This window comes from Onychostruthus taczanowskii, unplaced genomic scaffold, assembly GCF_017590055.1.
Source record: "Onychostruthus taczanowskii isolate IOZ18803 unplaced genomic scaffold, ASM1759005v1 scaffold161, whole genome shotgun sequence".
Classification (NCBI taxonomy): Eukaryota; Metazoa; Chordata; class Aves; order Passeriformes; family Passeridae; genus Onychostruthus; species Onychostruthus taczanowskii.
The window spans coordinates 34,851-106,939 of NW_024498807.1; the positions used below are offsets into that span (position 1 = coordinate 34,851).

The 72,089-nt window shown below is 40.2% G+C and overlaps 2 protein-coding genes across 3 annotated transcripts; both read right to left on the bottom strand.

The window, feature by feature from the left end:
• Positions 1-563: 563 nt before the first annotated feature.
• ISCA1 (iron-sulfur cluster assembly 1) lies at positions 564-5,731 on the bottom strand. The gene is made up of 4 exons (XM_041399489.1): positions 5,391-5,731; positions 3,235-3,288; positions 1,464-1,569; positions 564-999 (listed from the first exon to the last, which is right to left on the bottom strand). The coding sequence occupies exons 1-4, from the start codon at positions 5,469-5,471 to the stop codon at positions 851-853; spliced, it is 390 nt and encodes a 129-aa protein (XP_041255423.1). The 5' UTR covers positions 5,472-5,731; the 3' UTR covers positions 564-850.
• A 3,263-nt stretch (positions 5,732-8,994) lies between these two features.
• TUT7 (terminal uridylyl transferase 7) lies at positions 8,995-40,458 on the bottom strand. Of its 2 annotated transcripts, none has more exons than XM_041399496.1 (29): positions 40,369-40,458; positions 37,958-38,489; positions 34,240-34,415; positions 33,577-33,693; positions 32,670-32,847; positions 32,089-32,177; positions 31,139-31,190; positions 29,358-29,427; positions 28,375-28,501; positions 27,536-27,655; positions 26,872-27,003; positions 25,911-26,091; positions 24,419-25,563; positions 24,143-24,293; positions 23,374-23,460; positions 22,395-22,495; positions 21,820-21,877; positions 21,013-21,116; positions 19,922-20,011; positions 19,719-19,832; positions 19,533-19,610; positions 18,134-18,311; positions 17,562-17,609; positions 17,352-17,443; positions 16,741-16,856; positions 13,774-14,093; positions 11,917-11,993; positions 11,697-11,760; positions 8,995-10,017 (listed from the first exon to the last, which is right to left on the bottom strand). In XM_041399496.1, exons 2-29 carry the CDS (start codon positions 38,457-38,459, stop codon positions 9,950-9,952), a joined length of 4,635 nt encoding a protein of 1,544 aa, XP_041255430.1. In that variant the 5' UTR covers positions 38,460-38,489; positions 40,369-40,458; the 3' UTR covers positions 8,995-9,949. The 2 variants fall into 2 exon arrangements, with proteins under 2 accessions (XP_041255430.1, XP_041255429.1); XM_041399495.1 differs by having other exon boundaries at positions 39,815-40,386.
• Between the last annotated feature and the right edge of the window lie 31,631 nt (positions 40,459-72,089).

A 72,089-nucleotide genomic window follows, 5' to 3' on the forward strand; every position in this document is an offset into this window, starting at 1 on the left:
TCATAGGTTTTGGTGCAAACACAGCACATTCTGTGAACATGGGGAATAAGAATGTAAAAGCAGTTTTACCACCTTTGCAACTTAATTGGGGCAAGGTAAAAAACTGAAATGTGAAAAACAAGGCCTGCGTATCACTTTTTAGCCCTCCTGTACCCAGATACTTCATGCTTTGAAAATGACCAAGTACAGCAGGGACTATGCTTTCAACAAAGAAAGGAAAATAATTAAAATTAGGCTAGCCCTCTTCCAAGCATTTCTACAACAGGCGCTACCACAGCCTACAACTATATTACTACATGAACAACATTTTTATTTCCCTGAATTTAAGGGAAAATAAACCCCAGAAAATGCACTTGTAAAAAGATGAAAGCATTGAAAAAAGTACAAAGTAAGCAAGGACTGTGTGCTTGTATATATATATCTTTATAAATACTCACACAGAAATGGTTATGATTTTTTGTTCATTGGTTTGTTTGTTTTCCCAAATCAAAGCAGAACACAATGTATTCTTTCAAATGAGAATGGGGAAGTATGAGTAGGATTGACAAAGAAAATGACAGAGGAAAAGAACAGTGAAATTTTATTTCCTTGGCAAGTGGAAGTACAGAGATGTTACTGCAGCACTTACTATTCTTACCTTTGAGATCCCAATTCATCAGAAATTACAGCATAACTACATCAGTGGTGGAATTTAACACACAGCTTATATTTTCAAATATGTAACTTTATTTTTCTTAATAGTATCCCCACTTTACGCAGCCTACAAACCTGAAGAAAATGCATTTGCTTCTGAAAGTCATAATAGTAAGTGTTTTGGGCTGCTCAAAGTCAAAGAAGTAATCCTGAGATTTCAGATGTTAAAGCTTTCTCCACAGCCACACGTTCCTTTGATGTTTGGATTATTGAAGACAAATTCACTGGACAATTTGTCTTCTACATAGTCCATTTCAGTTCCTAGAAGTGTCAGCTGTGCCTTCTTTTCAATAAACACTCTAACCCCTTGAAAAGAACAGAAAACCAGAAATTACATACAGCAAAACCATCATTCACTTCAAAATTCTCTTTTGACCACTAACAAAAAAAGAGGAAGCTAAGTATAAAGACTACCAGTACAACTTGGTTTCCCTGGCCTAATGTGGGGCACTTCAATCACTGTTTTCTTTCTACCAAGAGAAGTCTGATAGAAGTTTGGAACTGTTACTTATGTGTGCACATGAATGTCTGTTTTTTGACAAGGGACAAAAAAATGATGCTGAGGGAAATAAGCTGTAGAACATGGCAACAAATCTCAGCTTGAGTACACAATTCCCATGTATTGCAGACAGTAACCCATTTCATACCCTTCTTAAAGTCTATAAATCCAACAAGATACAAAACTTTGACAACACAGATTTCTTCTCTCAAAATGACCAGGTTTCATCCCCACTACCACAGAAGCTTGCGCTGCTGCACCAGAAACTCACCATCTTGAACTACTTCTTCATCAGAGTCTCCTTTTGATTTTGAATATTCTAATGTGTAAGAAAGTCCATTGCATCCCCTTGTACGAACACCTACTTTCACACCTACCTAAAGAAAAAGAAACAACAGAAAACACCACCACACGCATGACTTCCTTTTTAAAACCTATTTGGAACATCTAGTTAAAAAGTATGCAGAACAATGAAGTGCTGACACATATTTTTCTCCACTGCCTAAAGGTACAGGTGAATTACTGTAACAGATAAGAGGTAACTTTTTCTTTTTTCTTTTATAAATTTGACTGCCACGGTAAAAAACCCATCTGATCCTCGCTGGAGTGGATCATGCCCTACAGCATGTTAAATTTTTGAAGTAATGAACCATGGGCACTCCTATAGGAACCAGGTCTCAAAAAGACATCAAATTTCGAGGTCAGGTATTTTGTAACTTCAAATTACAATTTACTCAGATGCTAATTCAGGTAGTATGACAGTAACATAATTATGAAGCTGTGAGGCCAAAATAAGGGCAGTTACTAGATTATCACAGAACTCCTGTAATGACACCATCAGAAAATTACTTTAAACCAAAGTTCTGAAAAACATATTTTGATTTTTCATTACCTCTACTGCCAAGAAGCAAACCCCTCCCTAAATCAAGTATATGTGTATATGTGTACTGTTTTAACTGGCCTTAAAAGCCAACTTAGTCAATGTTTGTAACATTCACAGCATTCAACAAGTCTGACAAGAAAAGCATCCATGTAAGGAGAAAATTGAGACATTTTAACAAAGTAGAAAACTATTTGTGAGTAAGAATCTTTAAGAAGTATTCTGTATCACCTTCTATGCACCAGCGCTTCAGAACTGAAGAGCCAAATTTTATTATATATGTGTCCATATGTTGTGATAAAAATGTATCAAAATGTAACACGTCTCATCAAATGGGCCCTCAAGACAAACTGCATTTCAGACTGAATACCTTTCTCTACAGGAACTGCTACAAATAATGGGTTGGAAAATGCAAACACCATGTAAAGCCAGGAAACGACTGACCATATAAAGTGTAGGCCCAGGGCTTCCTTAGGATGGTTTAAAACATTGTAACAAATAAGTCTGGTTAGTTGCAGACATGCAGGAAGCAAAAAAAAACAATGTGCCTTGGTTAATAAAAGAAATATTCTTCTTGGAACAATACTTACAGTAAAAAAAGAAGGCTAATGCTTGTTTTTACAATGATTATAAAAGAAGCCTCTGTGTGTCTTTCCCTCAAGAAGAAAAGATGATAAACCCATCATTTGATGAAGAACTGGTTACTTAAAAAAACACACTGTATGGCAAGTTTCCTAAGAATTAGATATTCTCTAAATCATATGAATATAACTTTATTATTGTATACTTCACAATGAGAATTCCTACAAGAACTTAAATAATAACAGCTGAAAAGCTCTCTCCCTATCAGAAGTCTTTACTATGCCATAGTAAAGGGTTTCATTAAAATGTAGCTCAAAAATATCTGAAGCATAAAGTTTTTCCAACTTTATTAATCTAAACAGTAACTGTACAGTGAATTGTCATTACAGTCAGTTGTTTCCTGCGTTTCATTTTATAACAAAACAAAGCTTATGCATTCCCCACCAAAAAAATATGCCAACATCTCTAACAAACACCTCAGTGCTCAGTTCAAACTTCTAAGTTAGCCAGAAATGCTTTGCAATCATGAGCTGTGCTAATACCTTAGCATACCCTACAGACTGACTCTGTCTACACTTACATGGTCAGGTTTATCTTTCAGAAGCTCTTTTATCTTTTGAACAGCAGAAGGGGTCTGAAAGACAAAAGAATACATATACATTTGATTTTTTTTGTTTACTTGTATATTTGCAATGAGTGCTTGCATGTATTAAAGCTGATGCCTGTAAGATACACACTGCTGTAAAACAGATGTCTCCTCAACCTAATTGACACAGAACACACCACCTCTTCTCTCCTCACCCGCACTGCCAGCAAACAGATACCTCAAAAATTCAATCCTTAATCCTTAACAGTGGGGGTTTTGGCTGTTAGAATGGCTTAGGTTGGAAGAGAACCTTAAAGATAATCTAGTTCCAACACCCCTGCCATAGCAGGGACACTAGGCCAGGATGGTCAAGGCCTTGGACATAGGCCAGGTTGGTTCAAGCCCAAACTGGGCTTGAACACATCCAGAACTTCCCTGGGCAATCCATTCCACTCATTTCTTCCTAATTCCTCATTTAAATCTCCCCCTTGTCTTACCACTACAGTTCCTGACGAAAAGTCCCTCTACAGCTTCCCTGTAGGCCTCCTGCAGATACTGGAAGGATGCTGTGATGTCTACAGACAACCTTCCCCTCTTCAAGCTGGACAGCTCAAACCTTCTCAACCTGTCTTCATAAAGGAGGTGGCTGCAGTCCTCTTACCAACTTTGTGGCCTCCTGTGGACTTGCTCCATGTCCTTCTTATGCTGGAGGCCCCAGAGCTGGGTGCAGGGTTCCAGGTGGGCTCTCAGCAGAGCAGAGCAGAGTGGCAGAATCCCCTCCCTGGCCCTGCTGCCCACGCTGCTTTGGATGCAGCACAGGGCACGTTTGGCTTTCTGGGCTGGCAGTGCCCATGCCTGGGTCATGTCCAGCCTCTCATCAACCATCCCACCCAAGACCTTCTTGATAAGGCTGCTCCTAATCCATTCTCCACCTAAGCTGTTGGCGTGCCTGGGATTGCCCCAACCCAGGTGCAGGACCTTGCATTTCACTTTGCTGAACTTTATGAAGTTTGTATCAGTCCACCTCTCAAGCCTGTCAAGATCCATGTTGTTTCTTTGTAACTTTTTGCTCCAAAATCACTATCATAATTCAATCAAGTAGCTCTTTCTTGTAAAAATTTTGTCACACATACATTACAGACAAAAATCAGCTAGATATAGAGAGCTTAAAGCCTACTTCTCTCTCTCCATTAACCTTAAGGGACCTGTGACTTAACAGCAGATAAAATTCACCATTCATGGAGATCAAGTTGATGCAGAAATGCAAACAGCAAAATTTTCATTACATTCCCACAAGTTTCTAAGACACTGAGAAAAGCATTAGTAATGTGAAGTTCCTACCATGAGCCGAATTAAACACACAAAGCAAACGTCAAGTAGACTTGCAGTAGAAAATCCTTTCTAATTACCGCTACCACTCTTGTTGTTAGAGACCCACTACTGAGCAGGAATTGCTTGCTCTGACAAACGACTGAGCTATGCGCACTCGATCTGCCCCTGTTCCTGCGGGGAACTGACTGCACTTTTCTCTGCAGTGCTCTCAGAATCAGTGGTTGGAAAAGACCTCTGAGATCACTGAGTCCAACCTACGACCAAACACCATGTTTTCAAGTTTCGCCTCTCCAGCACGGCCACTAGTACAGAATGCACGCACTTTATTATTAACAACAGGATGTAAAGCCTTCCTGGAAAGAACCTACGCGTCAGCCTCGGTAGGTATTACCCTTTTCCAAAAAATTTTAATAAAATACTTTTTTTGGGGGTGCCTATGCGACAAGGCCCCGGGCTCGCAGGGGCCGCACCGGCGCTGCCCCGGAACTCTGCGGTTCCGCAGACGGAGCGGCGGAAACCGGGGCCTCCTCTCAGCAGGACTGGCGAGGAGCAGGAGCTACCGCCTCTGGACTCGGCAGGAGGAAGAAGAGCCCCCTGCAGCCCGCCCGCCGCAGTCGCCCCGCTGGGGCTACGACGCCGGCCGATCCCGGTCCGGCGCCGCCCGGCCGAGCGGGCACAGCCCTGCGGGGCGGCCCGTCCCCGTCCTTGTGCCCGCCCCGCTGTCGCCAGCGGCCGCCTCACTGCCCGTGGCGCAGCTCCCGCACCCGCGAGGTGCCGCGGTCCCCGCGTCCCGCCCGCTGCCCGCCCGCGGCACTGACCAGCGTGAGGGCGGCGCGGGTCGCCTGGATCCTGCGCTTGCTGACGGCGCGCACCGTGGCGCGCACCACGGACGAGGCCATGGCCCGGCGCCCTCGGCCACGGGCAGCGCCGCCCGCACGCTGTGACGCCACCGCGCACGGGCCGCGGGCGGGGACGGGAGGCGGCGGCTCCACCCCCCGGAGCGGAGTCCGGTCCCGCTGCGGCCCCGGGAGGGAGGGAGGGAGGGGCGCCGCAGGCGGCGGGGCTGCGCGCCGAGATAGGCGGCGAAGACAGCCGGGACGCCCTGCCCTTCAGCTGCCCTGGCGGAGGCCGCCGCAAAACAGCCGCCCAGGTGTCATGTGGAAAGGGGAGGTTTTTTTCCTGAAACCCTTTAATGATTGATTAGTCTGTCAGCGCCGTTGAAGGTTCAAGTTAACATGTTACGGAATAACAATCTTTATTAATTTAGGATGTTAGAGGGTTGGAATGGAGCTTGAAGATAATCTAGTCCCAACCCTTTTGCCGTGGGCAGGAACACCTCCCACTAGACTAGGCTGGTCAAGTCCTTAACCAGAACTTCCCTGGGAAACCAGTGCCTCACCTGCCTCACAGTAACGAATTTCTTCTAATACCTCATTTAAATCGCCCCTTTGTCTTATCACTACAGCTCCTGATGAGAGTCTCCAGCTTCGCTGTAGGTCCCCTGCAGATACAGGAAGGTTGCCATAAGGTCTCTAGTTATCTTTCTCTTCTTCAGGCTGAACAGCCCCAGCCTTCTGAGCCTGTCTTCATAAGGGAGGCGGCTGCAGTCCTGTTATCAGCTTTGTGCAGAGGAAGGCACACACTTGAACAATTCCATATCCTTCTTAAAATGGAGGCCCCAGAGGTGGGTGCAGCGTTCCAACTGGTGTCTCACAAGAGGCAAGCAGGAGGGACAGCATCCCCTCCCTGGTCCTGCTGCTTTGGAAGCAATCTAGAATTCTGACATGTTAAGGTTCAAGGATTGCTGGTGATAGTAGCTGACCGCAAAAAACATATTCAGAGCAATGTATTAATTCAAAGCAATGTACTAAAAAACTGTAATCCCTACTAGAAGTCAGCTCAAGACAATAATTTACCATCCACAGAGCACTGTTCTTACCCCATAGATGTCCCCACAGGGGCAACGACAGTTTGAGCCTGTCAACTGATTCCAGAAGTTACAATGGAGTCTTTCCTAACTTCTCACTCTTCTGAATTCACTTTTGTACTATTTTCTCATGTTTAGATGGAGCTTGAGTGGCTGTAATCACATAGCTTACCCTGTGAGGAGTAGTTGTACGTTGGGGGTGGGTATCTCAGAATGCATAACGTGTCAGCCTAGAGGATCCCACCACAGCTGCTGATTCATCAACAACACATCTTCCTTTATCTCCCTTGGTCTTCAGCTGCTGTGCAGCTTATCAGCCAGAAAGGACCACTAAGTTCAAGCCTCTGCAAGAGCCTGGCTAGAGTGTACTCTACTACACCCACCTTTAGCATGTATAGTGAGTGGCAAGGCACATATGCTGGCGACGTTCCATCCAGGGAGTAGCAATGCTGTTTTCCTCTATAATTTCCATACTGTTGTCTTTCTACCCCCAAACATTTTCCCACACCAGAGAACAATGGAGGCCCATGAGTGCAGTTTCCCACCTACAAAATACAGGCACAGAGTGTGAATATTTATTGACTGTCACACTGGCAAGCATTCTAAAGTAACAATGCACATGACTATTCAACAGGAACCCATGTGTAGAGCAATTCAGTTTGGACACATCCCTGAGCAAAGTGCAGAGAACCTGGAACCAGTGACTGCTTTGATCCATCACAGACAACGCACTGCTTGCCCTCCTGCTGAGCAGGATCCTTCCCTTTCCTCTGGGTTCATGCTGGTCTGGGGCCAAGTGAGAGGATGGCCATGCAGTGGTGGATGCAGAGGCATCGTGGGAGGAGAGTGTGAAAGCTGCTGGATGAACTGATCTGCCTGCCACTCCCCAACTCCCGATGGCTATAGTGGCTGGACTTGGAAGAAGCCCCAGTAGCCCTGGTACAGGAAGCCTCATGACATTACTTTAAGTTGAATGATGGCTATGCCAGAAGGTAAATAGGTAATTATTTTTCATTTCCACATTCCAGCATCCTTAAATATGCTACATAATATTTTAAATCCCTGTTAATGAAGTCCAAGCACAAGAAATACATTTGGGTCTCATCACCTCACTTACTTCCCTGATTCCGGGTTTAGTAGTTCTGAAGAGCTTGGTAGTATGTAAGATGTGTTACGTGTTTTTTACATACATAATTATGCTCTTTATTGAGGCACAGTACTACTACTTTATATAAAGATAGCAGGTGTATAAAAAAGTTGTATTTTCTTTAGCTACAAAGAGTGTGTCTTTTCACACATAATTCATGCACCTTGAGTGTGCATCTCAACTAAACTACTCCTACTTAGGAGCTGGGGGGGCACGGGTTTAATGCACTAGTGGGCTGAAAGCTGAAGTCAGTACACTTGAAGGGGGGAAGCTTGTGTACAAATGCAGCTAATACCTCCTTTATCATTTACACTTGACCATGTAGGCACAACTTTCCTCAGGATGCTTCCAATCATCAATCCTTAGTCCCCTGCCTGCTGAGTCAATCTCCACATGGAAGACTGAGCACGGGTTAGAAAAACAGCCTTCTCTCAGAGAAGATAAATGCAAAAATCAGTTTTAAAATCTAACTATTTCAAGTGAGTAACAAGAAATACTGATAAGTTATCAGTATGGAAGAAAAAGCCAACAACTTTCCATGCTAGAAAACTCCCATTCTAAGCAGCTATTTCAAGACCTGGAAGCTTTAAATAAAATTTTAACAGATGGGGAAACAGTTTTAAATATAGCTAGGAAACAAACTTCACCAGAACAATTACATTAGGGAAAACGGATGTGTATGATCTAGTAGTTAAACAGCTAAATAACACTGACTTACCTGTTTAAAACAGTTAACTGTGTTGCAAACCTGAAAAACCTTCATATTTCTTGATTTTTCAGCACTGATAATCTACTGTTCACAGCATAAAACACATTCTGGCTTTGGAAACTCAGACATCAAAAGCCTCTGAAATTACTGAGAAATATGATGACAGCACTTTTTTTTCCAATAAAAAAGGCAGCATAAATAAACAACTGTGTGTCCCTCCATATCATTAAGAAGGACAGAGTATGCACCTCATTCAGAAGAGGTTTATACACTTCAATCCCACCAGCAAAATTGGAAGTTGCTCTGAAAAAAGAGAGCTAAATAAAGCAAAAAGGTAATACACTTGAAAATGTGTTTAGGAAAGAACACAGAAGAAATTATTTGTGAAAGCAACACATCTGGAAGTTCATAGATAGCTGGTTTCAGATGGGTGAAAACCAAAACAAGACCTAGGATGCTAGTTCCCTAAGACCCCTTTGGCAATTCTAGCTTTCAACTTCCATAAAAATAGATAGGGAAAAAAATTAACATGATGGTTCTAAATCCAGGTAATTACAGTAGATTAGCATTAATTCTACATTTATGTCAGGAATATTGAGAACTACAACCTTACGAACAAAAAGAGAAACTTAAGTCTGATTTTCACTTTTTTTTTTTTAATTTATTTCAGATTCATAAATTAACAGTGGTTTCAATTTTAACACATAACGAATTATCTTCTGAACAAGATAAGATGGTACATTACCACCTCTGGAAGGACTTCAAGTAAAACTCAAGTTCGTACTACTAATGAATGTAAATTCTTGACTGGTACAAGGATCCTCTTCATATTCTATGAAAACAGACATGTATTTTTCCCCAGTTGCCAAATATAATACCTCTATTTCTTAAAGCATTTTTGTCTGTATCCCCAAGGCCTTGAAAAAGATTCTTAGCAGCAACAAAACAGGACTGACCTGTTATCTAGTCTTTCTTTCTTGAACACGAGCACAGCAGCAAATAAACTCCCATAAAGTCACAGAACAGAAAACAACCCCACAAAATCTCAGTGGCACTGCTTGTTCAGAGATTGTTTAACATATGATGACTAGTGCCTACATTTTTATTTCTCTGGAGAAATAGAAAAGAATATAGCAGTTTACAAACATCTCAAACACACAAGGATTCAGTAAACAATCAACATTAATAAATATCATTTGCTCCTTCAAAAGATTCATTTTTGAAGAAAATATAATTTATTTGGCTAGCACATAGTTTTAGTGCAGTTTAAAATGGTCAGGTGGAACAACAAAACCCTAAAAACAGTTCATTTTTAGTACCTGCCCTTTTCTAAATGCATAACCTAATAAACAAATACAAAACATAATGGCTTTCTATTAAAATGCTCAAACAATCTATTATAAAGAACAGGGGTCTGTATTAAAATCCACAGTTGCTTGTACTAGCAATCTAAAAGAAAACACCCATATTTTCATTGAACTTAAGCTGAAGGTTGTCTATGCTGCTGTCCTGCGAATTCATAGGCTTTAGCCAAAGACATTTCTTTTAAGTGAACGATGGGCCTGTGTTGCAATTTATCAGTGCTTAATATCCCTCATGATTCTTGCTGGGTCCTCTTCTGCGAGGCTTTTCCCTGAGTCATGTATTTATTGGAAAGGCTGCCTAAATTGGGGGGAAAAAAGCATAATGCTTTAAAAGGTATTATTTGTTGGGTTTTAAAAAACAAAACCAAACAAAAAAACCCACAAAAAAACCAGAAAGACATAAACCAACTGAAACAAAAAGACAGAAGAAAATTTCTGTCATGTCAAACTACAACGAAAGGACACACAGATCATCTTAACATCATTACCTGCCAAAGGACAGTAATTAGATAGTAAATAGACACAAAATTGAGAACTAGCATTTTCTTGAACTAAACACCTAATGGCAAACCACTCTGTGTTACAAAATCCCCAAACTTAAGATTTTTAAAAGCCTTCCAGCGAAAACAAAAAAATGTGTCTTGCTAACAAAAGATATGTCTTCCTAAAAAAACTGATAATTAAATTTGAGATACTTAATTGCAGTCAAGTTTTCAAAATTTTAGAAAATTTATTAGGTCCCCTCCAACTGCAGAGAGATTAGTGTATTATATACCCATGGTGCTGAAAGGTTTGCAGAGGTGCACTAGAAATTGTAATTTAAACAAAAGCAGCCGTTCTTTTAAAATCTTCATTGTACTCGCTAGTAAGCGTGTGAAATTGCTGTAAGGAAGCTACATTGCTAATCACACATTTAAGGCAAAACATTTCTGATTCAGAAAGAGTACATAAAGGCCTTTATAATGCACTCCCACTGCTACTTCTAAATGTAATTTTAACTCGGTTGCATTTTGTCAGCTCAGAGCAAGGATGTGGTTTGATAATCTCTAAGTTAGTTTATCATGTATAACTCTAGACAATTACTGCAAGAAACCCTCAAAGGAAAGCATTCCATGTTTTGTCCCTGAAGAATCAGAGAACCAACCCCATGTAAGCTGAAACAGAAGAGATTGATACAACTCCACCATACCATGCTGCAAAATAAATCCACCAGAGTCAAATGATATAAAGGCACAGAATTGTTATGCCCAAGTTTTGGTTCCAATACAAAACCCAAAATTTGTACACTTCTCCAGATTAAAAAAATAGGTGGCTTCAGCCTGTTCAATCTGTCACTGTATTCAGCAAATTAGCTAGTTTCTATAAGGACTGATGAAGAATCATACAATTATAGAACAATTTGGGTTAAAGGTCATTCAGTCCAACCCTCTTGCTGTGGGCAGGGGCATCTCCAACTACATCACGTTGCTCAGAGCCCCATCCAACCTCACCTTGGATGTTTTCAGGGGTGAAACATCGACCCCTAGGCAATCTGTGCCTGTATTTCACCATCCTTGTTGCAAAAAACTTTTCTTTAATCTAATGTAAATTGACCCTCTTTCTGTTTTAAACAATTACCCCTTACTATTGCAACAGTCCTTGCCAAAAAGTTTGTTCCCACCTTTCTTAAAGGCCCCCTTTTACAACTGAAAGACCACAGTAGTCTTCCCTGAAGCCTTCTTTTCTCTAAGCTGAACAACCCCAACCCTCTCAGCCTCTCCACAGGAAAAGTGCTCCATGCCTCTGATCATCTTTGGTGACCCTCTTCTGAACCGGCTCCAACAATTCCCTGTCCTCCCTGTGCTGGGACCCCAGAGCTGGATGCAGGGTTCCAGGTGGGCTCTCAGCAGAGCAGAGCAGAGGGGCAGAATCCCCTCCCTGGCCCTGCTGGCCAGGCTTTTAACCATAGTTTCTGAATTGAACTGAAGATATACAAACCTGACTGGGGACTCAAAAATACTTTTCCTTTTTGTTTCTTTTTTTCTTCATGCATAAGCACTCCCTATAAAAAACATACACATATAAATAAACCAACAAAACTGAAGTATTTAATTTCATAACAAAAGTTTTTCCTTGAAAGCTTAAGTAAAGCTTTTCCTAATTACTTTAAAACATATAAAAAGTAAAAGATGAAACCGAAGTGTCACTTGGTGTTTACCTGATTTAATCTACCAGCATGTTTGACAGCAGTGGGTAAAGAAGGGGACCCGCACAACACTTCTGGCTTTGAGCCATCTGAAAAAAATAATAAAAAGGAGTTGCTAATTGGAAACTAGTTTCCATTTCAGTTATCATTAAACAGAAAAGCACCAAAATATTTTCTATCTAGAACAAGAAAACTAAGAATGTAGGAAATTGTTATTTTCCTTAATTTTATGACATGGAAAACTTGCATAATATAGGAACATACATTTAAGCTAGGAACCTATAATAAATTAATCTTTGTATCCTCCTCCAAAATCAGCAGGAGACAGGGAACTTAGAATGAATGAAGGTAAGGTGGTAAGTGAAGTGTCTGCAGTCTCACAAAATGCACAATGCAGAGTGAAGTTTGAACTCTTTGATGCATTCGTTCGTAGTACTTTATTCAACTAGATAGAACACTTGAGACACGAAGCAAGCAGTAAAAGACAAAGCTCAGCCTACACCAATTCTTTCAAATTGAAATATATTAATTCCCAAAATACAGATACCAGATAAAAACACCTGTTGCAGAACTTACTTTTTTAGACATATATAGTATATATATATACTGTACAGCCTAAGTATAGCTCTCATGTGATGAATGCTAAATGTGATTGAATATGAAACAGTCAGGCATATTTCCCTTCACCTTAGCAGACTCAGTATCACAGCAAAAAGAATGGCTAGAAGAGAAGTTTAGTGAGACAAGGTCAAAGATGAAAAAACTCAAAAGTTAAATTTAGACTTGACATACACCTTCAGAAGGTCAGAAGCAGAATGAAATATGGTTTCAATTTTTCATCAACTTTTCTGTCCCTCCAGTACTTCTAGTAGTCTATCAAAGTAAGAATACTTCCAAATATATTCACAGTTTTTAATTTACTTGCACCATTTTCCTCCCTCTTCCAGTATTTTAACAAAGTCTTATGCTCTCTTCCACTAAATGCATCTGACTACGAAGAGTTTTCTGACTTAAGGCAGACTGGATATTTTTTCAAGTAGAGAAAAGCTGGTTGAAAAAATATAATTATATAAAAGACTCCAATCTGTTTCTTTAAGAGGTCAAGTCATGACTAATTTGTAAAACAAATTTTTTCCAGCCTGAACTTAAGTGCACCCAGGTTTACCTACAGGGAAAGAGTGATACTTTGTTCCTTTGGAAGCTAATTACACACACCACCTACCGTCTTAAGTCTCAGTTTTATCTTAGAAAGATATTCACAACACAAATAATGAGCGATCCATCATATTTGAAAAAAGACTTAGATGATTATATACCTTTGCTTAGCAGTATTTCATTCAAGTCTGTTAGTCAGGATCTGTAAGATGAACTTCTGTATCCCTTCAACTGCTGAGTTGTCAAAGACATTATTTCATTTTATTCACAAAACTCAAACTGAACAAATCTGTACACTTTTCATATTGATTTCAGGGTCGTACAGAATCATTCTGGTTGAGGTAATGTGAAGAGCTGTAACACTAGCTTTTGTTGCAATTATGATGAACTGGAAGAGAAGCTTCCGGTAATTTGAAATGTTGGCAAACTCATATATTGTGATGACAATGAAAGAAATTTCAACATATTTGATACTCATACCCTTTTTATTACAAGTATTTTATCTGCTAGGAGAAACCATGCCAAATCTCCCTGGATACAGCACATTTCTAAAAGGAAGGTGAGGATGAAGGGAAAATGATTAAATGTGACTACATTAAAAAAAAACCCCACATTTACATGATGCAAAAACCTTATCTGTTAGTCAATCATGTTAAAAATACAAAAAAAACCCATAAGTGTTATTTAAACTACTCAGCTTGATCAGTTGCATACCTGCAACTCCTTTATATTGTGGGCATTCCTTTTTAATATGACCTTCTCTTCCACAGATAAAACAACGTTTTTCTCTTACGTCTCTGTCTTCCGGGCGCTTCCACTTCTCTGCTGATTGCCTGGGAGTCTTTTCTCTTCCAGTTTCCACTATTACCCTTGCCAGTTTCCTCTTCTGAGGTGTACATAGGTGCAGCTTTCCCTCCTTGATTAAGTTCTCCTTTTCTGTTGGTTTATTCTGCATTTCTTTGTCCTCTTTGCTTTTTTTCTCCTTGATTTCTCCATACCTTTGTGTACCTTCATAATCACGACGCCGTCTTAGTCTGCAGGAGCAGAAAAGTGCTACAGAATTCAGAGGCCTTACATTTATACACACAGTCAATAAAAAAATCCAAACAGAAAACGCATGTGCTGTCCTTAGACAAAAAAATTCTTAGACAAAATAAAGTGAATTGCCATATTTTTCCTTTGACTCTTCCACCAAACAGTGCTCCACTTCATCACTCATGATAAGTATTTAATCATTTAATTTTACAATTAGATGATAATACAGTTCTAAATGCTAATAATGGTAACAAAAAATATAAGAACAACTGAAAATCTGACTACTCAAGTTGCATACAATGAAAGAAAAGAAACACCAAGCAAAATGCTAAAGAATTACAAAAAAATAGGGCTACAGTTCTGGGTTTTTTTCTATTTGTGCGACTCAACCAGAACTCAGTTCTTTCCTTCTGAAACTGCACATTCACTCTAAAAGTCTCTTCTGTTGAGAGAAGCTTCTAACAGTCTATGTGACTTAAAAGTCTAGTAGTGAAGAAACACTACCACTGTCAGACTTGGTTCATTTAACAACTTCATACATGACTAGAGAAGGAGACAGAAGTGAAACCTCCGAATCTGAAGATGACACCAGGCTCCTTTGGCAAGTTGGATGTATTGCTAATGGCTAGAAACTTGGAAAATACTTCACAAAACTGAATGGAAGGCAAAATAATGGCATGAGCTTCAAGGTGAGCTTTTTTTAAAAAAAAGGCATAAAAGGAACTATAAGCTGGTCAGTCTCACCTCTGCCTGGTAAGATCATGGAACAGATCCTCCTGAAAACTATGCTAAGGCAAGTGGAAAACAGCGAGGCAACTGGTGACAGCCAACATGCCTTTGCTAAGAGCAAATCATGCCTCACAAATCTGGTAGCTTTCTATAAATAAGGGTTACAGAAATGGTGGGTAAAGAAAGTCACTGACATCATGTACCTGGACTTCTGCAAAGCATCTGACACTGTCTTACACAACATCCTTGTCTACAAAATGGAAAAACATGGATTTGATAGGTGGACCACTCAGTAGATATGGAATTGGCTGGATAGTTTCACTTCAAGCATTGTGGTCAATGTCTTGATGTCTGTGTCAACACCAGTGATGAGTGGTACTCTTCGGGGGTCTGTTCTGGGACCAATATTATTTAATATCTTTGTTAGGGACACAGGCAAATAGATTTAAGTGCACACTCAGCAAGTTTTTGGATGACCAAGATTAGCTTTAAACAGATACAGGAAAGCACTGTTTCACATATCAGTCAGAACACTTATGGAAATGGTTGCCATAGAAGACTGCTAAGGACACCCAAGAGAATCAGGTTCATGGGAAAAAAACCCCAAACCTTAATGGACAAAATCATAAAGAAATCCAGTCCACAAATGAGCATTAGCAGAGCAGGGCAGGTATGTGCTCTAACATCTCTTTTATGCAGCAACTACAGATGCTGAGGGAATGCATGAGAAGAGACTACAAAAACCAACTAGTTTTCCCTTCACAGACAGCACTCCCTTTTGCAATAAATGGCTGAACAGAGGATTCAAATGTATCAGTGGTCTTACCCCACAGGGCATTTCTGTTCTTAGATGCACAATCTCATTTTCTTTTCCTCTAATGATGTATAGAACATAGCTGAGTATATGCAATGAGCTGGTATTTCACTTCAGAATGCAAGATTAAAAATCCATAGATCTAAGACAGCAGTTTGGACTTTCACCATTCTTTAATAAACTTCAGCATTCTTTAATTTCAAACTATCATCAGTTACTGTGCTTGTGATTGCTAAAGCTGAGTAAACTTCCAAATTAACAGAATGAAAAATTTAAGATCACAAATCTCTAATGTGTAGCGGAACTGCCACTTCATCCAACAGGATGCTAGTAGCTTTTTTTTTTACTTAGTTACAGGAAAGTGCAAATGATTTTAAATGACAGCTTTTAACATAAGTAAATTCTAAACAATGGTTAGATTTTTCCATCTACCTTACAAGTGAGCATAAAAGTTTAAGATCTCACTCTTTTTTAGACATGAAGTCTTTAAAGAACTTTGTCTTAACTAAAATCAAAATTAAAGGATAAGTTTTAAGTTTCATAACAGGAGGAGCGGCAAAAGCCATGTAGCCATTCATCTGTTGCAAGAGAGTGGTTGAATATTGGACTTGACTACTCAGGAACAAGAAGCATTCTCTTGGATGTAAAACAGGACATTGTTCTCATATATGTGTGCTTATGAAAAATAATGCTGTGACATTCTTGCCTTGCTTTTGATAGGAATTGCACGATTCTGTGAACTTGACAAAATCACATCTTGCTAGGAGCAGCAAAATTCTGGTAGTAGAAGATATTCAATAAATAATAATACAGAATGTATCCATGAGGACTTTTCACAGCACACAGTCACTGAGCTCTGCTGAATATTTAGATTCTCTGACTACTCCTTTCCTGTAAAAGGAAGTGGAGAGTCAGTATTGATACTTGAACAGTTCTGCAGCAGCACTATCCACCACTGCCAAAAGAGGAATTGATACATTTTAAATTTAATTCAGGTTATGAAATAACTTGTAGCATGTACACATTTTGCTTTAGCATTACTATCCTAACCTTTCCTAAACAAACCTAAGGAAAAAAGATACAGACACCAATACTATACTCACTTTCGTCTCATGGGACAATCTTTCATGAAATGGCCAATTTTACCACAAGTTCTGCAGCATCTGTCATTTGGTGCCAATTCTCCTTCTGTTAGAACCTCAGGATCAAAAAAGTACTCCTGTAGGAGAAATCATATATTTAAAATGAAAATCCAAACACCTGGAAACCAGGACAGATACAAAAGTGTCAAAACAGCAGTAAGAGTAACAGAAAGGAATACTCTTGGGGTCTGTAGCTGAACCCTGAAAGACCTAATGAATTAAATAGCCACTGATCTCTTCTTTGACAGGCAGCCTACTCACCATCAGGTCTGCACACTATTATAAAACTGCAGTTTTAAGAAAGGTTAAGGTGGTATTGATTTGGATCAAAATACATAAATCTGTACAATGAAACTCTGACTTGACTAGCATTCTGCATACAAAAATATTTTACATGCAGGTAACATCAAAACAGTACTCAGTGGTAACCCCCACAATTTTTAGATTAGTGTGAAAGTTTAAGAGAAAGAGTTTACAGTGAGTGTAGCCATAGTCCTGCAAAGGCAAAGAGCAAAGGCTCTTTGGCTTATACGCCAAAGAGCTCACACATACTCCTCTTAGAAGGAACTCACCATTTTTGATGGGTATTCTTTAGGAAATGTTTTTACAGGGGTACCAAATACCCTTCTGCCATTGATAAAAGCCTTCATTATAAAATTTGTCACTGTGGAAGAAAAAAAACCCCAAACTGAAGTCATCATTTAAATATCAAGCTAGAATGTAAAACAGCATCCAAGACAAGATCGTCAACTTTTTAACTGAAATCGTTAAAAGAAACTTACTTTTTCTTGACAATCCAGCTCCAAGATTGTGGTTCAAATCAAAGGGATCTGTAGAAAATAACATGACAGGCATTCCTCAATGTGCAGACAAAAGAGGACAAATTCTTTCCATGAAAATGAAATGGGCCAGAAAACAAGTTACAGATTATTTCTAAAATATGTCACTGCATTTTCTCTGTCAGAGATCACAATAATAAACAGTAATCATAAAGAGTTGAATCATTTCAGGTAATACTGGCTCAGCTAAACCTAGTATTTTTGAGAACACCTCAATTGCATTATACCTTATTTCTTTGCCAAAGGATTTTATTAAATCTATTTTTCTGCCATTTACTTCCTTTCCTAATGAAAAGTGTGAAGTTTGCTTTGCAACTTCTTTTCAGTAGCCAAAAAACCCCTTCAGAATATTGTTTAGCACGACTGAAACTCAATGGCAATTTTGAGATGCGTGCAAAACATGGGCATTTAACAATTTATAATCTAGTAACAGAAAAATAAATAAGCCTTGTGAAAAAAGCAAAATTTTCATGTTAAAGAAATTCTGTATATTCCGGTATTTTATACGGTTTTACCTTCAATTACAATATACTTGGAGGTCCACTGCTTCTTGAAAGTTGTAAGCAGATTTTTTCTCCTGATGCAGATGACGTGCTCTTTAAAATCAAATTCTTCTGTGTAGAATCGGAGAAGTCCCAGCCACAACTGCCCAGCAGATTCAGTGTTCTTCCCATAGTCTGGCCAAACAACTGACTAAAATGACAAAATTACTGTTACATTCAGTACTTACAATTAAGCATTTTCTTGATTTCCATAATATATTTTCACCATTTGTTTTACACAGAAAAATAACAGAGTTACACTAGAATACTTCCTTTCATAATTTATACTCATAATCCAATATTGATTTTAAACAGTATATTTTTTGTCCATTAACAACCTAAGTGGACAATTAATAGAACTTCTGGCACTAGGTCTTCTTCTTAAGAAAATAATTTATCAATTCACTTTATAAAGTGAATACCACCACTGCATAAAACAAAATTATTCAAGGGAATTAATCAGATATGACCAGACATACAGATGGTAGCAGTTATCTTCATACAGAGAGACAAAGAACAATTAATCATCCTTAACAGCTTAAAATAATTTTGTGATCTATTTTGTCAGATTTTGGAGTTTATTTTTTCACAGATGAATTATGACCAACCATATTCTAAAAGCTTTACAACACAAGAATGGGATTTTCAAAACAGGAGCTACTCCACTTCCATTCCTGCATTTGTTCTGGATATAATTAACTTTGTTCTCAGTAGCTGGTATAGTCTGTGTTGTGTATTTAGCATAAGAATAATGCTGATCACATTGATAACCCACTAATATTTTAGCTGCAGCTCAGTAGTACCCACACTGAAGCCAAGGACTCTCCAGTTTACCAGCCAGCAGATGCACAAAAAGCCAGGAGGGAGCACTGCCAGGGCAGCTGACCCAAAATGGCCAAAGGGATATTCCATACCATATGCATGAACTCAGGGGAAGTGGCCAGGAGGTACTTACTGCTGCTGAGGGATGGGCATCAGTCAGCAGCTGCTGAGCACTTGTATTGGGCATCTCTTGTTTCTCTTATGTTTTAGTCCACTCTCTCTTTTAATTACTACCATTATTACTACTGCTGCTGCTACTATTATTATTAACATCATTGTAACAATTAAAAGTATGAGAACTATTATTTTATTTTGTTTCAATTAATTAAGTGTTTTTATTCCAACCCACAAATTTTACTTTTTTTTTTTTATTTAGCCTTCCCACCAGGGATGGGGCTGGGGGAATGAGAGAGAGGCTGTGTGGTGCTTAATTGCCAGCTGGGGTTAAACCACAAAAGTCAACCTCTATATTTGGGAACACTGTCTTTAGAAGGAATTTCTATTCATTTGCCAAGCTACAGGTAACATTCCATTAGCCTGATTTACTCACCAACTCCTCTATCTTATCAAAGAAATACACATTCCAGCCATCAACCAAAATTTCAGGCTTTTTTGCTTCTTTGTAGATCTGAAAGAGTAGTATTAAAACTCATTAGAAGAGCCTTTCATATTCAGCACTGACATTCTTCTGATCAATACCATGTACAGTTATTAATTTGTTTCTGATATATCGTACCTCTTGAAGAACAGGGATGACTGGTGGATTTCTCTGTTGAAGGAAATAAAGCACCATAAGAGTATATGCATAAGATGACAGGCTACCTCGAGATGCATCTCCAATGTCACATATCTAGAAAAACAAACATGATTTTTATCTTTCATGGTGATCATTCCTTGCTGCAGGAACTACTGCTTCTAGAATGCCTGAAACATACTTACCTTTGTGAAGACTTTCATTGTGTAACACAGATATTTTACTCTAGGATCAATAGCTGCATATGATGACAGAAGTCTGGTGTTATGCAAGGCCTACAAAAGTAAGAAAGTCATGTAGAAATAAAAAAGCTCTGAAGTCATGAAGAAAATAAACTGAAAAATGAAAAAGAAGAACTAAGTTGTGTCCTCAAGAAATGCACATGTGAAGCCCTGCATAGCAGGAATATATATAGAGAAAGGAAGCACTCCACAATGAGGTTATCATCTGCTCTTTTAAAAGTCAAGCAACTTCCTTAATCTGTATGGAAGTGGTACAAAGCAGCATTCACAGAACAATACTTCAAAACAAGAAGCATTAATCTCCTACTACATTTTCAAAATATTTGGTAGAAGGTAACTACTGGAACTCAGAGATTTCAGTCCAGATCTTTAAGAGCTACCAATGGACACGTATGAATGCATAACTTCACGGAGAACATTTTCACACTTAGTGGTTGAGGTATTCTCCTCAAGACTCCCCTTGAGTCCATAAAAAACCTTCAGAAAGCTTAAAAATTGCCTCTATGACTTAACTTTCCTTTGTTGTTTCACGGAACAGGGACTTGAAAATTAAGACACTGAAATAAACTAAATCTGTTTTTAAAATGTTTGGCCAAGAACACATGATTTTTAAAAATTTTTTTTTTACATTCTAATATGTTACACTTCAGGCAAGCTGGGTTCACAATCACTATTTCAGGTCTCAAGCCTAGGCAAGAGCCATGATGGTAAGAGGAGTCTAAGAAATCTGAAGTTATTTTATTTTTACTCTCATTTGAGAAAGACTTACAATACTTAAACCACTGTTTCTTACTATTACTGAAGAACTAATAGATTTTCTTAGGAAAGTGACAACTCTGAGGTCACAACTGTGCCGCTGACTCACTCATAGTCAAACAATCAAAACCAAAAAGGTTTCTTTGAAACATAAAACTGCCACAGGTAATTGGAAACAGTTGCTTTTTGAACCTCACCCAAACAATCATATCAGTCTCAAAATACAGATTCTTAGGTTTTTGTTACACAATATAAAATAAAAAAGGAGATAACCTTACCAGAGTATTATATAAACTGATGTCTACTTCAAGACCACTTCTGACATGGAAAAATTTGACAATTGGGACTTTAGCAGTTGTTATAGGCAAGACATTTCTTAAACCTAGGATGAAATGTTTTATTACTGGATGGCTACAATACAATCCTACACAGTATCACTTAATTTCCAACTGTAGCCAAAAGGCTACAAAATAAAATCTTAGTTGACACCAAATTTGTATTTCAGTTATGTTTTGACACTGATTTTAGAAATTTGTCAAACATGATCAATCTGATAAACAGTTATACAAATGTATGTTTAGCCCCCTCAAAAAAATAAATAGCAGTCTAAATACGAGTATAGAAATTCTTTATAGCGAAATAAGCTTAAGACATAAATGACAGTTCATTACAACCAAAATGAGCACTATAAAAATCATTATTTCTTCTAGAAAAAAACTAGGATTCCCATTGCAGACTTGTATCAGAATATCTTTTACTATCAACTTCCAATGCACTGAACATAAAAATACATAATTATTAAACTGAAGCCTCAAGTCTTAAATCATTCTTATGTGTGTAAGTTATAAACATACTATCTGTCCAGATCAGATGTGGTCCAATAATATTATAACCTTCAATAACTATATATACAAACAAAAAGAAATCCAAACGTTCAAAACATTCAACCTCACTCTTACTAACATAACCTCTTTTATGTTCGTTGTATCTTAATGATTTTCAGCTACAGTGTCCCAGAACACTGTTACTACAGCAAATGAAGTAACAAAACCAGAATCACTTATTTTAATTTTCCAGAAAATTACCTGACTGTTTCTTGAGAACTTTCGCTAAATCTTCAATGATTCTGATGCAATCAAGTCCCTAAGACATTAAGAAAAAAAGCTGAAAGATGTATCTGCTGCAAGTATTTTAGGCAAACCTTTTATTATGTACCATTAAGCTTAAAGCTGTATAATCCAATGTTTTATGTTATACAGAATTATGTGAATACAAGAAATAGTTTCAAAATAGCATATGTAAAATCAACTGCTGATAATATAATAAAGGAAACCTTTTAAAGCTGATATTAGGTATGAAAGGAGACTGATGTACTCTTCCATTGTTTCCCATTCTGAGTTGCTTATGCAATCAAGAATGTTACTTATCTGCACAAATAAAGTTAGAAATTCAGAATTCCAGAGAAAATTGGCTACTTTTTTCTTATATTCACCCCTAGGGCAACAGTAAACATCCCCAAAATAATCTGCCTTAGTGGTACCTTAGTATTTCCTTCTAATATTAAAAGCATTTTTAAAATAATGAATTTGTTATGCTAGATACACAATATAAGAAAATTCTGCATTTGTTTAACCATAAAACCAAAATCTTCTCAACCTACCTCAGCAGTTTCAAGACCATCTATTGTCATACAGATATCAAGATCACTTTGTTTGAAGCCAAAGCCATTTTTTGAGGAGCCAAACAAATCGAGCTTGGTTCCTGTAAGGCATGGGTTGTATTACAGCCATATATCAACAAAAAATATAAAATTATATATAACATAGAATCTCAAAATGTATGTAGCTGCAAACCACTGCATGTCTTCTAATACAGGCAGGAAAACACCATTGTATTTCTGTAGTTCATTAAAACTTTCTGATCAACTTTGCTTATGAGAAAAGAATGTCTACTATTACTGATTCAAATAAGCAGCCTGACAAATCCAGAAACAAGTTAGGTTTTCCAGTAATTAAATCATCAGCATGCAGGTTCAAGCTGACACCTGACTGAAAAATGGTTTGTACAGAGATCCTCAGGGTGAGGGATATACCTGGCTCCAGCCAAAAAAATCTTTTTCTAATTTTAAAAGACCATGAACTGTTGTCCAGGTGTTACAGGCAAGAACTCCAGAAACAAACAAAGGAAAAAAAAAATCAAATGCCTAGGTTCTGTGAATAGGCCAGATGTTGTGCCTATATTTTAAAATATTCCAAGCCTAGTAAATTTCAGTAGAAAGTACTAAAAAAACCTTGTTATTTGTAGGCGCAGTTACAAAAATAAGTCTGATTAATAAATAAAGTTAAAATAAGAAATGTAAAACTATTCCACTTCTGCTTTGATTGTTTCTTTGTTAACTTGTCATTGTTCCTTCCTACTAATGTGTGCTATATATGAATACATAAAAAATTCCAAATTTAAAAAAAGCTTAAAAGACTTGGAACAAAAATTAATGTAATGAAGTATTCCAATGCTGAGCAACAATATGGGTTAAATATTCAAAACTAAAGTGTTTATTACACTGAAGTTACGTTTTCTTGGAAAACACTCCACTATGAACAATCAAAAATATAACTATAAAGTTAGAATGGCCTTATTACCTGGGAAATCCTGTCTGATGAAGATTTCTAAGCTTTGTCTTATATGTTCCCGAGCGTGATCTTCTACTATATTTGGAGCAAAATCATCTTTAAAAAAGAAGAAAAAATGACAACAGTTTAGGTAACTGCTCTTTAGGAAGAGCAAAGACTCAAGTGAAAATAGAGAGGGGTTTACAGTGGGGCAAGGGAAGGGAAAGAGAAAGAGAAAATTTACATGTGAAGGAAAGAAAGCAAGGATGAAGTAGAAGAGAAATACCTGCTCAAAGAAAAACATTAATTAGACAAACAATGCATTTTGTCTGGTCAGAAATGGCGAGAGAGAAAGGAGGAAAGTTGGGTCACTCTGAAAAGAACAAAAGTGGAGAAATGTTACAAAATGATATTTTGACACTATTTTTCCTAGAATACTCAAGTCTTTTTTTTATGAAAACTACAAGTTAAGGAACAGTTAACATAATTCAATTTAGACAAATACAAAAGTATCAGTCAAAAACTCCACCCAAAATTCTCGGAAAAATCTATTTTCTTGTATGAGTAATCAACCAGCCAGTTGGAAGAAAAATCTAAACACTTTCTAGTTCTCGAGATAAAAACTACTCAGCAGTTCTGTAAGAACCATTATCATTAAGCCAAATCGTAGAATTGTATCTAAGAGTTGGAGCCAATGTAGCAAATAAACTGTCACCTTATAACATCATTAGTCTGTGGGTATTACTGGTTTTTTTCAGATTCTTTTTTTATGGCACAATATTCAAAGGAAAAAACTTACGGTAACACTGGACACAAACTTGATCTAGAATAACTGAAAACTTGGGTGGCAGTGGTGGCAGTGGGTCAAGCTCAATTTTCTTGAAGTCTTCTGGACAATCATTCTTTAAATGACCTTCCCGTTTGCACAAGCTACATACTACTGTAGGAGACTGCATGAACAAAAAGCAGGATTAGTTTTAAAAACTACAGTACTTTAATAAATTGGAGCAACACTTTCATATAACTTCTAACAGAACACAAGCAATATGTTTATGTTCTGATACAGCTTGCTTACCTTGCCCTTTGTAAATGCTTGTTTACTGAATTCATAAAAAAGTTCAGATTCTAAGCACTGTTCAACTGCTGTGCTCTCTTCAGAATGGCTTCCCTTCTCAGTAAGATATTCTTGACTCAAATTGCTTCTCAGAGGTCCAGCTACACTTTCTTTGAATTGTTTGTTTTCATATTTACTGGAGGTGGAAAAATCGTCTTCCTCTGACAGCACATCATCATCTCCAGATCCAGTACAGGTGTTATCTAGTTCACCTCCAGCTCTAATGGCAGCACTGCATTCTCTCGGATTTAGAAGAGTTGGTGCTTCCTCTTCTTCCTCTTCATCATCTGAGTTAATCATTTGGGATATCTGACCCTGTGCTGAACACAGGAATTTTTGTGGGGACTCATCCAGTTCATCAGTACCTTCAGTGCTACTATACTCATCAATGTCAATCTTATTATCTGTTATACCACTGCACTCCAAGCCACATTCATCACTCTCTGTAAGTGCAGTGTGTTGAAAACCTTCTAAGTCTGAAATCCTACATGTCTCTACTTCATGCTCATTCACCATAACAGGGAGTTCTCCACTGTCACTGTCTTCATCAATTGTCTGCTCAGCAGCCAAAACAGTATCCCACGGTCTTTTTTGTTGTTCATGTTCTTCCTCTTCCTCCTCTTCTTCATCTTCATTTTCACTCTCTGTCTCTTCACAACTAGGTTTAAAATCCTCATTATCTCCAGAAATAACTTCCTCAATTACACAGTCTGAATCTTCATGGGTAATTCCCAGATGACTTATATCATCAGCCAGTTCTTCTTCTGTCAAACTTTCTGAGCCATCACACAGTTTTGAAGGACCAATTTTATGTTCCTTGGGAATATGTGTATCCTCTGTTATGCTATCTTCTACTATGGCTGTGTTTGTTCTACCTTCCAAGTTTTGCAAGTCAGAATCTTCATGCTTTATAGCATCTTTTCCATGGTCCAGCATTTGGGATTTCTCCTCGTTTGCATTTGAAGAGGGTATTTTGCTCCATTTTGCACTTTTTTTGTGAGGCAAGGCAAAATACTTATAAGTTGCTCTCAGACAGTGAAGAACATACACATACACTAGCTGACTGTTCAGAGATCTTGCCACATTCCTTTTGATTGAATACGGGTCTAGTAGAAAGAAGAAGTGAGCCAGCAGTGAAAGAGTTAATTTCTTAAAAAAATAATAATACACTTACATCCTTACAGATTCTGAATTGCTTGTAACTCTTAAACATTGTGTAAGGACACAAGATCTACAAATTGTGCTGAATACAATTTTTAGTTCACTTAATTATTTCTGATAATGTTAAAAATAAAGCCCAATAGAAATATCAAATTGATTAAAAAAATACTACTATAACCAGTCCAATATTAAAAATTTCTAAGTTGTAACAGCCAATATTAACAGCCAAGTCAGCACCTTATAAAAATTTAAGTTACAGTTCTTCGAAGTTTGTTAAGAGATATTTATATACCTTCCACAGCAATGCGCTTTTTAGGCCAGTCCTTTAATTCACGAGACACTGGTTCCTTGAGTCGTATGCTAATAACCAAATCAGCCATATTGAACTCCAAAGCATAGAAACGAAGCAGTTCAAGCCAGAGCTGACCAACAGGTGCTGAACACAGCTGACCTACATCAAATACTAAAGGAACCTGTCAATTACAGAAGAAAACCTTAAACAATATGTAGTACACAAGCATTTAACTGTTTAACTGCTACTCTTCCTTTATGTTGTCTGTAATCTAGTGTGGCAGAATTTATCATTGGTTCTCGACTTGCAACTGCAATAAAAGCCACAATTAAAAAGTTGGAAGATACAGTATAAATGTATATACAAAAATCTTTCAAAATGAAAGAATGCAGCAATGGTAAAGAGTAGCATCAGTGATTAATAACAATTGCTTCTTTAAGTGTTTATGTTGCAATTTATAAATTTCAAAGAAAAACACGTATCTCATGTCATAGGCCAGAATGGATCATACAGCCTATTTTTCAGCCCAGTCTAGGCTGAACTGTTAACTCTCACAACATGCAGTCATATGTTTCTTAAAAAGTTGTTTTGCACAAACTTTGTTTCTTACAAAGTTATGATAGGAATAATTTGTAAGAACAGCTCCAAGCAAAGAGAAAGTATTTTTCATATGCTTAATCTAATTCCAAGATAAAACTACTCCAGCTCTGTAAACCACATTCTCCCCAACAGATTAAAATTCAGGGTCTTATCGAAGAGTTTGAAATTATATCTATTTTCCTGCCAGCTCCTTAGCACCAAGAGCTGAGCACAACAGACCTTGAAGCAAGCAGCCATCCAATCTCTTAGTTCCGCTAATGGTTTTGAAACATAAGCACAGAACTGAAATAGAAGATTGTTCTTTTTTGAGAACAGCAATGTCTGCTAGACTACTACAGAAACAAATTTATAAGTTTCACACCTTGCCCCTTCTAGGGGAAGTTTCTTGTGGCAAATCAGAATCATCAGTGGAGTTATGCTCCCAAACCGCAGCATCATTCTTGACTTCTCTCAGATGAAAATTAGTTAATTTGTTTAATGAGAATCCTCCAATCTAGAGGAAACAGAAAAAGAAACAGAGTGAAACATCACATGAAGTTTAAATTTTAGTCCCCACACTGCAGCAGACTGAAGTTTAAAAACAACTGTTCCACATCTAGAATATGCCCCAACCTTTATCTCTCTTGTCCTGATACCTCTCTGTTTTTTGGAGAATTAAATGGCAAATTCCAATACATTGTTTTGGGATGTAGCTATGTGGATTGAGTTCTCAACAGTCTGGAGAAAAGGTGAAAAAAATGAAGAAGTAAATTGTTGCAAAATGCATTATTCAATGCCCACCTCCCCTTATTCACAGAACCAGCAACAGAGCACTTACTTCAGTGACTAGGATTGTGAAATGCAACCTTACAGCTAGGCATACTAAAGTTAAGTGTAGTCATTGAATGATGATGAATTCACATCCCTAATTTTCAAGAAATGGTTCGCTTATGGCTTGCTCAGAGTAGCATAAAGCTGACAGATTATATAACACCACAAGCAAGTGGTCCTCTCATTTATGCTACTCAATGTATTAATACGCATACCCATGATCCCAAATAGACTGGCAGAAGAGGCTCTTTCCTCTGTTGTAGAAAGAAAATAACCATTAAAGCGAACACATAAGGTGACAAGCCTCCCTCTTCAGGACGATCAACACAGCATAACTGTAAAAACAAATTGTGCAGCCATTAAAGCTTCAAGTAATACTAAAAAATTTTTGTTTTAATTACTGTTCAGAAGTCCCACTGAATACTACAGAAACTCAGATATCTTTGAGTTCTTACCAGATGCAATTTTTTCAAGGCCTGCATATTTACTGCAGTTACTACCATACTACCACATTTTCAGTGTAAGAGCCACAAGGACAGAGACTGGCAAAACACACAGCATAAACCATATTTGCAAAAAATGATAGCTCCTTTTGCGTAGATACAGAGCAAGTCAGATTTTTTTTCAATTTCTAATTAATATTTTAATTGCAGACACATAAATTTTACTGATTATGATAATTCCCAAGATTCTTTTCACCTACAATAAAGACAGTTTTTTCCTTTTTTTTCATGATGGATTAAGTTTAAAAGAAACTAGCAATTGTATCTCATAGACATTCCTCTCAATAGTTTGATAACAGAGCAGGATACTTACAGTCTGCATTCCACTGAATGAAACTTAAAATTCCACTTTTGAAATTTAGTGGAACATTATCACACACAAAGGATAATATAAATTTATAAAATGTAAAATTTATAAAAACTTATGTCCTTATTTCAACTCTTTTTCCAAGGGCTGTTTAAACAACCATTTTCTAAACCACACCCACAGGCATAATATCAAAGTTAATTCAATATTTATTCACAGATAAGGGAATACAAATGACTCTCACCTTTGCCCAGTACCTGAAGGCAATCACTAAAGGTACGATAGTAGGTTCCAGCTTTCCCAGTGCAGCCAAATGCTTTGCTGTCAGACAAGCATTCTCATTCCCTGCACTCACTTTACAAATAAGGCCACTAAAATCCGAAAAGAAATTAAAGATCTTGAAGGTTTTGTAACATCCATAGGTCAGATAACACCTCACAAAACAGTGTGGCAGAAGGCTGTAAGGAAAGACTTGACAGCCTCTCAAAGACAGCATCTCTGCATGAAAAGCAGCATGCAATACTAATTTGATTTATAGTTAGGTTGAGAATATATGCATTATAATTTTCTGTACAAGTGTTTTAAGATACAATTCAAATTTAAGTAGTTTTTCTAATATTAATTTACTGAATTGAAAAAGTTATAGTATTAATTTTCTTCATGAAACAAAAATGTCTTTCCGCACCACACCCACCATCAAACCAGGTTCTATGCTGTTTTCACACAACATAAAATATTTTTAAACACTGAAAAATCAAGGTAGCAGCAAATAACTGGTAATATTTTCATCAGTAGCTGTTTATAGAATGTTTCATGAATCTTAATTGACATTCATCAAATGGGCAAAATAAAATATTTTTCACTTGCTCTCAAAATACAAGCGAAGCTAAGCAAACTATTCTTATCCTTACAGAAATCTATAATTTAATATGGTATGTCCACTACCTATAAGAAAGGAAAGTTTCTGCTTAAGCAATAATCCCAAATGGAAGGGCAAGGGTACATGCTGGAAGCCATAATGGTTGAAGGGGTTGGGAAATACACAGCTGAGGACAGAACAACCCTTACCCTCTTATTCTAGGCTAGGAATGACTTGCCCATGAGTGTTAGTTTGTGTTTCAAGATCCATGGAACTGTAATAATTTAGTACAGAAACGTCATTTATCAGGTGGTAATATAATTTACATTGCTATATACTATTAGAACACACAAAGTGACAACCGAGACCTTTGCTTTTCTCTGCACACCACCACTGGTATTCTAGCATGGAAATCTGCATCAACTTCCGTAAAAGATTCTAAGTGGGAAAAAGAAAAAGAAGAAGCCACATTAAACATGAGTTTGATAAAAAGTACATTGAACTGGATGCACTAGAGGAGTACAGGTAGAATTTCACCTTCTAATACAATGACTAGTACTGAAAAAAATAAAGTACATGCAATTTATGTGTTTCACGTGTGATACAAGAATTTCACATATCTGTTGAAGAATATGGTCTATACAATAAGGATTGTTAGGAAAATACTGAGAAAAACCAGAATTTTTCAAAATTCATATATACACAGCAGGTAAAATTAAGGAGGTATATATTAACAGCTGCCTTGAGTAACTGAGGCATGCAGAGACTACAACACCTATGGAACAATATTAGTGTGAAAAATAAAAAAACCCAGTGTTACATTACTACTATACAGAAATAAACTTTTTTCCTTGGTTATCTGACAATCTTTTATGTAACTATAGAACAGGCTTGCCTACATGATGTCCTTTTGCTATGCTTTTTCTCTTTTTTTCTTCTTATTCTTTATATCATTCAGCTGTCAGCCACCCTAGTCCCTTCTCTTAGTGGTGCTGATTTGATCCAATTTTTTGATACCTTTTGAGGTAGACTTATTTTTTTATACCTTTTGAGAACTATGGTTTCACTGGGCCAGGAGGGAAGGAAATTGTCAAACAATTTCAGATACTTTACTCAAAAATTCTGAAATTACAATATTTTTGTGATGTTACTTAGCCAAATGGACACCTAATTCCACTGAAAATTATCTTGCTTTAGCCACTGAGGTACCTCAAACACCTAATACTCTATCCCTGTATCTTCTCACTCACAGAGAAGTCTCTGCACAAGACCTTAATGCAAGTATTACTTGCCTTTGTGATACAATGGTGATCCTAACTTCTTAAGAGATCTGGATCTTTTTCCTCTAACCTAACTTAAAAATAACCCCATTCTCAAAGACCATAACAGTCCAGACAATAAAATGCACATACAGTGATGGTGAGGGGGCCACTGAGAAAATCGAGATCAGTAAACATACATGTTTTGAACCCTGTGGTGTGGTTCCCAAACTGTGGACATAAAACAAGGCAAGAAAACAGCGAAGCTACTTTTTGCAATCTGCATTTAAAAATAATAGTTTTCATGCTCCCCACCCAATATTTTCATTTTTTCCTTGTCTGCATATGCTTGAATTGGTTTGAGTAAGTGCAGTTTTTTTAAAGGATCTTAAACTTTATTTCCTTGTATTAATGCGCAGAGCTACATTATCTGAAAAAAACTCTGTGTGCCTGTATGCAGTCATCACGGCCATCACCTGCAACTGACAGACACATGCAGGTAATTACAGGAAAAGAGTCAAAGTACATTACTGGGTTTCTGTTACATATTAAAGAACTTAGGCTGCTTTCTGTACTATGCATGGCTAATAGAGCAGGCTGGAGAGGGTAGCAGAGTCTACCACACCACACATCTTCACTCATAATGTAGAAGAGAGCCTCCCACTAGGAATTTCTCACATCATCAAAAATATGAGAACTTCAGCCCTTGTAACACTCTATGTCAAACCAAAAGTAGTTTTCCTAATGTATTCTTTTCTGCAGTATTATTCAGTCTCAGATCTTTCTAAGAAAAGAACAGCATGTGATGTACCTGTTCAGCAGAGGTGAAACTCAACAATACTAAGTAGTAATAGTTTAATGAAATTGAGAAGGCAGCAATTTTTTCTTACCACTGTTCTGGAGACTTTCTTGTACAAGTAAGAGAACATCTGGTTGGGTCATCTGTCAATAAAAGGAATAAAGCTGTTTTTGTATCAACCACCTGTCAAGAAAGTGATTTTCTACAACTCAAATTTAACACCACCTCTACGTGTACTTCACTATTATTAAGTTGTATCAAAAGGAACAGGCGCTCTGCTTGCTTTGAAGGAAAAAAATATAATCCTGAAGGAATTGTTCCTAAAGTTATTTGTACATCTATCAAAGACTTGGTTATGGTAAGAAAACCCCCACAAGCAGAATTATTGTTTCAGTGTGCTTAAATATGACAGCATTCTGACACAGTGGACTTACATCATGTTAAAGACTGGAATTACGGCTTTTTAAAACTCTATGTGCTTTATGAACTTAGATCATTCTTGGTTTCTTAAAGGAAATGTTAAATTCTAACAATGGGACTGCCAAATCAACTACAGAAGGAGTAAGTTTAAGTATGGAATCATATCCTTAATTTCTTTTCAATGTTCAAGCATGAAGATGCATAAAAACAATTAACATGACAAATAAAGACCTTAAATTACTCCACATATAAATAACCATGAGGTTTCATGGCTCAAATATAACCCAGTAGTCAAAATGTACATATGTGAATCAGTACAGAAACAAGATCACAGAAATGTCATTTATTCCAGTTGTTAGAGAATATAAATAATCATCTGTCTCAGAGGACTGCTATACTACAGATGTTTTAAGTATTTTCAGAAGAAGTTTCAACAAAACACAAAGATGTATTACACTGCCTGATGACTACAGTTCTATGAAGAATGTTATTGTAAGACCAGACTGCCTCTGTTTTACCCAATGGGCTTTTATAAAAAGTGTTACTACCACACTATAATTTACATGAAGATGCAAACATTCAAAACCACTAACAAACATTTAATAAAATGGCCTTACTTACATTGGCAGGAAACTGGGTATCTATGTTTAAGTCTGAAGTTTTGAAGCCAAATCTGCTATAGGAGGAGCCATACAATCTTAATGAACAATCTGCAACAAAAATAATTATACTTCATTTACACTATGCCTAACTCTGAGTCTGCAGCTACTTACAGCATTACTAACAGATTTTAAACCTACATCTGGTTTCAGTAAGCACAGGAAAAAAAAAAGGTCTTCAACAGCCCAGAACTGCTACTAAATCCTGCCTCCCATGCTGTTGTTGGTAAAGGCTTATCATGAAGGTCAAATCCTTCCCACATTCTTTTTATCTTCACTTTTTACTACAGGCCTGTTTGACTCATGAACACTATTGTAATTTAATTCTGGAACAGGTTTATATTGCTACATCAAGTTGTTCAACAGACTAGTAACTAAACATGCTGCTTTAAAATTTAGAGAGCCAAGGTTTTTAATTCAGTTTTCATTTCATAAGCTCTTGGGGATTTTTTCTGATTGATTTCTTTTTTTGTTTGTTCAGTTCTTGTTGTTATTTTGTTTTTAATAAGTTGGCATATCTAGCACCTAAATTGCAAATAATACCTGGCAATTTTTGACGCAGCAAGTTTTCCATCATTGTTTTAATGTTAAGCCTTTCTTCTAGATCTTCATTATTTAAGCCAAATTCCTGCACAACATTTTCAATAGCAACACCGATAGCTTGTATCTGGGAAGGCGTTGGAGGAGGAAGAGCAGTCAGCAGTTGTTCTTCTTGTTTTTCCTTTCAAGATAAAAACAATGTTTTAACAAGTTTCTTGAGTTGCTTTACATGCTAAAATGAATGCCAATAACTCACTCCATGTAATATCACCACCACCACCACAAATTTTCCAGGTAATGCAGATAATTGGAACAAATAAAGAATCTGATGCTGCAGAAGGCTTCAGTATCATTCAGAGATATATATACATGTATTTGTCATGTCCAAAAAAAATCACCAATTCTTTTATCACCTATGAAGTGTGAAAATGTAGAAGCTAGAGAGGAAGAAACAGAAAACTGGCATGAGATGTATTTTTGCCCACTTCAAGCAGGGAAATAGAAGATGTTTCTAAAAAAAGGTAAAATTTGTGTTATGCTGGAAGTTATTTTGATGCTTATGCTCAAAACAAACCTATTTCCTTTACATATAAACAAATCTGTAATACTCCACAGGTGCTTAATTTTTGCAGTATTTCTGAACTGAAATCTTCATTCTGACATATAGGTTGTAACTTCTAATTCTGCCATAGCAACTGTATTTGCTTATTGCTACTGCTCATTGCAAAGTCCAGGTCCCAGGCCCACTGTTTTCATTAGCATCACTATGCAACAGTTTTTAAAAAGATTGGAACATGGTAAAAACTAAATGAGGAATGGTTTTAAAAGCAGTGCAGTCTCATAATTTTTAGTGGGGTAAGAAAGGTTTCATTAAACTACAGTTTACACTTTTTTTTTGTGCTAAACTCACCTTTAAGCTTTTCTTGTGTCTTTTTTCTTTAATATGCCTATGAGCGAAAGCCACCGACTCAATCAGAACATCACATAACTTGCAGGTATATTTTGCTGATAGGTAGCTTCGAGGTTGCTAAAATAAAGATAGTAAAAAAAAAAACCCCTCAAAATACATAAAAGTATTATTTTCACTTCATTCGGTACTCTTGCTAAGTTCAATGGACTAACTCTGAAACCTACATCCACTCACTTCAGCTTCCTTCACTTCGTATTTGCCATCAAAAAGTTTGCACATCAAATATAATGTCAGAAAAATGATACCATATCAATCACACCCAACACCTTATCTTTCACAGGAGAAAATACCCAATGCCCATGGCAAAATATATTACTTAAAGAAACTTCTCCAGCATTTTAATTAAGAACTGATGTCATTCCAAGAACTAAAGGAGCAGCCATTTTTTTGAGCTTGAACTGTTATTAATGTTGTAGCAAAAAACCCAAAAGATAAACCCCTTTTCTTTTCACAATTCATTAACAGCAATATCGTTACTTAAATTCTGCAACTAAACTTTTCTGTAACTACAATCACAGATATTGCTCAAAGTGTACCATCTAGAATATATTTATATGCACAAAAATAAGAGAGGTCTATCTGTACAAGTAAAGACAGCAGCACCTTCTTCAGCCTATAAATGTAGTCTCGCTTCAATCGTTCTTCAGCTTGCTGCAGTCCCAGAAGTTCTTTTGCTGACAGCACAGATTCATCTATGACTGGACCTTCCACTTCATCATGATCACACTCATCTTTTCTAGTTCTTCTCAGTCTTCTTGGTTTTCTAAGTTTCTTCATTTCTTATAAAGATTATGAGAGCAAACATATCAAATAACTGCAGAGTGCCACATAACATTTAAAAAATTTCTTTCCTTAATTAACATCCTATTCACATGACAGTCAAAGAAAGCACAATTCACCTACCTGGTTTCCTGGTTTGGTTTCACAATTTGTCCGGTGCAAGGTGGATAACAGTAAGTGTATATTAGTATCACAACCTGTAGTGCCTTTGTCCCAAACTACAAATAAATAAATTAATTTGTTCCACTGAGGAAAACTACCTTATGTAGATACCTTTGTTAAAACTGGCAAAAAAAAACAAACCAAAACAAACCAAAAAACAAAAAAAACCAAAAAACAAACAAACAAACAAAAAAAACCAAAACAAAAATGACAAAAACAAACAAAAAAAAAGAAAAAAAAACCCCAAACAAACAAAAAAACCCCACCAAACCCACAAAACAACAAAAAACCAAAACCCTAAATGCAATAAATATACCAGTATGTCATTACACTGGAAATACAGAATACATCTAAAGATTTTGGGATGCCTGGCTAGGTTTTGCTAGACAAATAAGCTAGACTATTAACAAAGGATTATTACCAGTGAAAATGTAATTTGCCTTTCAGCTAAACCTTCACTTTCAGCTAAACTACCTTCACACCATTAAATTAACAAGTGGAAAAAAGTAAGCACCTCTGCTGGCTACAGAGACTAAAGAATGGACTTGCTAAGTATGTGCACATTACTTTAACAAAGCTGTAAAACTGTCATAATAATAATAATGCTTAAAAAGCTTGTTGTGTTTACAGCAAAAGCTCTGGAACAAATGAATCTAAATACCACTTCTACTTTTAAGTGAATTTTATCATCACTTTGCTACTGGCCCAAAGCCAATACCTGTAAAAATCATCTCAGGAATAAATATACATGTCAGATTTTCACACCTTGCCTTTCACTTGTACAGCTATACAGGGTGTCACAATGCCTGGAATTTCTAAAGTTCCCTTCTTCAAAGAAAGTTCATGCAACTTCTTTAGACTCCCAAACTTTTATCAGAGCATGAGGCTTTAATTTGTAGTAATTAAAAAAGGCAAAAAAAGCCAACAAAAAACCTCATAAACTCCTCTTCCAAATACATTTACGAAATTTCTTTCCCATGACCACAATTTTTGTCTCTAATAATTGGCAAAAGGGTAGCAACAGAGTTGTATATTTGTGACCAGTTATTTTATTCAGTTCACTATGCAGCATGCATGTATTAGTGGTGAACAGTACCAGGGCAAAGATGGTAACATAATTTCTTTCCTTCAGCAGAAGCAAAAGTTCGCGCTGCAATAAATAGAATTTAGGCCTAATAGGTTGTAGAAGTACTCCAAAGGAATCTCCAGGGAGCATAAACAGAAGTCTGAGCTTCTGAACCTTCCCCCACACCTTCCATTTTTGCACTGACACTTCTGCTCAAATTCCTAAGATGTGTCACATCTGTTTCACTATGTTTTTTAACTAATCAGTGTGGATAGAACCTGGAGGTATATAAATGTTTTCACAGAAAAGCCTGTGACAACTACCTACTTATCAATCATTACAGCAGCCAACAAGTAACTTTAAAAAAATTTACAAACTAAATAAATACTTCTAATATTTGGTAGGTACAATAGTGACAATCTAATTATAGGTTAATGATTAAATAAAGTACTAAAGAACAGTGTCTCAGAGATTTGGTAAACTTCCTTATGAGCTACAATAAAAAAAGACAAAGGCAATGAAAAGGACAACTGCACAAAATATCTCAAATAAATACTGGAAGAAACATTTTTAATAATTTTGCTACTTGACACAGAACTTCTGAAAGGACCACAAGAAGTATGCTATGCCATGACTGTTGCTCAGAACAGGATGAAATGAACTCTGTCAAATCTGAGCAATGCTCAGCTAACCTGTTCTCAAAGGCCTTCAAGTACCTTTTCCATGAGCTGCCCAGACAACTTATCCAGAACCTCCCTAGCTTTACCTTTAGAAACTTGACCTTTATTCCTCATCTGAATCTTTCTTGCTCAATTTTAGGCCCATTGCTTTGTGTCCCATCTACTGGAAAGAAACAATATAGTTTACTTCATCAGCTTTTTACAGCTTCCTACACAGAATATTGTTACTATGCCACCCTACACTCTTAATTTTGCAGAAATATTGGGCATTGTTTACAGTTTGAATAGCTTCTGTTTCCTACATATCTTGAAAACCTTCTTGTTTTTCTTTGCACAGCTTCCATTTTATTCATACAAGTGGGGTGCCAAAACTATTACTCAGAAAAAGGGATACTTCAGACTGTGAATCATTTTTCATGCCTCACAACGCCATGATAATAACTACTTAATATCAACTTCTGATTCACTATCATTTCAGACCCTTCTCCAAAAAAGATACTACTTTATAGTAACTTTCCCTTGTTTATTTGCACAGCTGATATTCCTCCTTAAACAATGGCATTTACATATCCTTTGTATTTCATCCTATATGTAGGTCATTTCTCCAACTGTGCAAACTTATTTTAATTGACCTTCCTGCTTTTCTGCATTCCATTCTTACCAGCTTCACAGCATATTCAATTTTCAGAGCACACAATTAATAGGCCTGCTGTCTTCATTCATCATTAGAGTAGTATAACGAACATTGAACGGAATAGAATCTTCACTCACTAGGCGTTCATTCATTACTTTCATTAATTGACAAAATCTTTAGTAGTTTCTGAGTATAGTCATCTAATCAGGTCTGCAAGTCTCTTACATTAATTTAATACTGACAATTTTCCACTAGTTTACTTACAGAACTGTCACATAAGAGTATCCAAAGTAGTACAGTACTAGTACAAGCAACAGCTACCAACTGACTTTCCCATGTCCACAGGGGACTCACGACTATTTTAAACAAACAAATTAGGGCTTGGCATACTTTTTCCTTAACAAATGCGTACTTACTACTTCTTATCCTTGTTACCTTTAAAATACTTACAGTATATTATTTGTTCCAAAACTGACCCCCAAGATTTAAGATGCACACCAACTGCCCACAGGGAAGTTAAACATGCATGAAGAACTAGACTCACGTTATTCCTGTACCGAGTTCTCACAGTACTGACAATTGCTTTCAATCTTCATTAAGACCCATTGTTAAAGACCTCATTGGTAGCTCCAAAAATCTTACCCTGTTATCAACCTAATTGAAAGACCTCTTACCAGACTTGACAGATTCCATAAAATTGTACAGGGAAAACAACAAACAGGGACACTACACAGATGCTGCAATCTACGTACTCCTATCAGTCACAGGCTGAACTACAAAGACAACACAATCTACAAAACAAGTTCAGTATTACTTGCTGTAACAATTTGTCTGAAGTACTACAAGTATAGAGCAGTCAATAGTTTGCAATACATGAGAGAACAAAATCACTTTTTTTGCTTTAATAGTGAGTGAATCTTGAAATTTTACTTTCCAATAATACATGCAGGAAGCTACTGTACTGGATAGCTATGCAAAAACAAAGAAACATGTGATTACCAGAAATTCCTTTGTGCATGTCTGGCACATCTTTGCTCATTAAATCTTCCTGAAGTTGTCGTCTTACTTTTCTGTTTCCAGCACTTTCCACCTCATGAAAAGAGTCCTTTCTTGTCCTGCCATGCCCAGGAATCCAGGCAGCAGAACGGTACTCTCTCCAGGTGTCAGAAGTACCATGCTGATCATCAGATACCCACTTCTTCATTTGGATTTGGTCTCTTTGGATATCACTTAACTTTGACCCTTGACTGTAAGCTGTGTTTTTAAGTGAATTAGGGCTACTCAAAACACTTCGTGGCCCTCGCCTGGGACTGTTTCCATAATGACCTGGAGTTCCCTTTTTCTTTTGCAGGCTAGTATCTATTTTATTGCTACAGCCACTTCCATATTCATCCATGACTTGGTAGACTATCTGTAAGGGACTTTCTTTTAATTCTTCTGGATGCAAAATTTCCTTTTCCTTCTTTTGTTTGGCAAAGCAAGGTTTTGCAGCATCTCCCATGGTTATTCTGTTCAATTCAGTGATTCCCACCTAGAAATCGAAAAGTTAAAAGCTTTATTTTAAAATCAATCAAGAAATGAACATTGGGTATTAACTGCTACGGAAATCTCCAATCAAAGCCCTGGCTTAAACTAAGGCAAGAAAAGGCAGGCCAAAACTCAGTTAGGTCTCTTCTCTTAGTAGGTCTTAACACCTATGGGTGGTTTCTAAAATGCAGAGAAGGCCTATGGCTTTTCCAGGCCCTAAGGTCTTTAGGACAGATAGAAAATTTTAAGAGTCTACATCAGTCTCAGCTCAGTACAGGAAAGTTTTGGAAGAATGGCTGAAGGAGACTAAAAAGGAGGCAAGGATGGCCCCAAGGCCATTTTACATATCAGAATATTACTCTTTGCCCACAGTAGACACTGTCCACCTTGTTAAGATGATCATGATCATAAGAGGACAGAGATGAAGAAGCTAAGTTGCAAACTAGCTATCAGGAAAGTATGATATAATGACTTAGAAACAATGTGCTCTCTGCACATTTTAGCCAGACCACCACTGTGAGGTCTCACATTACTCAGTATTAAGCACTCCTTCCTCATATTATTTTAGCCTTGTCTAAAACATCTGTCTAAAACATCTAAAACACTGAATTGCTCGCACATCCACCCCCCTTTCTTTGGTTACCTCCATTTTGTTAATCCAAAACACTTCTACAGAGCTCTAACTCCAACGCTATCAATGTGGACAGTGAAAGGGGAACTTCAGGAAGAGACTGTGTAAAACATGTTAAATGGCAGTGGTCTCCTCAACACTGAACATTTTATGATTTAATTACACATAAAACCAAACAAAAAAGATTTTTCTCTTTCAAAACACATGTAGATGTAGATGAAACTGTAGAGATGCAAAGAGAATTTTCAAGCACCTAAACACCACAAAATACCCTTCTGTTGCCATTAATATGGGAGAAGGTTACCTGATCTTTCACTTTAATTTTTTTTTTAAGTTCTGCGGGCCACAAAGGCACTCTTAAGAATCTCAGTGTCTGCATGTTACAGGCCTGAGGCTTTTAGTGTTTATGCCCCTCTTAAAATTAAGATAGTTTTCTGGTCCCACATAAGCAACAAAACGAATAGAATTCCTGTCCTAAAGAACAGTATTTTACCCAGTTATGTACATCTCTCAAACGCAGCTGCTCCAGCTAAGAGCGGAACGAAAAGTTTCAAATGCACGAAGTGCACATGCTTCCCATTTTAGGCAAGAAACGCTGTCAAACCCGAATTTCAGAGTGACCTAAACCCAGCCTATTTCAGAGTCACCCCCAGAAGCAACGCCCACACCCTGCCGCCAGGCTGGATGACGATACCTCCCTGCACGGGAAGGAAACAGAAAACTCCACGTTCGCCTCCGGCTCCCGACCACGACTGGAGGTGCGAGCCTGGTGTGGGCAGGGGGCTGCCCTGGGGGTCAGCGGCGTCGCACACGGGCAGCACACGGCTGTCTGCGGGGCCTGCAGCATCAGGCAGCGCCGGCCAAGTTGCCAGCGGGACCCAGGCGCAGATGTTAAGATACCGGCGCAAGAAACACACTACGTGGGCCAGGCTTCCCTCGCCGCCACGCTGCAGCTCCCGGCTCGCTCCTCCTGGGCCTCCCACAGGCTAACGAAAGTCCCCAGCCCCCTCCTGTCGACCCCCAAGTCCGGTGGAGGGACTGTAGCGCAGCATAACCCAAACCTGCCGCCTCAGCCGGACACAGCCCGCGAGCAGAGGGGCCGCGGCACGGCCAGGCACGAGGGGATCGAGAGACGTAGGGAGGGAGAGAGGGAGGCAAAGGGGCGGGCGACGGGCACAGGCCGCCGGTGTACACCGCCCGCCACCAGGAAAGGCCTCGCCCTGCCGCCGGCCGCCAAGAGAAGGGCACTCACCGCCCGCTACCGCCGGCCCGCCCGCCGCCCAGAGCTCGCCATTGTGGCGCGACGGAAGCAGCACTGCTCCCACGGCGCGCCCGATCCGCGCGGGTCTTCCGGCAGCGCGGGCCCGCCCTCCGCAGCCGGCGGGGCGGGACGGGACCGGACGCGGAGGTGGAGCCGGTCCGGTGGGCTTGGAAAGCGGGCCTGCCTGAGGCTCGGCGTGTTGCGGCCGGTCTTTCCTTAAACTTCCTGTTGTGGTACGTCCCTGGGCAGGCCGTTGCGACGTCTAATCACCCTTTCTGTGAAGAAATTCTTCCTGATGTACAACCTGAGCCTCCCCTACCTCAGCTTGATGCTGTGGCCTCTTGGCCTGTCACCTAGTGCCAGTGAGAAGAGGCCGACCCCCACCTGGCTGCCCCCTCCTTTCAGGCAGCTATAGAGGTCTCCCCTGAGCCTGCTCCAGGCTAAACACCCGCAGCTCCCTCAGCCGCTCTCACAGGACTTGTGCTTCAGACCCTGCTGCCTCAGACCTGCCCAGCTCCATTGCCCTTCTCTCTCTGGGCAGGCTCCAGCACCTCAATGCCCTTGCAGTGAGAAGCTCAAATATGAACACAAGATTTGAGGGGCAGCCTCACCAGTGCGGAGTATAGGGGGATAATCACTGCCCTGGTCCTGCTGGACGCACTACTGCTGATCCAGGCCAGGGTGCCATTGATCTTCTTGGTCATTGAAGAGGTGAATAATGTAAATTGCAGTTATCTCCCAGAAAACAAGTATGTAATTTACTGCCTTATTGAAAAGGGTCTCTTTCTACCATGCTTTTGCATTCATATTTATTGAAAAGAGGGACTCTTAATAAGCCTTATGAGGTTGTCCTCATGAGAATTCACCTTACCATTGCAGTTCAAATTTCCTTAGCAAAATGTGTACAAGTATATAGATAGGTAAAGAAGATAGGTAAACAGCAGAAACTTCCCAGAATAATTTATGGTACCTTTCCAAGATAGGAACTTGCAGCCTAGTGCTTTGCATTAACAGTCAAAATATACTTTTGACTTCCCTTCTATTACCCTTTCCTGGTAAGATGCTTTCTGGAAAGGGCCTGGCGTGGAAGGGTAGCGTATTTTACCAAAACAATTGCTGTGAAGCATGTGTGGCTGGGATACCAAACATGAAAATGTTTCTGAACCCTGTCTTGCTCCTTCTTCCTTAAAATTGTTGAGTGGCTGCAGGCTCAGTAATACAGCCATGCAAGGCTGTCCAGAGTTTGTCATTTTGATGAAAGTAAAATTCCTATGGTTTTTATAGAAGTTAATGATTCTCATTTAAATTTAAATTGGATGGATTATTGTATACTCAAATACTAGCATTTTCTATGGTCAGACAAAAATAAGAGGAAATGGGCTAAAAATGTCATATGTCCTAAACACACATGCAGCTTGCTTGGAAAGCCTAAATTTTGATCCACTGAGTTTTTTTCCTAAATAGATAGCATGAAGATGTAATTAGTCAGTTTCTGTGAGAAAAAGTAAACTTAGCATACGGAATACAAATATACTGAAATGAGAAAGATAACTAGCAGCTCTTTCTAAATTTATCAGTAGTAAAATAAGAGAGAGAAATTGATAAATAGTACAAGAGTACAACTCACTAAATCAAGTAGGATCAGCCAGATGCATATAAGACTGAGCTTGAAGAACAAACACAGAATTTGGCATCACAAGTTTGTCTTTCTTTTTTTTTTTTTAAGACATGTAGTCTCTGCAATTTTTTGAGTACTGATCTTGAATCTGCTGCAGACATTTTGCTCTACAGTTTGAGAAAGCAAGTATTTTATATATCCTTTAAATAGGTTTTGTTTTATTTTGCTGTTGTAGAAAAGATACTGTTTTCCTTTATGAAAGCTTGTTCACCAAGGAATAAAGGATTGCATTTTTATGTGGCATTGTGAGACAAACTGAGCCAGTTTGTGATTATACTTTTGCCATACTTATGCTAATGGGGATGGAACTGCAAAAGTACAGAAGTGGTAGGAAGCAGAGGTAGACTCCTGTTTTGACTGTGACTCAGATAGCTCTTGGAGCCTCGCCCCATACGTGCTTTGTCACCTCAGCATTTTACTGTTGGAACACTCTCCATCCTGAAAAGCTACTAAAAACACTGACAATATTGCTCTTTGTCTTCATCAGTGATAGATTGTGTCACTTGAAGATAAATCAGAAAACCTGTCTGCTAGATATTTTGTGGTGAGATTTTTCTGTAAGACAGTGGATATGGCCATTTACACTCAAAAAGAACTTGGCCAAATATGGTGTCCTTTTCCTTGTGCATCTCCAGACTACTTGCTGGTGGGGTAGTATAAGGAGCAGAAAAGGCCTTGATGCTAAGTGTTACTCAGCAGTAACTAAAAGATCTCTGTATTACCAAAACTTTTTCCATTCATTTCCACGCATCCAAAACATTGTCTCCATTCCAGCTACCATGAAGAAATATAGCTCTACCCCAGCCCAAACTAGAACATTCTCCACTAGTTATTCCACATCATTTATATCATGTTAACATCTCACCTTATCAAATACCTGATTCCCCTTAAAATGTTCGTGAAATGTCCATAATTATCTGCAAAATGTTCAGTGTGTTTATTTGTTGTTTGACTTTGTTATGGTGGTCACTCAGGATGGGAGAAGTAGTGTGTTGCATGGAGTCATTTGGCATTGAAGGCAGCTCTGTTCAGGTCACTGCTACACTCACACTGTGTGTGGAAAATCACACTACAGAAAGCCAGTGTCCACAAAGGAGAGAGAGGAGTACTGCAACATTATTTTATGAAGGGAAAAGGTCCACTTGGCATGCCCCCATCAGGTTTCTCTCTAGAGATTTTAAAGGATGAAGCCTCCTTTTATCCTAAATTCCTAGTCGCATGCTGCCCTCTTCCTATCCCCATTGGCTGAGGAACTATGAAAACACAGGTTTCCTGAACCACTTACCACATATTTCTCCCCTTGAACCTATCATTTCCCTCCAAAATTCAGAATTTCAAGTTCTCTGGGTTCTGCAGTACACTTGTTCCAGACTCATTTGTCTATTACCCTAAAATTCTAGAGTCAATCTGTCTGGGTTATGTAACAAACCTGCTGCTTGAGGTTGGTAGAGTCATTGAGACTCATTTCAAAGACATTAACAACCATGTCCTCAGCCATCAAATTGCCCATAAAGACATTAACACACATCTTTTCCTGTCAACTGCTTCTTATGATGCTCATCCTTCATTGTATTAATTCCTTCATCATCCTTCGAGTAGTTTCTGCTGTAGAGCTTTCTGTAACACCCAGCTCAAATCATGTTTTACAACAACTTAAAAATACATCCATTACATTCTCCAACCCTTGTCCCTTTGGACTAGACTGTAAATTTTAACCAGACAATGAATCTTGCTCTTGTCTCTAGGTTTGCTAGCAGCAGGAGGTTTCTGCTATAATACCTTCAATAGGTTGCAGCCATAGCAGTGGTGATATACAGTGTTGAGTAACACTTGTGGTTGTGTTTGAGGGTCCCAGGACGAGGGAAGAGATGAGAATCTTTACTCCATGTTTCAGAAGGCTAATTTATTATGATTTTATATTAAAATGATATACTAAAACTATACTAAAAGAATAGAGAGAAAGGATCCTTCAGAAGGCTAGAAAGGAAAAGCAAAGGAATGATAACAAAAGCTCGTGACTCTCAGAGAGTCCGAGCCAGCTGACTGTGACTGGCCATTAATGAGAAACAACCAACATGGACCAATTACAGATGCACCTGCTGCATTCCACAACAGCAGATAGTTATTGTTTACATTTTATTCCTGAGGCTCCTCAGCTTGTCAGGAGAAAATCCTATCAAAAGGATTTTTATAAAATATGTCATGGTGACAAACACTGCCATCTTAAAACTCAAATAGTGAATTATTTTCACTCAGGATTAAATCACCCTGAGGTGCACATTGCACTTGCCCATCTTACTGTGTTTACCAAGTCCAAACAGGTCCCTAAGCAAAAACCATCCCAGGAATATGTTTACCCTTTCCTGAAGAAGGAATAGCTGTTTCTTTTATTCAGTTTCTCTTATGTACTGTTTGGATCTTTTATTCTTCCACAGTGCACAGGGACCTTGATTTGGCAGGGCCGGGTCGAGTGGCAGATGCTCTAATGTTAACTAGCCAGGTGGCTTCTGCTAAATGTATTTCACCATGCTTGAATGTATGTCCTGGTTACTGGAAAAGAATTCCAGTTCAGCACTATATGGGTGTTACCAAACTGAGTATTCTACTGCCCTCTACATGATTTCTGGGAAACTGTTAATGATGGGTCGTTTGCAGTAGATGCCCAGTAGATGCCCAGCTGACACCTCAGGCTACAAGCTGGGTGTTAAGGGGAAGAGCCAAACCCTGTGAGGAGGAGAAGAGCCAAACCCTGTGAGGAGGGGAGTATTTATTTTTCTTAACAAATGACTCTGCAGTGCTAACTCCTTCTGGGGAAACACCAGCAGAGCCCCACTGATCCTGAAGGGGTCATCTCTGCCAATAAGCCATAATGGACTCAATGGCATTAGCAGAACAGGCAGCTGCAATGACTGAAAGTATTCCATCATTCCACTGTGAAACTGCCTGCTCTGGGGGAGCTACTGAATTCTCACCTGAACCTGACTATGTATAATTTTGGTGTTTGGGGAATTGGGACCCCCACCACCCCTGGATAGATCCAGAGGAGGACCACCACTTTTGACTGCAACCATGCCTTCAACAGGACTGCAATCCCCACTTGATAGGACTGCAAGCACCACCTTGGCCAACAGGATACCAGGCTGTAGTCTGACTTTATGGGTTTAAGCCAGTTTTATTGTGTATTATTGCACTATTGTAATCTTTCTGTTAAATTGCAACTCTGACCTGAAATCTTTCTTAAGCAATTGGGTGGTCTTAATTTCTCCCATTGGTTTACTTTTATACCAGCCCAATGCCCCAGCACCTATTACTCTCAGTGTAGTTTTTAACAGCCATTCAGCTTTCCTGGAGGCTGGTGCATAAATGGTAATGTGATCACCTGTTTGAGGTCGTGCCCCTTGACCAGGCTACAAGTTTGTTTCTGGAATGAGTCCTGTTGTCCGATTTAATTATTTCTGTTACCACCAAAGTTGCTCTTTAAGGCCCAAAACAATAATCCAGGGCAGTGGCATGGATCACAGGGTATGTTTCTAACCATTCAATAGTCACTTCCATCACTGTAAGCAGATGGTGCTTTCTGTAGTAAGTTCATGGTAGTCTGGTAATGTTCCCTGTATTGCTTTTCAGCCATCATCTTCAATATCAAAAAGGTTTTAGCTCCTGGCTTGTTTAATTATGGCACATTCTTTGCATTCATGGATAACCAGTGCAATGGCATCAGTGATCAAGTCCATGCCTTGATCATGGACCCATTTGTATGTTTCTTCTCTTTGTACGTATTTTGATATATCATATGAGAGATATGTGATAGTTCACCCTTATATTCCCAGTCCAGATACATCTCAGTCACTTCCATTTTAGCATCTTGGTCCACCTGCTCATTGTTTTAATGTTCTTCAGTGGCAGACTCTTTGCTACATGTATGCGATGTACTTTTACAACCAGGTTCACCACATGAGCAGCAATAACTCATTACAATTCAACAGCCCAGATATGTTTAATTCTGCTCTGCCACCTGCTCTGCTTTCATTGCTATGGTCACCCCTGGAGCATTTGCCACAATCCATGAGTCAGTGCAGAGATAAAGTACTGGTCATTTTTCAGCCATGTCTAAAGCCAGCTGGAGTGCTTTCTCTTCTGCAGAGTCACTCAGTTTACCTTGTCCATCAGCAGTTTCTGCAACTTAATATATAGCACATAAGCTTCCCACCTTTAATATTTTCCCATAACATGACAGGATCTGTCTGTAAACAAGGCATATTGGTTCATTTTCTGTTAACTTATTTTACGGTGGGACCTCTTAAGCATGAGTCACCTCCTCTAGTGACGCTCCAAAATTTTGGCCCTCTGTGTGCTCCACGATCACTTCCAGGATTCCTGGGTGGTTAAGGCTCCCCATGTGAACTCATTGGATTATCACTTAGTCATGTCACATCAGTTGCATGATGTGTAGAGGAAAGTCTCCTTTTGAACATTCAGAAGAACATGGGCAATCAAAATTGCACCAGAAGGTACTGTGCTTCATTAGCAACTGGCGTCTCAAATTGCTTTATAGACTGCTAGTATTTATTCTTCAGCTGGAGTGCAATGGCCTTCACATCCTCTATATCCCTGGCTTCAAAACCCTAGGGGTCAACTGTAAGTCTCTCTGAGAGCTTTCTGCCAGAGCTTCCACATACGGCCTTTAACCATGACTGAGGTATAAAGCACATTTTTAACATCTTATCCTCTTCAGACTGGCTCAAGTGCTAATGCATGAACTGTCTCCTACTGGATTTGTTCAAAGGATTACTGCTGCTCAGGACCCCATTCAAAGTTGTTTTTCTTATGGGTCATGTGGTAGAGAGGGCTTGTAATCAAACTGTAACCAGAATATGCATTCTCCAGAAACCTCCAACACCCAAGAGCTTGTGTTTCTTTTCTGTTAGTTGGTGAAAACATAGCTGTTGTATTATTGATTGCATCCATTGAGACATGATGCCTATCTTGCCATTTTATTCCTGCAAACTGGATTTCCTGTGAAAGCACTTTGACCGTATCTTGTTTCAAACCAAAACTCGCTTTCAAGAGAATTGGCATTAATGTTCTCCCATTCTCATGGTTTTCCTTGTTTGTGTTGCCCCACACAATAATGTCAATAATATATTGCAAGTCTTCAGGAGCCTCACTTTGTTTGAATCCAGGCTGGATCTATCTGTATGAACAGATAGGCCTGTGTTTCTACCCTTGGAGCAGTCAATTCCAAATGTATTGGATGTCCTTCCATGTGAAAACAAACTGTGACCTGCACTCTGCTGTCAAAAGGTTCACAAAAAATGGATTAGTGATATCAGTGTATGCATACCATTTGGCTGCCTTTGGCCCCAGTTCCCACTGGAGTTCCAGTATGTCTGATAGGGCACCACACAGTGGCAATGTGACATCATTCAAGACATGGCACTCCACTGTTAGCCTCTACTTTCTGTTACCTTTTTGCTTTGACCTAGAGGGACTTACTAAAATGTGAATGAGTCTTACTGATGATTCCTTTACTCTCCAGTCACTGGACTGGGTTGTGTATGGGAACCACAGAGTCTGTAGTGGTTCAGTACTGAAGCTGATGCATTATCCTAACACCTGCTGTTCTCTAACCTACAGCAACACCACAATGGAAGGATTGTCTGAATGGCCAGGCAAATTAGACACCTGTTTAATCTTCTCTGTACTCAAGGCAGCTATGCCAAAAGCTCACTGGTACCCTTTTGGGTCCTTGAAATATTCTCTCCTGACTTATTCTGTGGCAAGGACACATGGATCTCTGGGCTGTTCACAATTGCTTCTTGTAAGCTGGGGTTACCTCAGCCTCCAGCATGGACAGTTCTCAGGATACTTGCATCACTCCAGAAGCAGAGATGGATTCTGCTTCTCTGTAACTGGTGGTTTTGGTGTATACTGTGCACCATGTCCAGTAGCTTTAGACTCCTGTGGGGCTGATGTTACAGGTCATTGAATGCATACAGTCCAGTAAAACCAGCTGTCCTCTGCCTGGCTGAAGGGAAGGCCCCTCTATTCCTGGCTGGGGTCATTATTGCTTGATTTTTGGAACTGCAAAATGGAAGTCCCTTAAGCAGGGTCAAAAGTACAATCAACCCTTCTACTTGGCTCAACAGACACAGGTACAGTAAGTGTTATGGGTGAATGCTTTTTGGCTGTTGCTTTTTCTTCCAGTACCCCTAGTCTCCAAGTAGGTTTAGTGTCGCACTTCCACATGTCCTCTCTCTTTATCATGCAGGAAGAACTACAGGGTTGTGTGCTTTGTGTGGTGGTGTGAGTACACTGGCACCTTCTCCCTTGAACAAGAAAAGAATCTCAGAATGCATAGAATCCTTGTATTTGGAAAAGACCTTTCAGATCAAGTCTAATTTGTTAACCCAATACCACTGTGCTCACCACTAAATAATGTCACATCTACATGTATTTTAGATACTTCTGAGGATGGTCATTCCACTGTTTCCCTGGGCAGCCCATTCTAATGCTTGACCACCCTTTCAGTGAAGGAATTTTTCCTGCTATCCAATCTAAACCTCTTCTGGTACAACTTGAGGCCATTTCCTCTTGTCCTATCCCATTGCTGCCTGGGAAAGGAGACCAGCCTTCAGCTGGCCACATCCTTCTTTCAGGCAGCTGTAGAGAGTCTGTAAGGTCTACCCTGATCTTCCTTTTCTCCAGGCTAAAGACCCCCACCTCCCTCAGCTGCTCATGTCCTCACAGGACTTGTGCTATGGACCCTTCACCAGCTCATTTTCCTTTCTCTGGATGAACTCCAGCAGCCCAATGTCTTTCTTGCAGTGAGGGGCCCAAAACTGAATACAGTACTCGAGGTGCAGCATCACCAGTGGCAGTACAGAGGGACAATCTCTACCCTGGTCTGGCTGGCCACACTATTTCTGATGCAAGCCATGGTGCCATTGGCCTTCTTGGCCACCTGGACATGTGCTGACTCACATTTAGCCAGCTATTGACCAGGAGCCCCAGACAGGCAGCTTCCCAGCCTTCCTGCCCCAAGCCTGTAGCAGTGCATACGGCTGTTGTGACCCAAGGACAGGACCTGGTACTTGGTGTTATTGAGCCTCATACAGTTTACCTCAGCCCATGATCCAGCTATCTAGATCCTTCTGTAGAGCCTTCCAGCCCTTCAGCGGGTCAACTGTCCCACCCAGCTTGGTGTCATCTGGGAGCTGAGGGTGCACCTAATCTCCTCACCCAAATAATTGACAAAGACATTAAATAGGACTGACCCTGACACTGTGCCTTGGGGAGCCCAATAGTGACAGGATGCCAGCTGGATATGACTCTACTCATAAACACCCTGGGGGCCCAGCCATTTTTTAATGCAGTGAACAGTGCACCTATCTAAGACAGCAGCCAGAATGCCTTGGGAAATGGTGGTAAAGTGTTTAGTGAAGTTCATAGATAGCCACAGCTCTTCCCTCATCGTAAGTGCATCACCTCTTCATAGAAGGAAATCAGGTTGGTCAAGCTACACCTTAATATAGAGGGAGAGTAGAACAAAATCCTGCATGTCCTAGAAGTTAAAACCACTGCTGTCTGCAAAACCCACACACGTCACGTTGATATCTGCTCACTAGATGGCAGCAGATTCAAAAACATTGCTGAAAAATTACAGCTGAAACCACCCATGAATATGTAACGTAAAGACATACTTTTGCAGTGAAATAATAAAAAAAGTGCAATAATAAAACATGGTTAAAAACTTAGCTGGTCTGGATAAGGACAATGCTTGTTGGGGGAAATGGGAGCACAGGCTCCCATTTCAGTACGTTCAGTAAGTAGTCTTTTGCTTGCTGTACAATCTCTGCTTTGCTTGCCCTCCCAGGCTGAGATTTCTGCCATTCCTCTGGATCACTAGATTACAGCTAGCATGTGCCACATCCAAGAGCTCTGTGCCAGTAGAAGGTAAGAGAATATATTAGAATAGTTTACCATTCTGTGAAAGACTTTCTTATTCTAATGGTGTTTCACAGAATAATTTCTTTACTCTGAAGTATGGAGACTGTGTGAAAGGCAGGTGAAACATATTTAGCTAACTATCATGATCTTAAAAAGATCTGGAAGACCTCTATATCTGATCTTTTCCTCAGAAGTGAGTCACTTCCCTCAGACAGAAAACATGCCTATATCTCTTATGAAATTAAGAACTTGAGAAATAAAAATCCTGATGAAAAATCTCATAAATTGAAAGGATAACATGTTCTGTTCATGTAGGAAGAGTTAGAAGACATGTCTGTCCAGGGACATGAATCTGTAAACTTCAGTGTAGTTCCAAAGGTTTGTCAATACTAGTGTCGCAGAATTGCAGAAGGGCTGTGTTTGGAGGGACATCTTGAGATTCCCTAGTCTATAAATCTCTGTCAAGCAGAGTAACCTGCAGCAAGTTACAGTGGAACACATCCAGTTGGATTTTGAGTATCTCAAAGGATTGAGATGCTGTGGCCTTTCTGGGCAATCTGTGTTAGACTTTAATTGCCTTCATAGTAAAAAATACTTTCAGGTGGAAATTAGTATTTTTATTTGTGCTCATGTCCTTGTCCTCTCAGTGGGCATCACTGAGTAGAGCCTGGCTCTGCCATCTCTGCACTCTTGCATTGTGTACTTGTATACACTGATGAAATACCCTTGAGTCTTCCACAGATGAAGAGGCCAGCTCTCTCACCCTCTTCCTGTACTGCTGCAGTCCCTTCATCATCTTTTTGTCCCTCTGTAGGACTGGTTTCAATCTGCTCATGCTTCTTTTTGTTTTGAGGAGCCCAGAACTGGGCCAAACCTCAATATATCTCGCCAAGCCTGAGTAGAGGGAAAAGATCACATTCCTCAGCCTATATGCAGTGTTCTTTTCAGAAACTGTTTACATGTTTTGCTTTAAATTGTTGGTTCATAGTCAATTTGGTATGCATAAGACCACCAGTCCCTTCTCTGCAGAGCTGGTTTTCAGCCAGTTCAGGACCCAACATGTACCTGCCCTTGATGTTCTTTCTTCCTGGGGTTAGGACTTTGCATTTGTTTGTTGAACTTCATGAGGTTCCTGTGACCCAGTTTCTCCAGGCTGTCCAGGACCTTCTGGCGTACCAGTCTCTCCTAACAGTTTTGTACTGTCTGCAGACTTGGTGAGGGCATAATGTGTGCCAGTGTTCCAATCATTCATGACTGTATCAAACACGAGTGGCTCCAGCATGAAACTAGGAAATAACCTCCAGCTGGACTGCACCACTGATCACAACCTGCAAACTAGAACAGGAGAGACAGCTACACAGGCAAATCCTCCTGATGGAAGGTACATGTCAAAGGTGTGGTGCAGTGGAAAAGGCAAAATGGTTCACGTGCTGGTACAGTCTGAGATTTTTCACCATGTAAGTTAAAGGATGCTGGCAAGGGGACTTTGTAATCTGTAAGACTATGTCTACAACAAAGCTTCTGCTGGCATAAGCAGACTGTATGATTTTTCCATGCCACTGAGAAGTGTAAACCAGGCTCAGTATGTGAAGGGATAATGAAAACTGTTTGTGATGCTGTCTGATGGCAGACATTCCAGGATATGTGCTCACCCCGTAAAACAGATGTCTCCTACCCTCAGAGCAACCAGGGGATTTTAACAAGATTGCTGATGTTACGGAAATTATTAAGCAATAATCCTTTCCATCAACGTAAATCCCAGTTCCTCAGTTAGCTAAAAACATTGTAAGTCTTTTATTAAGTGGATAGTTTTACAACCCCCATGTGTTTTTTAGTTCCCAGGTCAATGGATTTTTTGAATATAATAATAAATTATAGGTACAGAACATGACAAATTGCTCATTGTGCAAATTTCTTGCTGTATAGATAGTACTGACTTCTCTAATTTACTGTTTATAAGAAGCATTACTTTGTAAAAAGAATTAAATGCTTTCAGTAAATACAGCCTATGTACGTGTACTTACGTATATATGTATATATATCAATATGTAAACATGAGAAGTAAGATACTCAGTTCTTTAGAACGGATATGTTTCTATTGCCTTTAAAAATAGAAAACAACCATGATTCAGCAAACAGCATGGGCCAAAGTTCCTTTTACACCAAGATTTTCTCAAGTTGCTTGCCTGTTAACAACTGGGCAGTAAACTCAAAGTTGTGCACTCTGTGTAGTCAGAAATATTGATCTTCCTTTAATTCATTACTTTTGGGATTCAGTGATGGTCCTTAGTTTCTCTAAAATCAGGCTGCCTAAGAGTTATCTTTAGACCCATGTGTTATTTTTACTTTAAACTGAAAATGTTTGCTTAAATTTTAAGGTAAACTAGTTATAGTTGTGCTTTTGTAATACAAGTTGTTAAAAGTGAAAAGCTACAGGCAGATTAGAGAGAATATGGCTTTGTAGTATTGTTCTTTCTGGGGGAAAGTTTCCCATGTTTTACCTCCAAAAGTCACTTTTGAAGTACTGACAATAACAGTTACATGGTAGGACAAGACCCAGAAAATTACTCAGTTCTGGAGAGTATCTTTAGTATGTTGTGTAGCTGCACAGTGCAGGTGTACATGAACAGAGCTGTGTTGGAAGTGGTGCCCATGGGATCACAGAAGGACCTGTGCTTTGTCCTGTTGCACTCAGCCTCTATGGTGGGACCAGCACACTCTCTGTCCCCCTACAGCTGTAGCTTCTGTCTCTGGCACTCTGGATAAATAGGGAAAGATGGGATTTTTGTTGCAGATCTCTTGGAAGATGGATGCCCTCCTTTTGTCCTAGTGGAATGTGGAGGGTTTTCAGTAGTGTCCAGTGTGAACAAGCACTGCTTTCTGCTGAGGCTGTTGGATGCCTGAAAATCACATGTAAATATGCAAAATCCCCCAGTTCTTCCACAAAATTATTTCAGATTGAGCATAGCTCAATTGGACATAGCTAAGAAAATGGAAGAAAGCCAGTTTTGGAGGTTACAAGTCCACAGAATTACAGAGTAAGCTGAATTGGAAGAGTGCCACAAGAATCATGAGGTCCAGCTCCTGGCCCTGCACAGCACCATCTCCAAGAGTCATACCATGTGCCTGACAACATTTTCTGAACACTGCTTGAACTCTGTCAGGCTGGTGCTCTGACCACTTCCCTGGGGAGCCCGTTCCAGTGCCCAACCACCCTGTGGGTGAAGAACTTTTTCTCTAATATCCAACCTAAACCTCCCCAGATACAATTTCAGGCTACTCTCTCAGGTCCTGTCACTGGTCACCACAGAGAAGAGATCAGTGTCTGCCCCCCCCTCCCCCCCACCTTCCTTCCTGAGGAAGTTCTAACTGCAATGAGATCTGTCCTCAGTCTCCTCCAGGCTGAACAGACCAAGTGGCCTCGGCTTCCTCTCAAGAACTTTCACCATCTTTGTTGCCTTCTTTTGGACACTGCCTAATAGTTTACTATCTTTCCTTATATTGTGGTGCCCAGAGCTTCCCCCGGCACTCAAGATGAGGTTGCCCCAGCTCAAAGCACAGCAGGACAATCCCCTCCATTGCCCAGCTGGCGATGCTGTGCCTGATGCACGCCAGGACAGGGCTGGCCCTCCTGGCTGCCAGAGCACTGCTGACCTGTTGTATTGTGTTTTTGGAATTATAGTTATGATAAGTTGTACCTTGTATTTTGGATCGTTTAGTTTTCCTCTCTTCACTACATAATGGTTCTGTCTGGGTTGTCTCTTCCTCCCCAGTGTACGTCAGTTACCCTATCTCCTCCCCAGTTGCCCTAACAGCTGATACATCCTTGTCCTATCTCCTCCCCAGCTGCCCTGACTACAGATGTATCCTTTCCCTACTTCCTTCCCAGTGGCCTGCACATCACTCAGCAACCCAACCTCTGCAAGGAGAAACTTCCTCCCAGGTCGTGGACTCACTGGTGCAGGGGCCGGGGCCCCTCCCTACCTCAGCCCTTACTGGCAGTCTAGTGCTGTCAGTCTCCCATTCCACACTCCCCCCTGTGCTCCCATTTGCTGAGGACAAACTCCACCCTGGTTTGCATCTCTCTTTAAAAACCCTTGTAGAGCCCTTCCCATTGTCTTTGGTCATCTGGTTTCCCCTGGGTTTGTTGCCCTACAATAAACCTGGTTTGCACCCATGGCCAAAGTCCACCTTTCGAACTTCTGCCACTGCAGCCTGAAGTCCCTGCAAGGCCTTGTGCTTTAGTTTCTCTCTCTCTGAGACATACAATGGAGAGAGTGCCCCCCCCTCCAGTGGAGCTCATGTGCCAGAGCTGGTCAGGGCAGTCCAGAAAAAATATCTGAATGCACATGGCTTCACTGACCAATGTTCAACTTGCTAGGACCCCCAGGTCCCTTTCCATGGCACTGCTTTCCAGTTTCTCATTTCTTAGTCTGTCCATACATTCAAGGTTGCCCCATCCCAGATGCAGAATCCAGCACTTTTCCCTGTTGAACTTCACATGGTTGGTGGTTGCCCAGATCCCTGATTTGTGGAGGTGTTTCTGCAGGCCCTCTCCCTGCCCTGGAGGGACTCAACAGCTCCTCCCAGTTTGGTATCATCTGCAAACTTGTTCGGTATTTGCAGCAGTGGCTGGCTTAGAGAAGAGTCCCAGCAAGCTGCAGCCAGCACGTCCAGCAGCACTGGGGCACTCTCCCAGTCCGCACAGGTGGAGAGGGTGCCTAAGGCTTTACAGCCTTGCAGGACGAAGCCCAGCGACATGGGAGAGAGGCTGCTACTCGACTGGAAAGAGAGACTCGGACTGCAGCAATGATTTGAATTGGGGTTTTTTAACTCCAGGGGATCCAACTGTTGAAGATGCCTGACTGAGGTCTGACAAGGGTTTTAAAAGGGAGGCAGTTACAAGGGAGCGGCTTGGTCTTCAGCCAGTTACAAACTAGCTTGGAGTGGGGTGAGGGTGATAGGCGTTGCGGGGCAACCAATAGGGATGGCTCTGGGGTGGGGTCCTGTCCCTGAACCAATCACTCGACGCCCAGGCTAGAAGATTCTGGAGAAAAGGGTTGGGACGAAGAGTGACAGGGAGGGCACCAGGCAGGAACCAAACAAAAGATACACTTATCATGATAGAAACAGGAGAGGAGGAAGCTTGACTGGCAAGGTAAAGGAGGGAGAAGAGAACAAAGGCAGAACCACCACAAAAACAAAGGGCACATGGAACAAACCAATGTACAAACCAGGGCATATAATACACAATACAACATTTCCCCCTTTTTTGTTTTAAAAGGAAAAAAGGAGGAGAAACTTGACAGTCTTTAAACTGATGAAGTTTGGTTTTGATTGTCTTCTAACCGGGAGTGGCTTGGAGGAGTTGGCACCCAGCACATCTCTTCATAACATTGGTCGTCTTTGGGTTGCTCCTGTTCTTTCTCTGGGTGCATTTCCTCATACAATTGATTTTCTTCAGTGGCCATCACCTGGTTGATGATTACAGGGGATATTATTCTATTTAACAGTCTCTGAATTAGTTTCCAGATTATGGAGGAAACAACTAAAACTACTAACAAAACAAAACCAAAAAAACTAAAAGTACAGTCTTCAAAATTGACCAAACCCAACCCGAGAGCCCCCATCCTGAAAAGATGTCCCCCAGCCAATGTGATGTCTCTTTCTTTATAACACGTATCCTGTCTTGCATTCTGTTCACTGTTGCTCTGGCATCCTTGGCTTTAGGCAGTAAGTTGAGGCAGCAGATCACCTCAAACTCCTCACACCGGTGGTCGTGGAGGAGGAGCAGAAAGTCGATGGCTGCTCCGTTTTGCAGCATTGCCTGCCTTGTTATCACCTCATCTGATAGGAGGTCACTAAGTGCAGCTGATGTTAAATTTGCTTGCTTAACCACCCAAAACTCCAGATGCTCCAGTTCACCTACAGCTTTCGCTATGGCTGCCCAGGGCAAAAACACTGTCCCTGCAACACTTGTGGAAAAAGACCATGATTCCACTTTGGGGTCACACGATGAATCTAAATCTTTTAGATGTCTTGTAGATCGTATCCAGTTACATGTGACGTTTTTATGCTTCCAGTCTGAAATTTGGGTATTGTTGGGTGTAAACAGAGTCAGCCTGCCGAAAGAGCAAAGGCCTCCTATAAGGCGAGAGGGGATGCCTGCCTATGCTCGGTCTCCGCAAAAAAAGAAACCATGGGGAAGGGATCTGGGTTTAAAATCATTAGTGGAAAAGGTTGGAATAGGGACAATGGAATTGCACCAATTCTCAGCCATATAATCTTTATCATGTTGGGCAACAGTGAGGAAAGGTTTATCCATGTGTTCAGCGGTATCAACAAATTGAAGACAAATTGATGTGGAAGCGGAGCCGAGTAACTTAAATTCAACGGGTTCATTATGGATTTGTTTAACTTGGGGATAAGATCTCTCCATATCAGACTGGGGTTGATTCCGGGGGAGTGGAAGATCTTTCAAGGGGCAAGGAGTTTTAGTGAGGTGCTTAGGGGAGGAGAGAACTCATGTGGTTTTGAAGGGATCCCCACAAGGCATGTTGACAGGGCTGCAGAGGTGCAGAGGTGGTAGTCAGACATAGATGGTCCTGGCCAAGGGCTTTCGTGAGCATCTTCATACGTTTTGCATTGGCTGGGGAACAATCCGTGGGTCCATCAGCTGGAACAAGTACCACAAGATAGCCACAGTGATGATGAAGGTGGCTGGGATGGAAGCCATTGGGTCCAGGTCACTGTAAAACGAAGGTAGAGGAAATCATGTGAGTGAACTAAAGGTTTGGGTTCTACCCTGGGAGGAGATGTAGATCCCCTACAAAAGGCTTGTACCGCCTCCTCCAACAAGCGTTCTGAACCTGTGCCATGATGCCAATGTTAACTGCCTTTTTAGGGACAAACGGCTTGACCCACTTGGAGGAAAACCATTTCAAACATGAGGAAGTGGACACGCAAGCGTATCCCCTCCCCCAGGTGACTAAGTCAAAGGGCTCCTCTGTCTTCCAGGTCCTTGATAAGGACCGGAGGTTCAGGTGCAGCTTGTCATTGTGCCCGAAATGCCTTATGATTGGAGAATTCAAATTATCGTAGGAACAGTTTAGAAAATTGGTGGTATAAAGGGCGTTGGAGAGTCAGATCTAGGGGACTCCATCTTTGTTGTTGAGTGCTGCTGATGTAAAACTCTTTTCAGACCCTGGTGGGCCCTCTCCACCACAGCTTGGCCTGTCGGGGAATAGGGGATGCTGGTTTTATGTTCTATTCCCCATTGCTGCAGAAAACCTCGGAATTTCCTGGATTTGTACGCTGGACCGTTGTCAGTTTTAATAATTTTGGGGCATGGAGAAAGACTGGATGAGGTGTTTTCTGGTGTCTGTGGCTTTCTCTCCTGTGTGGGTGGAGGCATGAACTGCTCTGGAAAAAGTATCGATAGATACATGGATGTACTTGAGTCTGCCAAATTCAGGGAAATGGGTGACATCCATTTGCCACACCTTGCAGCTATCAAGACCTTGGGGGTTTGCATCTAGGCCTAAAGACGGTAGCTGATGAGCCTGGCACTGGGGACATGTAGCCACAATCGCCCTGGCCTGTTCACGGGTGAGTTTGAACTGGTGAACCAGGCCAGGTATGTTTTGATGGAAGAGCTGGTGACTTATTTTGGCCTGCTGGAACACATCAGGGAGTGGGGCCACCTGGACGGGAGCAGTGAGAGCGTCAGCTCTCCTGTTTCCCTCTCCAATGAACCCTGGCAGGTCAGTGTGAGATCTGACATGCATTACAAAGAATGGTTGCTGTCAGTGGGAGACTAAGTTGACAAGCCTTAAGAGCAAATTAAAGAGTGGCATGTTGGAAACCTCTTGCAAAATTGTGTTTTCCCCTGTGGAAACTACACCGGCGACGTATGATGAATCAGTGACTAAATTAAATGGTTCAGGGAACTTTTCGAAAGCCCTGACGACAGCATCCCACTCAGCTACCTGAGACAATCCTTCAACCTCGGTGCCAGCTGCCTCCCACCGCTGAGTTTGAGGATCCTGCCAAGTCATCACTGACTTGTAGGATGCTCCGGATGTGTCAGTAAAAACAATTAAGGCCTTCAGGGGAGTTCTGCTCTGAACGCTTTTAAAGGAAAGGGAAAATTGAACATCCTGATTAAAAATTTTGTGGGTCGGTCTGTGAATTGGAATTTGGCTGGTGTGGTTATCCAACGCACATTGCAAGGCCTTGTTTTCTTGAAGCAGGTGTTCCAACATTGCTTTTGTAATTTGGCCCAAATTCAATTGTAAGGGAATGTCAATGCAGTCAAAATCTTGACCTGCCACCTCCCTGATCTGTGATCTTGCCTTGCAGATCAGTTCCGCTACCAGCTCTTGTGGCCGTGTCATTCTTTTGACTGGTGATGGCTGAGGAACACCACTCTGTGATTAAGAGGGAGTCCCTCGAGCCTTTGTCCTTATCCTTGGCTGTCGTGTCCCACTGAAAAATCACCCCATGGAGGTGTGGCAGTTTGCCCAGGGGAGCAAATATGAAGGGCAGGCCCGGTTGATGACGATGGGCCTGCCTGGCAGAGACAGACTCCTGGATTCTGTCCACTGCAGCTTGTGCCTCCTGGGTGAGAGACCTAGGAGAACTAAGCTCCTCTCCCCCCTTCAATAAATTGAATAGGGAATGCCTAGCCATGGCCTCACCCAGTTCAAGGATCCACACAGTTGGTGGGCATCTGCTAAAGTCCGAATGTTGTTTCTGATGATAATTTTTTTGGGTACAATCATATGCTTGGCAATTTCAAGGCCCAGGTATTTCCAGGGCGGCATCCTTTGGGCATCTTATCTTCCTGAAGTTCGAAACCTGCAGCAATCAATGAAACGATTGTGTGTGTGTAAGCATATCATCATTCAGAGCACAAACGAGAATGTCATCCATGAAACGATAAATGATGGACTCTGTCGCGATTGTACGCACATGAGACAGCAAGAGACATACCATTGGCAGATAATAGGGCTGTTTTTCATCCCTTGTGGGATATACATACCAATGGTATCTCTTCCTTGAAACTTCTCGGTTGGTGGTGGGAACTGAAAAGGCAAAACGTGGGGCGACATCCGGGTGAAGGGGAATTTGGAAAAAGCAATCCTTGATGTCAATAACTGCTAATTTCCAATTTTGGGGTAGCATCGTTGGGGACAGCATCCCCAGCTGCAGAGAGCCCATGTCTTCAATGACACTATTGATTTGACGAAGGTCGTGGAGGAGCTGCCACTTATCTTTGTTGGGTTTTTTGATGACAAACACTGGGGAGTTCCACAGTGAGGTGGCCTCCACCAGGTTTCCCTTGCGAAGCTGCTCCTCTACGAACTCCTGGAGCACCTTTAATTTTTGTTTTGAAAGCGGTCACTGCTCTATCCGTACTGGTGAATTGGTCTTCCAAATCAATTTTTGAGTGGGGCGCTCTTCAGTGACCGCTGCCCAAAAAACCTGGGGAGCCAATGGAAGGTCAATTCTGGCTCCCCACTTGGTAAGAAGGTCCCTTCCCACAGGGGCTCCATATAATCCAACACGAACGGGTGAATAGCAGCAAATTGCCCATCCAGCCCCTTAATTTGCATGATGCTCTTCGACTGTCTAGCCAATTGGATGCCCCCAGTGCCTTGGACACTTCAGCCACATCCTGCAGCTCCCAATGTGATGGCTATTCCTGAGAGGGAAAGATTGTCACATCTGCCCGAGCATCTGAAAGGCCCTGTAAGAGATTTTGGTCCCCACCTTTCTGCAGGCTACAGGTGACACGGAATGGTTTATTTCTGCCAAGAACCTGGACCCAGGCTACCGTAGGTGGGAAATTATGCTGTTGTAAGCATGGCAGCTCTGGATCCCAGGTCAGCTCAGGCATGGGAAAGGCCTGAGCTACAATTTGTCCTTTGGGCAGATGCAGTACAATGCAAGCATGAACTGTCCTGGGTCTGATGTCAAGAGACACGGGACTATGTTAATGTCAAGAGGTGTAAATTTTGTGTTTCCGACAATCATATACTTACATCTGATCCCTCCAGGTACCTGGTCGTTCCGGGCACACGAAAACGAGGTGATAGTCTGAAGACTGGAGATGGAAAGGCTTGGTCAGCTGAAGCTGAAGAGTGTAAGTTTAGAGATTGTGGTCAGAATGGATCTCGGGACACTACATTCCAAACAAGAATTCTGCAAATGGGTCAAGTCTGGTAGTTCTGAAGTATTTGGAGTTGTGGACACAGGCAAGCTGTATTGGGGTTGTTCTCCTCCTGTTCCCTTCCTGCAAGGTGTTAAATTGCCTGCCCTATTTTTGTCGTGGTGCAGGGAAGCATGCTGGCTGTCTATAGTTTTTTTGAAGGGTGTCCCCCTGAGGCCTCTGCTTCCTTTTGAACTCAACGAATTGTTGCCTCAGGGGACACTCAGGCATCTAGTGTCCTGTCCTTCCGCACAGATGACATAGTGTGGTTTCCCTAGATGGCTGGGAGTGTGCAGTAGTTGAATTGATAGGTCAGGAGAGGCGGCAGCAGCTGTGGGGTCTCCAGCATCGATGAGGGCCACTCTCTGAGGCTGCAGTCTGGAATGGCTTTCAAGCTCCTCCCTCGAGATGGAAACCTTGCGGGCACAAATTTCAAGCATCTGATGCAGGGAGGGAGGATGTTCCAGAGGAAGACTGAGAACGGCAGTCTTACAGGTGGAGTTTGCATTTGCTGCCACCACCTCAGTTAAGATGGACAGCCTGGCCTCCTCTCGATACACCTGCAACTTGATGGCCCTGCGGAGGTGCTCAACAAACATGGTGAAAGATTCGTTGGGAAGTTGGTTGATTTTTGAATAAGTAAGGGAGGGGGTGGAGGGGGACCGCAACCTGAAGAAGGCCCTCTCTGCCGCCTTCATGCTTTCACGCGACACCTCCCTAGGGATTGACCACGCTTGGGCATGTCCGTCCGCCCAATGCCCCCTTGCACACAAATGATCACTTGAAATGGTCTGCAGGTCCACAATGGTGGCAGGATTGTCCCAAGGAATGGGCAAGACATCCACCACCTCCCTCTTCCATGCTGCCTCCCACATGATGTACTTGGTGGGGCTGAGCAAGCATGTGAAGAGGCTTTTCAAGTCTGCAGGGATGACCTCAGTCTCTGAGACTGTGGCCCTCAGGATCCCCCGGAAGTACTCACTTTCTCAGGAGAAATCGTTTTGGACCTTACACAGCTCTTTGATTCTATGGTGTGGGAATGGGGTCCACTGGGTCTGGGCACCTGCCTCCCGCTCTGGATGGAATGTGACCAGAGCCGCTGACAATATGGAAGGCAACTCTGGGTTCCGGCTAACAATGCGTCCAGATCACTTATGAAGATGTTGAAGATCAGAGAGCTGAGGATGGGGCCCTGTGGAGCCTCACCAGTGACAGGTTCCCAGTCTGATGTCACCTCATTCACTGTAACCCTGTGTGCCTGACCCATGACCCAGCTGAGCTGCTCACCCATCTCATGATGTGCTTATTCATCAGGTCCAGAAGAATCCTGTGAGAGACAGTATCAAAAACTTAACTGGCTTCCCTTGGTCAGCTGGGTGGGTTACCTAGTTGTGAAAGGAAACCAGGTTGATAAGCAGGACTTTCTTCTCATGAAGCTGTGCTGGCTGTGACCAATAGCTGCGTTGTCTTTCAGGTATTTTTCAGTACCTCCGGGATAAATTTCTCCATACCTTTATCAGGCACTGGAGTGCGACTGACAGGCCTGTTGTTTCCTGGGTCCTCCTTGTCCTTCTTGAAAATCAGGACAGTGTTCTCCAGCTTCTAGTCATTTGGGACCTCTCTGGTTTCCCAAGACCACCTAAAAACCCTCCAGAGAGGTTTCGCAATTGCATCAGCCAGCTCTTTGAGGACTCTTGGATGAATTTCAACAGGCCCCATGATTTGTAGGGATACAACTGGAGCAGGACAATCCTGCACAATTTCAGGGTTGACTGGGAGCTCATCATTCTTGCTGTTATGGTCCTCCATCTCAGGGCCTGAGATCCACCTTGGTCTGTGTCTTGGTTTCAAAGACAGGTGTCTGCCAAGGAAGGCAGGAACCTTCTTGGAATGGAAAGATGATCCCCTCCCTCCAAATTATTATTATTATTTCAAAATTATGTGACTTCCAGGTAAAAATATGGGAAAAGGAGTAACAGTTTTTTACTAGAAAATATATAGGTATGTAAAAAGACAGAGCAAGCAACAACAACAACAACAACAAAGCAGTAACAGAAATTCCCACATTTACAGTGTGGGTATCCTAGCAAAGGCAGCCACTGACATTCCCATCAACCAGCAGCAGGGACGCTCTCTCTGGACAGAGCGAGGAAGGAGAGGGCCCAATCTTCCCCTGAAACACTCATGCAGATGGTGAGTGTCTCCCGGCAATGGCAGGTGCTGGAAAGTCCCAGTGAACTAGCAGCTCCTGCATGGAGTGGGCTCATTGACAGGCAGCAAGGAGAATTCTGCAGCAGCACTGAGCCCCTGAGCAGGATCAGTTGAGTGCCCAGAACCACAACCATCTCCCCACCAAGCTGGGCAAAGACTGCCTACTCCCAGCAGAGAGCTGCCAAATCCTCATTCCCTCTGTCCCCCAGAACAATTTCAGCAGTATGCTAAGTCTACTTGTTTTGTCTCTTAAACACTATTTATTCAGCATTTCTCTGACAACAAATGGGAAGAAATTCCTTGAGAAACCTAACCCAGAACAGTCCATCTGTGTTGAAGAGAGGAGGCAAAGAATGCATTACATACCCCTACATTTTCCATGTCCCTGTTTGTGAGGTGACCATCCTCATCCTATAATGGGCTGATGTTATTTTATACTGCCTATTGCCACTAATATATTTGAAAAAAAAAATCTTTTTTACTGTTCCCCACAATTTTGGCAGCTTCAGCTCCAGCTTAATTTTGGCTGCATGAATTTTCTCCCTGCAGTGGCAAGCAGCATCTCTCTGTTCTTCCTGTGTCACTTGACCTTGCTTCCACTGGGCATACCCCTTCCTTTTTTGCCTTATTTCCAGTAAAATATTCTTGCTCAGCCAAGCTGGTTTTCTGCCTCTCCAGCTTGACTGGTGACAGTAGGGAATGGCTCTTAAAAGAAGTGATGTTTAAGAAGTGACCAGTACTGATGGATGTCAACGCTTCAGAAACATTTTCCCTCGGGACCTGATTACCAATTGCCTGAGCAGCCTGAAGTCTGCTCTCCTCATGTGCAGAGTTGAGGGTTTGCTGGCACTCTTCATCCTGTCAACAGAGATTTTAAACTCAATCACTTTGTGGTGTCTGTGGCCAAGGTGTATGCCAATCTTCACTTATGAGATCCACTGTCTTGACGAGCAATAGGTCAAGGAATAAAGAGAACTACTGAATAAGGTAACAGCTTTGGACTAGATTTCCCTGGCAAACATATGTATTCTTAAGAGGGCAGTGGGCATAAGGAAATGCAGGTTTAGTTTCAGTCAGCCTTAACTACATAATTCTGGCATTTAAGGAATTGTTAGCATTGTTGTGGCATGGTTTTCCAAGGAGTGGAGGCATATTATCTTTATGTGGGAAAGGTCTGCCTTTCCTCTAAAAGGAAGCAGGACAACAATAATGCATAGAAGACTAATTTTGCTTTTTTGTTTTTATTCCTTTCAAAATATGCATTGTCCAGTCTTAGGAATACATTGTATTATCTTTTCACATGCATCAAGTTATTTGTATTTACGCAAGTTTAAAAAGCCCCTTGAATATATGAGGAATGTAGGAAGATGTAAATATTTCTGAAATGGGGAAGCTAGGAAAATGGACAGTCTTAAGGCAAAAGCTTTAAGATTGTCTTTCTAATGTTGGGTCACTAGATATGTGGATTAGAGGATTATTTGAAAAGAAACAATGAGGTTTTGTCTGAACATATTGATGTATATTACTGTTTAGAGTTCCCAAAAAAGTGTGTAGGGAGTGTGGTTGCCAAAATCGGAGATGCAAGTTGTTCTACACTACACTGATGGATATTTGATATATGTACTAGTACATTTTCCCTTGTCTGGAGAAAATCAGTTCTTCCTTTAATGGTTCCTTTGTGGCAAGTAACAGTAAGCCAACATTACAAATAAACTCTGAGCAGTTTAAGGCTTCTGTGTAGCACAGGCAACATTGAATTTTACTTCCCTGTGGATGAAAGCAAGATAATTCTTTGTGGGCAGACAAGTGTGGTTTTGTTGTAGTGTTAGACCTGATGGTGGAGATGGTGGTGCAGGTAGGTGAAGAAATTTGGGAAGGGTCAGTGGGAGTTAGGAGAAGAGGGCTCAGAGGAGTCTCTGGCAGTTCTGAGGAGCTGTTCAGAGGCAAGGAGGGATGAGTGGCATATCATATTTTTTTTTAGCAATATGGGCAAAGTTTTACACTTATATCTCGGAGGAGTGGGAGAACTCTGAGGCCCTGAGGTGACAGGTACTTGGGCAGTAAAAAGGATGTGAAGTTGTCACATTTCCCATTAGTTAGCAAGGTTGAACATGGGTATGGCCAGTGCAGGCAGCTGGATGATGGAGAAAACAAGGGTGCAACAAGCAGCATTTTGTCTGGGATGATCCTCCTTCATTAGCAAACATTCCTTTGATCCCACATGCTGTTCCTTATGATTTCAGATATTGCACTAGTTTCTTTGCCCAGTTGCTGCTTTGTGTCTCTTTGTTATGCTTTCTGAGGATCTACAATATAGTAGCAAGAGCAGGTGAAGGGAGGAGCCAACACTGCTGAGGCTCCTCTGGAGCACTTTGGCCCCAGGACCTGATGTTGTATGTCTTTCTTGGTGCTTCGTTGCCTCTTGGTGCATGGATGGAGACACGTACCAAAAAGAGGTTGCTGCTTTGGCCAGGGCCACCCATTTTAAAGAAAATTTTCTCACTCCATCTTTCTCTTGTCTTTCCCAAGTTTGTGATGTCAAGCTATAGCCTAGATGTTAAAACTGTTTCTGAGGTTATCCTGTCAACAGACTGGAGCTCAGGAGTGGGTAAGGTTATTTTTAATATTTTAATAATTTAAAAGATGTCCCCAAAACTAAATTTATATTGCCCCAAACACAGTTTTCTTTGTAGTAATCCCAAAGGCTATGCTTCAGAAGAAGAATGCCTTCAAAATCTTGAATATAGAAATATACCATGTACAAATTTTGAATGCACAAAATCTTGAGTATACATTTATTCAAAATATCAAATATACTATACTATCTTGGATGTATATATGAATTTTTTCTGAAACACAGTCATATCCTGATACCCTTTATGCATGTTGTGTTATAATCTACAATAGTTTCATAGATAATAATTATTATTCATGAATCAAGAAGGCTTCAACAAGAAAATACTCTACAGGAGTAGCTCTGTAGTCCATAGTATTTCCCTGGAATTTCAATAGTTTTGGTAATGATAACAAACGGATGTGGGCCACAGATTACTGGTACCTTTTCCCTTTCTTTGTCTGTGCTGGATCTGGCCATGTGTCTGGGAGCATGTGTGTCCTGTGTGTCTGTGTGTTTGGGATCATGCAAGGTATGTTGATGACGGCAGCTAGTTGCTGCCAGACCACAAGAGGGACCCAAAGATATGCATTGCTGCCTGGTATCCCTTGAAAACTGGAAGGGTTGTTAGCTTCCAGCTTGGGTTTTCAGAAAAAGTAGCTTATTTTATTTCAGTTATAGCTTTCAGGAATTTTACTATGACTCACCTATAAGCTTTCTGAAGGAAAGTCTGAGAAAGGCTCTAGAACAAAGTCTGCTAGAGATAACAGGTGATTTTAAACCACTTTTTCATGACTGCCAAGTGCACTGGGGAAGGCAGTGTGGCATCTAGACTGATAGTAATAAATCATCTGAAGACATTAGAAGGAAGGTATCTGCACTCATGTATTCTACTGCAAGTGTAATACTTAGAAAATTAGCATGTGGATTTTTTTCCTTTATTAGTATTTTGAACATTATTAGTATTTTGAGCATTCAGTCAAGCAGACAACTGCAGGTGATAAGACCTTTCCATAAATTAGAGGAAAAACTTACCAAAAGTAAAGTAGTTCCAAAAATATGATAAATTGGAGACATTCTGTATTATGTAGCTTTGCTGCTGCAGTAACCCACTGTTCCTCCAAAAGACAAATGTAAATTGTACAATGCATGTGCAAATAGGGCATATCTTTTGTAGCAGTGGAAAACATCTTTGATATGGAATGGTTGGATCTGGAAAGAGCAGCGCCTCCTAGATTTAGCTGCCTCAGTGATCTGATCAAGCAGTATTAGGAAATGCCTTTCTCTGTGAAGATATCTCAGTTGCCTTCTTCACTGGGACTGCTACCCTTCTCGTTCTCCCTGTGGGCAGGAGATGTGAGGCAGGGCTGGCTCCCAGTACTCATATACCCTATTCTTTTCAATGTACATAGTAGCCATGTTTTTCTGTGTACAAGAATAATCTCCAGCAGAAGGGTAGGGGAATGACTGGTGATTATTTTATTGCAGTGACAGCTCTTTATTCTTCAGCTAAAAATCTAGTGCTATTGAGTAGTGATGTGGCAATCTAGCATCACTGACAACGACAGAATATTGTTATACCGTGGTGCATTTGGGAATGTTTTCCTTGGGGTTAGGGAGTGAGTCAAGAGCATGACTGATAGCAGTGTCCTTCTTGGCCAAGGAGGTGATGAAGTGGTCTTCTCCACAACATCTCTCTTCTCCTTCTGCTGTCAGCATCCAGATCACCTTGCTAGACTGAGAGGCACTACAGAACAACATACAGACTTCAGATGTGCACCCACCCACTGTGGAAGTATTGCAAGGGCTTTTCTCTGTCTTCTACTCATGGACAGGCCATGCCAAATTCTGACCAACAAGAAGGGGCTGCAACAAGTCAATCTGTATTTTCACCTCTGTGCTCTATGAAGGGAACATACAGTATAAGTGTAATGATAGACTGACATGAAAGGCTGTTCCCTTCCCTTTCTGCTTTTTCTGGCAGCAGCTGAACATGCAGTGACAACACACCTTCCATTACTAATATTTTGAAACCTAGAGTAGGAGAGTGCCTCAAACCGCAGCCTTATAACGTAATGAAGAATACACACAGCTGCAGTAACAACCACATAATTATTTAATTAGTTTTTGACAGCTTCAGATTGCATAGGCAAAGGAATGCATGAACCGCACATGGAAACCTGCCAGCAAAGGTTTTACACATACGCAGATGGTTTTAACTATTGTAAGCGCAAAGCCAGGTTGCTGCACTTTTATTGCAAAGCCTAATAGCACTTCATGCTCTGCAGAAGTTATATCAGGGGAATAAAAATGGCATATGTAATTATTTCTTCTCCTTTATGTCATAGTATTACTTTTCTTATATTTAACTTCCCATACGTGAATCCTGTGAGACCAAAGATGGGAATATTTTAGCATTAATTTAAGTAATCTGTAAAGTAACATCTTCTTTGGGCTTTTGGAATAAGTGATTATGATACCACTAATTAACATTATATACAAATTTTTATTTTAAGATCCTATTATGGAGATGAATTCATTATTATCTCTGTTAGGAAATTAAGTATTTGTGTTTTTATTGTGAAGAAAGAAAGACAGACTCACAGAAGTGGAACAGTTTGTCAGAAGCCATCATGTGATTCAGGGACAAAAGAGATGACAAATTAAGAATTTCCTGTTTTCATTTGACTCTGCAGAGAACTAGGGCAAGAAATTTCAATATATAAATGTGGGAAAAATAATTATCTGCAACAAAATGGATGAAGAGAGCACTAACATTAGTAGAAATCTGTCTTTGGCAAATTGATTATTCCAAAGGGGAAGATAATAATTTAGAAGTGAAGCAAAGCATAATGTACTGTAAATATTTGCTCTTCGACTGCTGCAAAGCCAACACCCATCTCCCAAGTCACTCAAAGTGTTTATAATTTCCATGTGTCACAGGCTCCATGATTTTATATTTGAGGGGAAGTGATTTCTCCTGAATGCACCTAATTAAGGCTAACAGCTAAAATAAAACATGAATTAATTCAAAACTTCACTCTCCACTCTAAACGAACACAAACATTGTCTGAGGTTTAAAAAGTTAAGTCTCCCTTTTTTTCCACATAATTGAAGTTTTCATATTTTCCAGCCTTTGCTTTTTATGGTTCTGGCTGGGATAGGAAATGCTAAAAGCCCACAAGAAAAGGCTATTCCCATAGAGCTGTGTAAGACATTCACAACAAAAACCTAAACCATGCAGAACACATGTGGTTTCAAGTTTCACAAGAAAGTCAAAACCCAGACTCTGTTTGTTGAAGTCTGTAACACATTTTAAATGAAACTGGGCCCGTTTTCAAGAAAATCTGGTCAGATTCCTGGCTTTGAGTTGAAACCATCTGAAATTTGGCATTTGGCAAGTTGTTGGAAGAAGTCTTGAAGCCTGATCTCACTGGTGCTTCAAGGGGGACTTGCTGTAGATGGGATGTGAGTGGAAGGGGTGTCAGGTCTCAGCTGGGGGAGTGGGGCAAGGGCCTCCTGTCAGGGGCTTTGGGGCTGAGGAAACCAAGACAGCACAGTGGGTCTCCTGAGGTAGTGAACTGTAGTCAAGAATGGTTGTGCGAAAGTCATGTGGCTCACATCCAGGGCAGGAGATCCTGGACATATCGTGCACACCCCTCAAAGGACACCTTGCTGTGCCTTCCCATGTACTCCCAGAATAAAGATTAAGGGACCCCAAATACTTTGCAACTGTGTTCATCATTACACTGTATTTTGTAGGATTTATGTGGCTACCACTGCATCCACATCAAAAACACACCTTTATTTTACTTATAGAAATCTCTCTGACTAAGCAAATGAAAGACTGTGAAGAAATACTTGGCACCTGTGATGAAACTGTGCACTTTTTAAAGAGCTGTGTATAGGAGTGAGTCAGTTGGTGCTGCAGCCTCAGTTCTCTAAGATGTTATCAAAGTAAAAGTTATGAGCTAAATTCTGGCATTGCAAGGATAGATATCAGGGCAGAATTTTTTATTGTGCATTCCTAGAAACATCTTTATCTGATACAAATACTGTTGTAAATTATTGAAACTGTAAGACTTCTAAATCAACCTTACCTTTAACTTTCTCTCCTGCTATCACTTTTAACATTTCTGTCCCTGCAAGAAGGGAAAATAGGCTAAGAAACTTATAGTCAATGTTTTAATAATATTGTTAAAATGCAATATTATCTATACAGACAAGTTTATTTCTTGATCTCATAAACAGATACTGTACACAGCTACCAATACATTCTCCCACATATATTGCTCTGTATGGGAATATTTAACTGTGAAAATAAAAGCTGTTTTGTGCTGAGGCCAAAATGTAAGCAAAGAACAGAGCAGATGGTTTATGAGTACATGGAAAAACAGCATATGTCTGTGAATAAGGAAAGAGCTCTATATCAGACTAATGAGTATAGCGTATAGTTTTCCTGTTTTCCCTAATGATAATTTATATGTGCAGTTCTGTGAATCCAGCACTGTGAGGACAATAGTTATGCTCACAAATGAAATATGGCTCGTTAAAGCCAGTTCTTCCATCCACACTCACTTTGATTAAGCATAGGTCAATCCTTTGCGAGATAACGAGATAATTATTTATTACCCTGTCACTACTTTGTTGTTTTTTTTTTTTTTTCCCCAGATGTCTGTGTTTTCGCTTTATATAACATGATAAAGTCCTTTTTGCTAACAAGTCTTTTAATGCCCTATAGTTCTGCTCTGAATCTTAACAAATGTCCACAGTGTGCAACTTTTCATAATTCATGTCTATGGTTATTCCTCTTAATAAGAATATCAAACGAAGTAGGCACTGTCATCCACCAACCTGCTTCCCCAAGACCCAGTTGCCCTTATATTCATCTTGTCCAGAACTAGCTGAAAATCCCCCAGATGACTGGGTTTTCATCACTTTCCTAAGAGACAAACAAATGCCTTTGTGGTTTTTGTCATGATGCTCTTCTCTTTTTCAGAAAGAACTTGTGGGAAACACTCCCCAAACAGACTTGTTTTCTTTAAAACCATCTTTTTCTGTAGTTCCTCCAAGAACCAGACAGCAGTTGAGCTTTGTGATATTGAGACTACTAGTGAGTTTTTGCTGCACTGCAGTCACAGACTGTCTGCATCTGCTTCTAACATCTTTCCTTGTCTGCAAACTCAGAAGCTGCTTTTCCCACTGCAGTGGGAAGTGAAGGAGCATCTACTGGCTCAAGGATGTCTGCTCCCCTGTCTTGCTTGTCTTCATGCTGCCCAGGCCCATAGAGCTGGTTCTATACTTGGCGTGCTCCAGGTGCACATCTGGTTATGCCATCCTTTATCAGGGTCTCAGATACAATGTGGGCAAAGTGCTGCACAGGTGTCCTGGGCCTTTAACAGGGTGTAGGTGACAGGTGGGAATGAGAATTGAAAATTATTTTCTGCTACCAGGGACAGTAGCCTGAGAAAGTTGTGCAGCATTAAAACTCCTTCTGTTTATAGGACAATAATCATCTTAAATGTCTTCAGGAACAGAAGCAGAAAATATAAGAGAGTCCAATTAATTCACCATGGAAGAATGGAAGTGGAAAATTCCATCTGTTTTGTAATCAAAATATATTTCATACTTATGCTGCAACATTTGTCAACATAACTAAACAAATAGAGGAGAGAAATTCAACCAATGATTACAAAAACCCAGAAGGTTTTAAAAATCATGTTAATTTGTAATGATTGCATTGCAGAATGGCAGATTTTATCTTTGGAAACTTTCTTACTCAATTCTAAGACTCAGTTATGCCAAATTGCTAGTATTTAACAATAAGATCAGTAGACCTTAAAAACAGAGAGAAAAAAAAAAAGAAAGCAGAAGCTACTATGGATACTGCCAAACCACTTCTCATCTTTATAAAATGAAGCACATGGGCAAATTTCCCACCACAAAATCAGCATAAGTTGATTTCCAAATTATTTAATTTTTTTTTACAGTTTCCACCCCAGTATTCTGATGGCAATTTGATAAGCCATCAGAAAATATTATAATAAATTCTCTTTCAAAAGTAGATTTACAAGTATTTTGTTGCTTATTTGTGCAGCACATTTTTTGTATTTCTTAATGCTATATCAAAGGTCCTGGCACACCACTGGCACTCCTTCTTTTAGGAATTCTCTTTCTGTCTCTTTTCCCCAGGTTGACTGGCTTCTTACTTGACAAACATCTTCACTTATTTAAGCAGTTTGTTGGAATTAAACATAGTACAGTCTCACCATTAACAATTAGTGCTTATTACCTTGCCTGTTTTTTCCCAACACAAAAGAAATATTACTATTTCACAGACATTTCCAGTGAAGTGGTAATTATTATGTGGACTTCCACATTTAATGCCTCTCCCTACTTGAAAGCTATATGCAGTTCTTACTTTGGATTACAGCTAAACAACAAGTTTTGATTGAAAGAATGGCTGTGACCCAATCGTTAACTACCATACATGTCAACTTGAAATGATGGAAATAATTGCCACTGGCAGTTTTAGTTTGTAGAAAACTATTTTCCTCCCTCCAGAATCTTTTTTATCTTGGTTTACTGGAAAAAGTGAACAAACACAAGGAAATGCTTTCAAAATTATCAGCTTCTAAAGAACACCAGTAATCACTTTGCATAATCCACATCTGGGCTCAATCCAGTTTTCCTTAATTAGCTACAAATGTCATGTCTATTTCTATGTCTGAATTTTTCACTGCATCTACATATTTAAGTGTAAAATGAATTAGATTTTCAAGTTCAAGGATATTACTTAGGTAGTTAAGTCAATTTAGACACAATGGCATTTGTTTTAATAAAAATAGTGGCTACTTTTCAGATTTTTAGAACTAGGGCACTTTTGGTTTTTGAGGATCACACTGGCTACTTACCCTAGCAAACAGGTATTTAACAGGTGTTATTTAACCAATAAATCACACAAAGACACTCAGACCTTTTGTTCATCCTGTAAATAGAAATAGTTTTGCAAACTGGATTACTATAGCTTCTCTGAGTCTGGTGTC

Bases quoted from the DNA above. Each gene is read 5' to 3' on its own strand.
- ISCA1 (XM_041399489.1), bottom strand. From the start codon at position 5,471: ATGGCCTCGTCCGTGGTGCGCGCCACGGTGCGCGCCGTCAGCAAGCGC. The intron at 3,289-5,390 runs GTCAGTGCCGCG...TTTGTCTTTCAG, and splicing joins CCCGCGCCGCCCTCACGCTG to ACCCCTTCTGCTGTTCAAAA. The intron at 1,570-3,234 runs GTAAGTGTAGAC...CTTTTTCTTTAG, and splicing joins TGAAAGATAAACCTGACCAT to GTAGGTGTGAAAGTAGGTGT.
- TUT7 (XM_041399496.1), bottom strand. From the start codon at position 38,459: ATGGGAGATGCTGCAAAACCTTGCTTTGCCAAACAAAAGAAGGAAAAG. The intron at 17,444-17,561 runs GTAAGTTTCTTT...TTTCTTCCACAG, and splicing joins AGCTGGATTGTCAAGAAAAA to TGACAAATTTTATAATGAAG. The intron at 11,761-11,916 runs GTAAACACCAAG...TGTTTTTTATAG, and splicing joins ATGCTGGTAGATTAAATCAG to GGAGTGCTTATGCATGAAGA.